The sequence below is a fragment of the Lepidochelys kempii genome, chromosome 11 (assembly GCF_965140265.1).
Source record: "Lepidochelys kempii isolate rLepKem1 chromosome 11, rLepKem1.hap2, whole genome shotgun sequence".
NCBI classification, from domain to species: Eukaryota; Metazoa; Chordata; order Testudines; family Cheloniidae; genus Lepidochelys; species Lepidochelys kempii.
The window spans coordinates 53255929-53328017 of NC_133266.1; the positions used below are offsets into that span (position 1 = coordinate 53255929).

Consider the following 72089-nt stretch of genomic DNA (forward strand, 5'->3'; position numbering starts at 1 on the left):
TGTTAACCTAGAAATATCAGGAATGTCAAGTATGGGTCACCCCCTTTTTTTTTGGAGGGCCTTGTGGAGTGGCGGGTCACAGGTATGATAATTGTTGGTACCCACAACTGAACTGAAAGGATGTTAATCAAATATTTAGCAAACAAATCCTTTCTCCAAAGTGTTGATTATTCATTGGAGTTAAATGCCAAAAAGCAAAGGACAGAGTTTAACAGACTCTGCTTCTTTGCCCAGACCTGAAGACGAGATCTGTGTAGCTTGAAAGCGTGTACCTTTCATCAACAGAAACTGGTCCAATAAAAGATATTACCTCACGTACCTTGTCTCTCTGAGTATAACAATCATCTGACTAATCAATCTCTTCCTCTCTCAGTTGTGCAGCTTGCATTTTTGATGTCACAGTTTCTCTGGTTCTCCTCTCACTGCATGAAAGCTGTGTACTGGTGGGAGTTGGCACACAGTTGTGACACCATCAAAAAAGTCCAATTGGCTAATCAGCCACATTCCAATCATCTTCACTCAGCTGACCATTAGACATCCAAAAGACTTCTGTAGGTGATGGTGTAGCAACACACAGCTCATTAAATTCACCTGACTGCAGTTTTGCCGTCAAATCTGATTAGATTAGATCTACTATTTAGCTGGTTAGATTTAGCTGATTAGTTTTGTTTTGGCACCTGTATGCTCTTATACAATGCACCTTCCTGCTGTTTTGCCTGCTTCATTCTATTCTTTGAATAGGTAGGTAACTGAAACTTACTAGGAGTCTGCTCTAGAACCAAGGCACCCAGCCAGTTGGGCTCAGGGCCTGTTGTGTTTGTATTCTGTGTCCTGAGATTCAGAGGTGAATGTGTTTCTCTATCTGCTGAATGATGGCTAGTAATACTCAGCCCTATAAGTTACTTTTCACTTTTATAACCTCATTTAACTGCCTCATGGCCAGAGCACCCCTCTGGGAAAAGTGCTGTTATCCCTATGCTCAGATGAGGAAACTGAGGTGGAAAAGTTAAATGATTTGTACAAGGCCATTGAGAAAATTGGTGTCAGAACCAGAATTAGAACTCATTTCCTGGCCCTCGTTCCTGAGATCAGGCCACCTGGCCACACATCTCACTTGAGATAAGCTTCTCTTTCCTCTTTTTTTTAATTTAAAAACAAAATTTTTTTAAGCACCTGGCCTCCCATCTTCTGTTCCCTGAGCCCTTTGGCTCCGCGCATTCTTACCTTGCTGCCCCATGTATTCTGTAACCTCTCTGTGGTCCTCTCCCATCTCTCTGTCCTTATTAATAACACTTATCACTTTACAGACATGACATAATTATCACAATGGCCCATCTAATGGTCTGTGATCATTATCTAATTTCACCGGAACAGGAAACTAAGGCTGAAAGGTTAAATAATGGGAACTATGCCATTAAATGTCAGAGTCCGAATGCAGGACTCTCTTGTGCTCAGTCCTCATGGCCTCCCTCCTTATTGAGTTACTCCTCCTTGAAGCCAGAGACCACATTGGCTACACAGCAGAGAAGCCGCTGACTCGGCTATACACAGTTGGAAGATATTTTCAGTAGAAAAGAATCTATTAGAAGAATCCCCAGTGCCGCTCTAATGAATCTGGGGTTTTTCCAAAAACAGAATAGACCCGTGGCTGTAAATTTCAAAGGCCCCAAGGCCAGCCTTGGGCACTATTAGGCAGGACTGTGACTAATTTGTGATTTTTGAGGCACAATCAGTATGGTGAGCTTTCAGCTCCAGTGATTGGTTTGTATTGTCAAGGCTCATCTTCCTACGGAAAAGGGCTACAAATTGATGGCGTTATCCTTTAATTCTTATTCACACAAGTCATTCTCGCTTGTGTGAGTAAACCCAACTCCTGCAATTAGTCCTATTGGTGTCAGTGGAACTACTTGCATGGAAGCGTTGCAGGTGGCTAGTTAAACTGTGTGTTTTTAATGAAAGCCTTGGCACCTGCCGAGTTCCAATAGCTGGCAAGTAGAGCATGATGCAGGGTCAGGGGCTTTATAGACCTCAGTAGCCAGGCTGGTCGGTGATTTAAGGGCATCACGAACACTCGATCTGGCAGGTTAATTTGCCATTCTGACTGCCAAATAAACACTGTGCACCTGGGTAAATAGGAAAGGAATTACTGGAATGGGAATGAAAAGGGAAGAAAACGCCTCTGTCAAATACAGAGTTAAATGATGTCTGGCTTATCTGATATCTCCTCATACCAGACGATGCTTATCAGAAAAAGTGAAAATGAATCAGGAAACAATGAACTCAAAACGGACCCAGAAATGTTATTCCACCTCTTCATTTCCCCCCACAGGTAATCGTGACCACTGCTAATTTTCCTGCAATGATGGCTTAGCAACTCCTTTTGCCTGTAATTGCGGTTTGATTCATCTGGGAAATGGTTCTTGGAGCCTAATAAGCACTTAGGTGTACATCCTCTGAGAGTGCCTGCTGCCATGGCAACTGCTGTTTAGAATACACAAGGAGGAAAGCTTGTGAAGTCACTCTGGGCAGCGCTGGTCTTCTGCACTTTGGCAAGTGAATCAGCCTTTGCTTGTCAGAATTGGTTTAATGATCAGTCCTGGAAACTCTCATGATGTTTAGAGACTGTGATACTTCTGTGGGTGGAATTAACCTTTTGAATGTCAACTTTTAAGTGCTTAATAGACATAAGGATAGATGGGGCCATGTAGCCACAGACTGAGTAGAGGGTGGCAGGAACCCACACCTTCCCAGGGACAGCAAAGGGAGGGATTGTGCCTCTGTGTGCACAGGGGAGGGATGCGAATGCTAAATTCTACAATCTAGTCCTATGCAATTGTGGTCCTGGGAGAGCATTCTCTGGAATAATTATGACAAAGGCCTTGTCTATGCTTGGCTTTTTTATCCACAATTTCCAGCCACTGCTTCAATTCCATCCTGGGTAGCAAGGGTGTCAGGGCTTTAATGATCATGCCATGTTGATCTACTGAGAAGGGTGAAATGGCACAGGGCTTAAAGTTAGAGCAAGATGAAAATCAGCATTTCTGCCCCAGGGGAAATCGCAATTTACTAAACTTGTTTTCATCTGGAATTGGGGCAAAACGTAGATTTCCCCCCAGTGGAAAGTTCTGAGAAATGTTGATTTGGAGATGTCAAAACAATTCATTTTGGCTCAGTTTGACGTTGAACTGCATCTGCCTGAGCTGCCCTGGTGCCTCATGGGAGTTGTAGTCCAATGCCTCGGTTCTGGCATATGTCCTGGGCTCCCCAGCCTGACTATATCTCCCATGTGCATCATGGTCATGTGATTCCCATGATGCACTGCAGAAGTTCAACCAGAGAGGAGACCACAGTGCATCATAAGATAAGCTGGGGAACATGGCCCATAGAGGAGAGCAGGGAAATGAGGCTCCTGAACTACGTCTCCTGTTAGGCACTGCAGCAGCTCACGCTGTTTAAAGCCAAACTGACCTGAAACAAAAACATTTGATTTGGTTCAACAAACCAAAATGTTTTAATCTAAGTCCAACTGACCTGAAATAAAATATTTTGTTTTGATTTTCCCCTAAACTGTGGCAAAATTGGAAAATTGTGATGTTTCAGAAACTGCATTTTTGGTTAAAAAAATAAAAATAGTAAAAAAATCAACAAACAGTTCCCAAATCTCTCTCCTTAAAATGCCAACTGCATGAAGCCTGACCTATCCTAGTGCCCCCACCATTGCTACCTGTTGCAGTACCAAAATGGTGGGAGCAGTGTGTCACACCTGGGGCTGGGCAAGTGGAACTTCTGGCTGGTGCAGGTGTCAAGATTATGGGTCAGCCGGAGTCAGAAGCTGTGCCAGCTGGGGGACAGAGCCAGAGCCAAACTAGGGGTGAGAGCCAGAGTCAGACAGGAAATAGGAGTTAGAGCCAAGGGTCAGTGCTGGGTCGGAATCCAGGAATCCTAGCCTAGGGTTGGAGCCGGGGCAGTCGGAACCCAGGCGACAGGGTTCAGGGACCAGATGAGGCTGAGGGAAAAAGCCAGGAGCAGGGAAGGGCCCAAATTAGGGGTCATCGTAGAGCTTCCAATTCTCCAGTCACTAGTAGAGCCGTTGGGTAGTGGTGTGGATGTGACAATGGCCTGAGAGCCTATGGGCCCACATTCAGGACCCACAGATCCTCTCACAGCATTGGGAAACTTGGGGCAAGGAAACTTAGTGTAACATTCCTAAGGGACCAGATGTTGACAAAGGCCTTAATCTGGCCTCTGATTTACATGTCTAATTACTTAATTTGTGAGTGCAAAATTGCAGCTGTGAAATCAGACTGGCTTCAAGCTCAGGCACAAAGTGCCATTTAGCTTTGTATCTGGCTGTTTGTGACTTTCTTCCTGACTCAGTAATGGGGTTGTTGACTGCCCTTGCTGTTGCATTCCTGTCCCTTAATTCCATATTTTAGTGGCCCAAGTTCAGTCATATTAAAACTGATGACAAGCAGGGTGTGGGGCTAATGAGATGCTGATGTGTCTCTTAATGATGCTGCAAAAGTAAAGAAACTGGACAAAATAGACCTCCCACATCCATGATCCTGTGCCAGTAGATACCTTTCATGCTGTTGTGTGTTTACTTAATGCATATTTGTAAAATTCTTTGAGATCCTCAGATAACCCTGCTTAAATCAATGTCAAGATGCCCCTTCAGTTGTACAGAATCTGGTTTTAAAGATGGGGGTTGGTTTTGTTGTTAAGGCACAGGAAAGAGAGTTGGTAGAGCTACATTTTATTCCAGACTGTGCCACAGATTTCCTGTATGACCTTTAGCAAATTACTTAATCTCCTTGTTCCCTCATTTTTTCCTCATCTTTTAAACAGGGATAATACCTACCTACCTCACAGGTGTATTGGGAGGTTAAATTATGATGTTTGTTGCATACACCAAGATACTCAAATGGAAGCTGCTAAATAAATGTAAAGTAGTGTTTGTGACTATCATCATCGGTATTATTATTAGGAGATGGGTGGATTGTTATATTGTTCTGGTAGGGTTTTGTTTTCATTTATTTGGAAGTATTAAAAAGAGAATGCTCCTTTAACAGTGTGTGAAGCAGTTATCTGAGTACACAGCAAACCAAACCAACAAAGGAGGGAGGAGAGTTTCAAAGGAAGCCAAGCCCAAAGAGAGACCCTGTAACTTCTCTGAAAAACTGGTTCTTCATCCTGATAGCACACAAGGGGAAAATAAAACAAACTGGTATGCCGTGGAAGTGATTGTAGATCTGATTGTGAATGAAACTCAGGCAGTAAATGCACACAGGCCCTGATCTTTCATCACTGATGTGGATGGGGACATAATCAGGCCCATATTTACAAATGAAGACTTTGTGTCTGATACCAGTTACACCAAAATCCTTCATCATATAAAATAAATACACATGGCAGGAGCTATGCTGTGGGCACACAATCTCCTGCTTAGCACAAAATCGACCAGTTACTCACCTGAAGTCTTTTACAAGCTGCCTCTTCACAAAGACTCACTCATCACCTTGGGTTCCCTTTTTTCATTATAATCATTGCTCTCAGTGACTTATCTGTGTTCTTTGTTCTTCCAGCGATCTCAGGAATGCAAGAGCCAGAGACAATCTGCAGCCTTGAAATAGGCTAATTCAAGGGTCTCATTCATTTTCTTTCTTCTCCATCCCTTCACCTCCAAGCTGTTGACCTAGCTGGCCCATTGGTCTGCTCTGTAATGGTGGGATAGAATTTTCAAAGGAGCCTAAAGAAGTTAGGTGCCCAATTCCAAATTATCTTCCTTTGAAAAGCTTAATTCCATTTACGTATACTCCTGTTGATCCAAAACCCTATTATCCGAACCTCCGCAATATCCAACCCCCTTTCTTGTCCTTCATGAGATATACATGCTGCTGTGGTCATGTCTCTCTTCCTGGGGGTCAAGGAAGGGAGATAGATAATGCGGATATTAGAGCAAAGACCACCGTAAGGACTGTGAGGAGGAGACATCTGTGGCCATGGGGCCAGCCACCCCACTGCTGTCAAAGACCTAGCGGAGCTGCAGAGGGCTTCCCACGCTGCTCCAGGGCTGGCCAGGGGTCTCTGCTCTGCTCCACTAGGACCGCAGCCTTGTTCCTGCACCTCCCCAGCTGTTACTATCCCTGCAGCAGCACAGGGACCCTTTGCAGCCCTGCTGTCACAGGAGTGAGTGAGCAGGGCAGAGCAGAGCAGAGACCCTTGGCCCGGACAGTGAGGAGGACGAGCCCCTGGCTGTGGGGAAGGCTCCTGCCCTCTCAATTATCTGAACTCCCAATTAGCCAAATAAAATGTGTGGTCCCACCCAGGCTATTTGGATATGCAGGAGTATACTGTATATGTCAGGAGGAAGTCACTCTTCACTCACCTTAAAAATGACCTGCAAAGACCAAATAAATCTTGGGTTTTTGCTCTTTTATTTTGCTTCTTTTTAATTTGTAGAAAAGGCTTGACAGGTCCCTATAAAATATAATACAGACACTATTTGTTACATTAGAATTTCAGATCTTGTCTACCTGGAAGACAGTCTGTTGGCTGGAGAACTTTTTGAAATTATGACATTCCAAGAAATAAGAGAGTGAAAGCTGAATAATTTGGGAGGGAAGGAATTTTTAGCTTGACCATAAAAAGCCCTCTGCTTTGTTTTTTAATACCCTTTTAACTCCAGTAGTTAATGAACAGTTTGGAGAAAAGATGTTTTGTTAAAGGTTCAACACATCTGTCCTTTCAATCAAAGAGTGAGAGCTTGCAAAAAACATAGGAGAACCCTAAGACATCTTTGAGTAAAACAAACAAAACCCCCAACAACAAAATCAAGCACATTTGACATCCTTAATATCTCTGAGGTAACAAACAAGCAGAAAAATAAAACCTTTAAAATGCCTTTCTTTATACATCACAAAGAAGCAACAAGGGAAACAAAACAGTTATTCTGTTTCAGTGGCAATTGATATTAGCCTAACTTGTTTTGCTAACAGCCTGTGGCTCCAATCAACCAACAGAATCCAAGGACATTGGTGACTTTCCTTACAGCTGCTCTACCCAAAATGGAGACAAATCAAAGTTTTAATATTATTAAAACCTTTTTATTGGTCAATTGGAGACAACGGAACAGAAGCTGCAGATATTTCATGGCAATGCAGGTTTTAACAATGCTGAGAGTTCACCAACTTGACAATTCCCTCTAAATGAAAGCAGCAAATGTGCATGCTGTGTTATGGTAACCACCTTTACACATGATTAACCAAGCCATCATCTCCTTTGTAAAATGAGGTTTATGTTCCTTTAATGGAGTGTACGATCTAATTAGCTGAATATTCCCATGTACTTTAGACTCAAATGCATGTACGATAGTGTGGTAGGCATGACACCCCTTCCAGCTGCTACTGCACTCCTTTGGGTTTCAGTGGGAACTAAATCAGGCTTGTGGAAGTTGAGATAGTGGCAGATGTGAAATGTCTTGAAGGAGGATGAGCATCCTGACAGTTTGTTACTGACTACTTGATGTTCAGCTACATCGTGTTCATGAAAGTGGAGTTTTTGTGAAATGCTCTCTCTCCTGCTTGTGCAGTTTCGGTTAAGCTCAGCTCAAACAAGCTCTTACTTGCAACATAATCTTATTTATGTGTTGTTCCTGCTCATGTCCTGACTCTTAAATATTGTTACTGGAAACCAGTAATACTCAGACCTCAGGGGTTCAGGAGCCAAATTAGTGATGAGCATTACGCAAAAGAGTTTCATTTGTTTGTTTCATTTGCTATAGTACTATATATGCACATTTAAACAGTATGACAGGAACTATTACCTTTATTATATATATTATTCTCACAGCAAAATGACTGAGGAAGTGTAAAAAGAAAAGGAGTACTTGTGGCACCTTAGAGACTAACCAATTTATTTGAGCATGAGCTTTTGTGAGCTACAGCTCACTTCATCGGATGCATGCCGTGGAATAATTTTATCAACTACATTTGGTTAATAACATAGTAAAAACATCCTTACTGGTAAGTAACTTAGATTGTGTGATTTAATTATCAACCAATGTTTTAATATCATGTACTGCAAAGAGCCACTTGAGTATCACTGCTCTAAACACAACATGCAGCAAAATCTAGAATGCAGTAAAATGGCTTCTAAGACAATTCAGTGCAGATCAGTAATGTTTCAAAAACAGCATCCCAACTCACATCTTGATTCATTTGGAACAATGGTTCTCTAGACACCGCTGCAGATTTATTAGTCAGGATGTGCTACTTAAGGTCAGGGTGCACGTGCTCCCTCTTTGTGCCATCTTGTGGATTTCAGCAGAAACCATTGCCTAAATTACCATATTTTAGCAGAGATTTTGGTTATATACCCTCTTTCTACAGCAAGTAGCCTGAGAGTAATAATTACTGCTGCTGCTGTGCCTGGGGATAATGCAACGGTCATCATAGGCCTGACTCCGTGGGTGCTCTGGGGCTGGAACATCCACAGGGAAAAAAAAATCTAGTGGGTGTTGAGCACCCGCTAGCCACAGCTGTTCAGTGGCGCCACTGATCAGCTGTTTGGCGGCTCCCCCAATCAGCTGATTGATAGGCATTGCCGCCAAACAGCTGATTGATAGGCAGCTCAGAGACAAGGCTTGGGGGAGGACAGGACCTTGGGGAGGGATCAGAGGGGGGGCAGGAAGAGGTGGAGTGAAGGTAGGGCCTTGAGGGAAGGGGTGCGGTGGAGACGGGGCCTTGGGGCAGAGCAGGAGTGGAGCACTGCTGGGGAAAAATAGAAGTCAGCGTCTATGGCAGCCATTATGCATTCAGAAGTAGCTCAAACAGAGTCTTGCACATGAGAACACAGGGGGTCCTTAACCCATCTTAAATTCTGATTACCCATTCTGACAGCTCACGAAACTAGTCTTATTGACTTCAGTAGGACTTCTTGCATAAGGGCTAGCCACAGGGAGACAGGGCAGCAGAACAGGGCTCTACACTGCCATGTGATCTTTAACTCCCACCTGACGCATAATGCTTAACTTACCAGGCACCACCTATGGCAGCATCTAAAAATGAGTAGGATGTCATGGGCTTTTGCTGAGGCCTCACAGCTGGGCTTCTTCCTGGTGTGAGTCATGTTTTAACAGTTTGTCTTGTGGACACCTCCCTTCCTTTTATGATTGCACAGGCCACTTCCCTTCCTATCTGCCATCTCTTGGGTCTTTCTATTTCACTAAACCCTGCATATGGTGGAAGGAGAAGAAAGAGAAAGGAAAAGCATTGTGCGTAAGGGTAAGCGTGGCTGCTGACCTCCTGGAGACTGCCCTCGGTTCATGTGAATATGCAGTTTATGAAGCCCTTTGGGATGAAATGATTTATGCTGATGGTCTTTGTTAACATGTACTTAACTTAAATAACTGAGGAATGGAAGGGAGAGAAAAAGTCTTTGAATGTTTGATGCTTCCTTGCTCCTTACATTAAGGTGTGAGGTAGCTCGCAGACTGCATTTCTGAGACCTCTAACAAGTCTTCCACGTAATGCCAGCTATTTGTAAGGTAAAAAGACAAACAAGCCAGCACCTTTTAAAAAACAAACCACAAACTCTTTCAGGCCTCCTTTACCCATCGTGGAAAAGAGAGAGAGAAGAAAAAAAAAGAGAGAGAGAGAAAGACAAACCTAATGTGTTTTCTTAAAAACCAACATTGCAGTCCATCTGCCTCTTTATGGAATGCAGGGTGGGCAGAATGTCTGCGCCCTCCCTCGGGCCAGCACGCTGGCATGCTGCTGCCTTCTGAACAAGCTGCTAGTGCCAGAGAAACCCTGCAAAGAAGGAATGATAATAATTGAGCCTTGTGGTCACAAGCCTGTGTGTTGCTGTTGCAAGGCTGTCATGGGATAAATATGGGGGAAGCCTGCAGGCACTGCCAATGGTACAAATCGTGCCTGTGAAAGTGGAAAACATTTGAGAAGCCTTTGGAAACTTTACTTTTTCAGCTAAAACAGAGAGAAAAGGGATTGTCTCCCCGAGCTTTAAAATGTTTTTTAAGTCACTGTAAACAGCTTCTTACCACACTATGCTGTACTGGGCTAATAAGCCCTACAGCTGGAAACCAAGGGCTGGTGCACTTTCCAAGGGCAAATACAGAGGATATACACAAAACACTGCATTCCACAGAAATTTACTTCTGTTTAATTTTTAAAGTGTTTTTTTTTTCTGTGTGTCTTGTATGTTAGGCCTTATATACTGTAACAGGGCATAGCGGGGGCCCCCCTTGGTCCTGCCTCTGCTCTGCTCCAAAAAACCACTCAGAGACCTTCTGGCTCAGCAATCACCGGTGCAGTTTATTTACAGTGTGCAATCCCACCACCTTCTCACTATATACAGCTTGGGGGCTTCTCAGTCTGTACAGGAAGGAAGAGCTTCCACTCTCTGGTTTCCCCCTTTCAGTCCACCTCCCTAGCTTCCTTCCTCTGAGGCTTTTATGCAGCCCCTGGCAGCTGTTTCCCCTTTGCCAAGCAGGTGCAGGTTTCTCCAGGCAACTCCAATCTACCTCCCTTAATTGGAGCTGGCATGACAGAGGCTGGCTCAGCAGTTCGTGCCCAGCACCCTGTCACATATACCCACAAGTTGTACCACTTTACACCAGTACAACTCCATACTGTAGGTGCAGTTATACCGATAAAGAGGTGCTTGTACGGATATAGCTTACTCCTGTACAGAAAGGGAAAAAACTATACCAGTATAAGGTGCATTTATATCGGTATACTGTATTTAAACTGCAGTTTTTACTGGCATACTTACACTGGTTAAAAAAATCACACCCATAACTGACACAGCTATGCCATTACCATTTTTTTAAGTGTAGACCAGGCCTTAGAAATATCAGAAATCTGGTGTTCCATGGAAGACTTGTTGGAGGCCTAAAAAATGGGGACTTTGAATTTTATCAGGCCTTGATCCATCAAAGCACAAGTTTAATTTTAAGCATGTGAATAGTCCCACTGAAGTCTTTGAGTTGGAGCAGACTTAACTGAAGACTCATGTTAAGAGGCTTAAGTGGGGCATAGTTTCTTCTGCAGGCCCTTCACCTGGGGCAAACTTCACTTTAAATCCCTCTGACCCAATTCCTGATTCACAACGGGAAGGCAAAACATCCTCCCTCCAATGTTACAGTAGAAGTACCGCAGAGGAGGGGTCTAACTTGAAGCAGGAGTAGGCCATGGATTTAAGTGGGACTACTCACATGAGCCAAGTAAAGCACCTTGGTAAGTGTTTGCAGGACTGGGGATGTATTTGGTAAAGTATGCTAAAAATGCATGGAATGTCCAAAACATTTCAGTCACTCACCTTTCGTACTAAACTTTGGTTTTCAAGGGACGCTGTCAATTCAAAACTCATACTTTACATTCTTATGTTATTAAAAACACCCCAGAAACCCTCAGGGAATTTTGTTTTCAACCCCTCTTTTTCTTTCTCAGCCTCACCCTGTGTTTTCACTGGTAACTGCAAGGCAGGGGAAGTCTGACACTTCCTAGTCCTTGTTGCTCCCAGGCACTAGCATGCTGATGCACTGCTCTGGAACAGGATGTGAAGAGAGCAACTCTTCCTATCAGGGTATTAGTTAGAGGCGAATGGGAGTAAATGTATTGTTAGTCTCCCACCCCCAACACCCACAGATAGAGGAAGGCTCCTAGCTGCCTCAGACATATTGTCTTTTGGCAGATCTCAAGCCTGAGGTCGTCCTTACCCTATGTGGCTTCCACGACAGCAATGCCCCTGGCCCAGGTAGGTGTAGCTAGTGCACTCTTGATGTGTCAAGAGCATTGTGTGATCCTAGACTGGTGTTTTCAAGGGTCTTCAAAACAGTGGTCTGGAATGCCCCCCTTCCAAGTCCAAATATTTCAGAGCAAAATAAAAATATAGGCAGGTAGATAGCTTGGGGCTAGAATCAAATCAATGAGAGTTTTGCCATTGATTTCATAGGGGTCAGGATTTAATTCAGACTGCTTAGAATTCTTTTAACAACTATTTAACTCAAGCTCCTACTTGGGAGTGAAACTCTATTTGGGCCTAATCCTACAAACACTTAGACCTTGTCTATACAGGAAAATTGTACCAATTTAACTAAATCAGTTTAGAAATGGATTTAGTTCAATCAGTGCAAGCCCCTTGTGTAGACACTCTTATTTTGGGCTAAGGCTGAATACCATAGTATTTCCTTGGTAAGGAATTCACTTAATAGGAAATAGGCATCCAGATCTTTTAGGTAGCTTTGCAAATCTGAGCTGTAGGCCCCAATTGTGCAATTCATTAGGGGTGCTTGCCATGTGGGTGCACGTGCCTGGAGAATAGTAGGAGCTAATTGTCAGTGGGATCAGAAGAATTTGCAAAAAGAAAAGGAGTACTTGTGGCACCTTAGAGACTAACCAATTTATCTGAGCATGAGCTTTCGTGAGCTACAGCTCACTTCATCGGATGCATACTGTAGCTCACGAAAGCTTATGCTCAAATAAATTGATGCATAAAGTGGAAAATACAGTGAGGAGATTTATATACACACAGACCATGAAAAAATACACATTGTAAGGAGAGTGATCACTTAAGATGAGCTATTACCAAAAGGGGGGTGGGGGGAAAGAAAACCTTTTGAAGTGATAATCAAGGTGGGCCATTTCCGGGCCATTTCCAGGAGTTAACAAGAACCTCTGAGGAACAGGGGGGGAAGAATAAACAAGGGGAAATAGTTTTACTTAGTGTAATGACTCAACCACTCCCAGTCTCTATTCAAGCCTAAGTTAATTGTATCCAATTATAATTGAGTCATTATACTAAGTAAGGTTTCAGATTTCAGAGTAACAGCCCTGTTAGTCTGTATTCGCAAAAGAAAAGGAGTACTTGTGGCACCTTAGAGACTAACCAATTTATTTGAGCATAACCTTTCGTGAGCTACAGCATGCGTCCGATGAAGTGAGCTGTAGCTCACGAAAGCTTATGCTCAAATAAATTGGTTAGTCTCTAAGGTGCCACAAGTACTCCTGTTCTTTTTGTGAATACAGACTAACACGGCTGCTACTCTGAAATCAGAAGAATTTGGATTGTCAGGTCCTTTGTGGAAGACTTCTCCCCTGCTCCCCTGCCCCCGGCCTCTTTAGCTGAGGGATGAGAAAGTTGTAACAGGTCTCTGAAGACAACACTTTATTTCCTGACATTTCTAAGGCTAAAAAGAAGCAGAAAAAAAAGAGAGAGTTGAAAAAATCAAGGTTTCTTTGTACACTATCAAGAAGCAACACCACCAAGAAGAAAGAAAGAGAAGAGTGTTTTCTTTGCATATCACCTTGAAAGTCTTTAGTAAATGGCAGCCTTTTAATCATTGTTAGATATTATCCAGGCTGCACTCAAGAAATGAAAAATTTGAAGGAAGATTAAAAAAAAGTGAGATTTTAAATGTCTCTTCATGAAACAGAGCAAAATATTTCATCAGTACAGGGACAGACAGCGTAAACATTGCCTTAAAGTTAATCCATAAGGCACGTGTATATCCCTGCTAATTAGTCTTGTGGCACGTCTATGTGTCTTCATCTCTCCTCCAGCCATAAGTGACGAGTAAGATACGGTACAAATCTGAGACGCCTCCACGCACTAAGTGCATAAATCTTGGAGCAGGTCTGGGACTGCCAAGCTCCACTGTGCGGAGCTTGGGCGTCGTCTGTGACCTCCCTCAGAAATAGAACTTGCAGCAAGTCTGGAACCCCCTCAGCCATGCTGCTATTTTTAGTGCACTAGCTAGAGTAGACCTAGCATGTGGCCATCTACCTGTGCTTGGAAGCAGCCTCCAGTCCCAGCTATGGCACAGCTACATGCCAGTAAGCCTTCGGACTGGTCGGTCAACCTGGAAGGAGAAACTGGAAGCACTGCCTTAACATTAATCGTTAAACGAAGCTGATTCCCTTCTGTGCGTCCTCCTGATTGCTGCCACTTGTTATCGCAGGCAGTGGCATGGCCTCTGTGACCCTACTGTAGGCAAATGGCTCTGTGAGGCGTTGGGTAACTTGGTTTAGAAAAGCTTTCTCATGAGATGTGATTAAATTCAACCAGTATTATGCAATCTGGCTACCTTTTTTCAACCACACTGACTCGAACACCTTAGTGGCCAAACCACCTGATTTAATATTATTTGTACCTTATTGACCCCCTGTGTTATGCTGAAGTTTATTTTGTTTTCCCTGATAGCTATTCATTTTTTCCACTGGTACTTGATTACAAGCAATCTCTTGCTTACGTTCAGTCACTGTATCTTTATAACACTTCACCCTAGTTCTTTTTCTTCTTTACTTGTGACTTTCTTTAATAGAAGTATTTTCAAAAAGTTTGTAGTTCCGAAATGAGGGCATCTCCTCCTTGCAAATGAGTGGCAGGTCTATGACCTACCTCGCCATCTTTTCCCCCCCATGCTGTAACTCAATGCTTGAGACTCAGAGCAGGTCTGTGACCCCTCCACAATTCTCTCGCAGGGAGAGAGAGCCGGGGCAGGTCTGTGGTTTTTCCCATCCCAGCCTTTATTGTTTATTAGTATTAATGTTTATTATAGTCGTGCCTAGAAGCCAACTGAGACTGGTGCCTCATTGTGCTAGGCGCTGTATAAACAGAATAAGAGTTTATAATCTAAATGGACAAGACACGCAAAAGGTAGAGGAAAGGATATAAAGCCTTATGGGAAAGTTTTGCCCGTTATACCGATAAAGGTGTACTAGCACAACCCCTTATATGGACATCCTTATTCCACTATAAGAGAAGCTTTTTTTTTTTTTTTTTTTTTCAGTTTAGCTCAAGCCCCTTCCTAAGCTCCAGCAGCTAAAGTAAAAAAGGCCACTCTCATACTGGAATCAGAGTGTCTCTGTGGGAAAGTTATGCAGGTATAGCTACGTCGATTTAAATTCACACCTCAGATTATACTGAATAGTTTTCCCCAGGTAGACAAGGCCCCACGCACACGCAGAATGAACAAGACCGTGGCAAATGCCATGGTAGCGCCACAATGTTGGGTCTGAGTTTGTTGTTTAAATCTTTTTCGTGGCGTTTGTGTAAGGAGAGGATTAGTTAGATGGAAGGACAGGGTGGAGGGTTTGAAACAAATAGCCAACCAGCACAGGGGCAGGATTGGGTTGTGTCCTTGATCCTTTTGCACCCTCAATGATTGAAATTCAGGGCAGGGCTGGATTCAGATAATTTGAGGTTTAGGGAGAGAAAAAGACTCCTCCCATACACATATCTTCTACCTTCCCCTTCTAAACTGAAGCCCTGATTCTGCAAACGTTACTTAAGCAATGTGGGTTGAGCTCAGTGGGGATACTTCACAGGGTAAAATTAAACATGTGCATGAATGGGACTGGGACTCAAGCATGGCCGGAGTGCTTCAGAACATGGGTGGAGATGTTTTATAACTGCGTTCATCTAAACATTTCTGAACATAGAAATTAAAAGATAAGGCCAAATGCTACGCCCTATCCAGCCACGCTTTGGCTGCCACTAGATGGGGAGGATAGCGAATGTGGTGTGAAATCTGGATGTCAGATACACCCAAAGTTCAGGGAGTTTGGACGTAGAGTTCCAGTTCTGGCTTGGGATCCAGGTTTGGTTTTGAACCTCTCCAAAGCAGAAGGCTATTTAGATTGTTTTAGTTCCAAAAGAAAGGTTAGCGCATAGATGGAATAAGAATTAGACAGAAGGGAAAAGGGTTATAAGATCTAATGTAAGGTGAACCCACCCACGCACTCCTTGCAGTGTTCCTTCCATAAATGCTAATGTGACTCATACCGGACCCTGTCCTGTTTGGCTGTGCACAATGCAGGGAGCAGCACTGTGAGGCAGCAGCAAAGAACAGAGAGAGTTTTATTGCACACTCATGGAGGTTGCAGGCAAATAGTGTCTCTTTCCAGCTACCTTCATCTCTGAACACAATGGACTCTGGCAAATGTCCAAGACAACTAGCTGGCAGGAGTGCAGTGTCCTGCACACTGCCCAGGGGCTGTACTACAAATGTGGTAGTCAGCAGGCAGCACTTCAATGCTCCATGTGCTCAGAGTCCATCCACAGCTGACAATTTGGTGTGATTGCTCTCCGTTTAAATCCCTCCTTGACAGCAACACCACATGGTTGTTGCTCAGTTAATTACCCTCACCAGCTTCATGTGGTCAGTTTTTTCGTAAACCTCCTGCCAACTGCTCCACATTGCTGTAGCTGGAGCTCCGCACAGTTGGTGTCTCAGCTAGACTATGTGGAACTAGAGTGGAAAAGCTGCTTCTTTTTAGACTTCCCCTTTCAGCCAGCTGTTCTTGGCTACTTGTCCCACCCCAGGCCGGGAAGCTGGACTGAACTGGAGCAGCTGGGCAATGAGGGTTTTGCAGGGCTCAGGCAGAGGGGGAAGACCATCAGGGTAGAGGACCCCCTTCTTCTGGCGGCGGGGCATGCTGTGGATGTGGGTATCATCAAAGGGCATGCAGCCGGTCACCATCACATAGAGCACCACGCCCAAGCTCCATATGTCGTACTTCTTGGCGTCGTAGGGAATGCCCAGCAGCACCTCAGGGGAGGCATAGGCACTTGATCCACAGTAGGTGGTGCTCAAATCTGGGTAGCCATGTGCCTCCTTGCCAAAGCCAAAGTCAGTGAGCTTTGCCCGGCGGCCATCAGAGGTGAGCAAGACGTTCTCACACTTGAGGTCCCGGTGCACCAGGTTCCGGTCATGAAGGTAGCGCACGGCACTCACAATCTGTCCAAAGATGTCCCGGGCCTCAGGGACACAAGAAATTCTCCCCAGTCGCTGCACCAGCTGGAGCAGATCAGTGGACGCTGCTTCCATCACGATGTAGAGTTTCCCATTGCAGACCTCGATGAACTCAAAGATCTGTACAATGTGAGGATGCCGGATCAGCCGCAGGATGGAGAGCTCCCGTGGCAGAAACCTGTTTACAAAGTCGGGCGGTGCCCGGTGCCGATCCACCACCTTGATGGCTAGCAGGCCCTTGTACTTGGCTGAGGTGGCCACCCTCACCTTGGAGTAACTGCCCTCACCCAGAGTCTGGCCCAACTTGTAGCCCAGAGTACTCAGGAGCTTGTCCCCTTGGGACATGGTGCAGGCTCCTTTGGGGGCTGAACTAGACTTCGTTTATACTTTTGGGACTGATGGCTTCAACCCATTGTGCTTGGCACCTGTACACCTTCATTCCCATATGTCCATGGGCCACTTAGCCCCAGACGCATCACTGCACACTGGGTATTGTGAAGTGCCAGTAGTGTCGTAACAAACTGGTAACCGGGCGTGTCATATAACCCCGTTGCTCACCCGTCCCCCCCTTTGAGAACCCAGGAGTCCCACAGTGCTAAGTTAACAGACTTAAGATCAGATTTCATAGGCTCAGAAAACTAAAATCAGACTTTTTAGTGTATGCTCGTAACCAAGGCATTTCCACCTGCTTTTTAAAAATGTATCTCTAATTTAGAAAGTCTAGGAACAAAAGGTTTCTAACTTAAAGCAACAAATTACATTAAAAACCCACACCTGGGGAGAAACACACACAGAGTCCAGTCCCAGCCGAATGGAGGGGCGAGAAAGAATGAGCATGCTGTCCAGGGCCGCATTTATTGTACAAGTCCATAGCTGCAGTTTGCTACAGAATCCCATAACTCACCCTTAGTCATAGGACTGAGGTCCAGATTGCCATGGAATTACAACACAGGGTCTTGTGTAAAGAGTTAGGGTGATTTTGCTGTTTCCAGTAGTGTTCACACCCTCTTTGGATTGTCTTTAGCATAGATGATTTACCTCTGAGACTCATCAAAATATGCCTGACAAGTAAATATTTTCCTTCGCAATTAACCAGATTGTGCCAAGTCTCCTACAAAAATAATAATCCCAGACACTCTTGCACTCCCTTCACCGCTTTGGAAATGACACCAGCTGATCCGGTGCTATACTTTTGGTTTACTCAATGTGGATTATTCTTCAGAATTAAAAGCAGAAACATTTGCAGCAGTCACTTTGCTAAATGCTGCCGCCTCCATCTTTGGTTGTGGTTATGAGAAAGCATTTTTTTTTTTTTTTTAAGATGGAAACAAATGGCTCATTTCCTCATTCCCTCACCCCTCCTTTCTGCCAGTCATGTTCATGGGGCTCAACCAGCACAGGCTAGTGTGTGTGTGTCTGTAAAATACAGGCAGCAGATCACCGGCTTGTGCCCCCCACAAGGAGCGAGAGACAGCACGGCTCTGTTGTGTCACTGTCCCCTGGGCGGACCAGGCTTGAATCCACTCTAAAAGGGCGAGGGAAAGACCCAGTAAAAGTACGAACGTTCCAGGTCAGAGGACAAAAGAACCCAGCCCAGCCAATCAGCAACTCGCTCGGAGCACTGGGTCACATTGAGTTCCATTCTGAAGGCTCCGCGTTCCACGGCCGCTTCCATTCCACGCGCCTCCCCCGCTTCCTCAATGAGTGTGGCCCGGAGAGAGGGTCGGGGGAGCCGCGACCGCTGTAGCCCCGATCGGGCGGCTCGAATTAGGCTAAGGCTCCGTGTGATTGGCTCTGTCCGGTCCCCATTCCCGGTTCTCTTTTTTTCGACCCCCGCGGGGTGAGGGAGATGGGCCCGCCCGCCTGGCTATAAAAGGGCAGGCGCAGGAGCGTCCCCGCTTCATTTGCGTTGCAGCTGGAGGAGGGGACGGGACGGGGGCGTGTTGTGGACGGCGGGTGCCCGCCTGAGCTGGGCGAGCTGGTCGGCACGCAGGGGGCTGGGGCGCGCTTGCCGGCTGCCGAGCTGTTGTAACACACTAGCAGGCGGGGAGAGTGCTGGGGCTCGGTGCTGTGAGAAGGGGGACCAGAAGCCAGGGCTGCCCCCGGCTTCCCCCAGTGGGGGCAGCAGCTGCAGCTGACCAGTCTCCGTGCTTGAAAAATCACAGTGCCCAGCCTCATCCCATCACCTTCAAGCTGTAAAAGGCTGCTCCGAGAGCTCCTGCTGTCTGTTAAGTCGGGTTGATAGCTGCCCCCCAAGTGTACACACCTTCCCCCCCCACCCTGGGCCGGTCACCCTGACTCCCTTTCTCTCCCGAGGGATGCTTTGTCCTGCTCAGTCTGCCCCAGCACCTGTGTCCTCCTCTTCCTGAGCAGCAGCATGAGCATGGCAAACGACACATACCACTTTATACAAGACATAAAACCCGGACTGAAAAACTTAAATGTCGTCTTTATTGTGCTGGAAATCGGTAAGTGGGTCCCTCTGAGCCATGTCTCTTTCCTCCTCCCCTCTTTCCTCTCCTTCCTGGGGTAGGAGAGGGTACATTTGTGCTGGGCTGACTCCCGACACGTGGTCACACGTCCAGGGGGAGCAAGAGCAGCTCCCTTGCAGGGCGGAAGTCTCCTTTACTCCCTTGTTCCTATCTTATTTTAAAATAAGATCTCTCGTTCAGGCAACTAGGTAAGGGAGAGAATCCCATTGTGAAATTAATTTAACTCCATTTATTCTGCACTGGAAATACATGTCTGTTTATGTTGTATTAAAGATCTTGCTTCTTGATCTTATTAGTATAACGGGTCCATTACACTTGGGGAATAACTCTCTAAAACATCTAAACTATTTTTTTAAATTTTCAGACAGCACGAATTCTTCCAGTTTGTAAGTTTTATTGTTTATTTTAAATTCCCCATACAGGACGAGTTACCAAAACCAAAGATGGACATGAGGTGAGATCCTGTAAAGTAGCAGACAAAACTGGCAGCATCACAATTTCAGTGTGGGATGAAATCGGAAGTCTCATACAGCCAGGGGACATTATTCGATTGACCAAAGGGTATGTATGGGGTGGGGACAGGATACGACTTAGCTCAGCCTCTCCCCTCACTGTTGGCTATTTAAGTAACTTGTTGCTCAATGATCTTGTTGTTAACCATTTCTCTACAGTGGGGTGGATAAGATCTGAAGGATCAGTGTCTTTACTTTGGAACTGTAATGAATGTGGAAAAATCTTCTCTATTACTAAAGAAAAGGGTTTGAATTCTAAATAGCCTTTGGCTTCCTCTGTGAAAGAAGCAACATGACACAGCTTGCCTATTTTGGACTGCTTCCTTGATGCACTGGCAGCAGCCTGTGATCTATCATCAAATTAAAACCTCAGGATCTCTCCTTGCCTCCCCTCCCCCCAACCCTCAAACCTAACACACAAATTTAATGAGATTTGTAGATCACTCTGTCTGCATCTCAGTCACTTGTCTGTATTTCAGTAGAAGCTGTTCAGATGAGAATATGGTATTTAAGAGCTTTCCTGTGCTTTTCTTAAGTTTCACATTCTGTTCTGGGGGGATGACAAAGTTTTCTTTATCTGTACATTCAAGATAGAGATGCAGAGAGTGAAATCAAAACCATGTTCTTATTTTAACACTTTTCTTCTGTAGCACCGTGCTCATAGAGAATGGAGGGGATAATTACCTTTAAGCAACACTGAGAAGGTAGTCTGCTTCACAGTGGATTTAATGGAAATGGCAGGAAAACTGGGAGTAGAAGTTAGTCAGTAAAAAAAATTAATTAGTGTTATAAAATACAGTATTTTGTTCATGTGTAATGGCTACAATATAATGGGACACTGCCAGGTTACATATGTTCAAGTTTTACAATATGCTCCCACTGACACTAAATTATGAAACTGAAACAATTTAAAACTATGTTTAACCTCTTATTCTCCACTTCTCTTGTACAATCGCAAGAGACTAGTCACTTTTATTTCTCTTTTTAGTCAATTTCACTTTCTTATTCTCATTTGGCAGCCCAACACACACAAGTATTTTGGTTTCAAATGTTCAGGGATTGTTTAAAAACACACAAACTTCTTTACTCAATAGTTATAAAAATTGAGACTGTTTCTACAATGGAGTCATTGTTAGTGGCATAATGGTTGATTTTTTTCACGTAATTTCTGTGTTGGGGATGAAAAGAAATGAATATCCCCACCAGAATTTCTGCAGTTATTCTTGTTCAGATTTACTTTATAGAAAAGTCAGAAGTAAATCTTCATTATTAGTTATGGACTCAAATGACATCTCTTTAAAATTTTGGGAGTTGACATCCAGTGTGTTTTCAGACTCCTTGAAGATTACAGCCATCTTTGCTAAACTTTACCTAGACCGCCTCAAAAAACTTCTGCCTATACTGTGTAAAACCAAGTTACTAGTGTTGGTTGTAACTGTTAATATCATATTTCTTTGTAAATAAATTGTTATAGTTGCCACAGTGTTCTCTGGGGGAGTGAATGGGATGACAGATGGCTCACAAGATAATCTGTATTAATGTAGTCCATACTATGGAAAAACAAGAACCTCTTGCAAGACATAAAGCCATGAAATAGCATCAGTTCTACTTATTTAGGACCAAATTATGTCCTCATTTGCACCAATGCACATTCATGGAAGACAGTAGATTTGAATGGCAGGTGCAAAGATCTGACTTTGGCCCTTATTTTACAACGTATCCTCTTTCACTTTATACTGGTATACAAGTTGCATTAAGAACTGTTGACTCTGTCCCAGCATAGTTTTCACTTTTGTATTTAACTCAGGATTAATTGGCATGACATTGCTGTTGCAGTGTATTTAAAATTTTACATGTATGGGGTAATCTGATTCCTTCAGTCTGGTCACTGTTAAAAATAGTCACCCTTAGCTAGGCACTATCTATGTGTATAAAAACTTCCATTTCTTTCTTTCTATGCTGAATTCCAAGTCTAGAGGGATTCCACTGCATTAACAGACATTATCTCATGTGTTCCCTATTGTTTGTTGTTCATGGGCAGGACAATGTAGCAGCTAATATTTCAAAATTCTAAACACTTAAGTTTCTGTATTCAGACTGGTGTTTTATGGCCAACCCTTCTCGTTTTATGAACTGAAACTGAAAACTTGTGCCAATGGAAAAACCCTGTGGTGTTGGAAATTCTGTGAAGTTGTTAATCCTTCAGTGTCGTGGGTTTTTCTCCTGTATATTGTATATGTGAGATTGATATCCCTTTAGCTTACGTAGCACTTCTTTTCCTTCATGTTATAAGACAAAACTGCTCAGCCATGAAATTCAGCATAAAAGAAATCTTGTTCCAAGCAAAAGGCGAAATGTTAAGTGCAAGGCCACTGATATTGCACCTTATTTAGAGATGGTTGAATACTATGTTTGAGGGAATAGGGCACTTACATTTTTTAATTCATTTGCAAATTGGATACTATTAATTTAGGCTTAAATAGAGACTGGGAGTGGCTAAGTCATTATGCAAGGTAGCCTATTTCCCCTTATTTTTTCCTACTCCCCCCCCCCCCCCCCCAGACATTCTGGTTAAACTTGGATTTAAACTTGGAGAGTGGTCAGTTTGGATGAGCTATTGCCAGCAGGAGAGTGAGTTTGTGTGTGTGTGTGTGTGTGTCCCCGGGAAAAAAAAAGGGGGGGGGGTGAGAAGGCCCACCTTGATTACCATGCACATTGTAGGGAGAGTGGTCACTTTGGATGAACTATTACCAGCAGGAGAGTGAGTTTGTGTGTGTATGGGGGTGGGGGGGGGTGAGAAAACCTGGATTTGTGCTGGAAATCGCCCACCTTGATTATCAGGCACATTGTAGGGAGAGTGGTCACTTTGGATGAGCTATTACCAGCAGGATAGTGAGTTTGTGTGTGTGGTTTTTGGAGGGGGGTGAGGGGTGAGAGAACCTGGATTTGTGCAGGAAATGGCCCACCTTGATTATCATGCACATTGTGAAGAGAGTTGTCACTTTGGATGGGCTATTACCAGCAGGAGAGTGAGTTTGTGTGTGGGGGGGTGGAGGGTGAGAAAACCTGGATTTGTGCTGGAAATGGCCCAACTTGATGATCACTTTAGATAAGCTATTACCAGCAGGAGAGTGGGGTGGGAGGAGGTATTGTTTCATGATCTCTGTGTGTATATAATGTCTGCTGCAGTTTCCACGGTATGCATCCGATGAAGTGAGCTGTAGCTCACGAAAGCTCATGCTCAAATAAATTGGTTAGTCTCTAAGGTGCCACAAGTACTCCTTTTCTTTTTGCAAATACAGACTAACACGTCTGTTACTCTGAAATCTTGCAGAATTAACACTCCAGTATTCGCGCTGCAGAAGTAACACTGTGTTTGTCAGTCAATTGGCGGGGCTGCAAGGTGATGTGGACAGTGGTCCTGGCAAAATGTGTCTGCCTTCTGCCTGACAGGAAGGATGGCACTTGGCTAGCAGAAAGGTCTGTCCAAAGTGGTATAGCTGTGACAGACTTGATGCTAGTCTGATGTGGCTGTTAGCCTGTTTTGAAGATCCAAACAAATTAATGGGGCTTCCAACAGCTGTTTGTAGAAGCAGAAAATACATTAGTAACTAGAAACTTCTGTAGTAAAATAATCTTAGGGAATCTGAGAATTTTAGTCTGGGAATTCTAGCCACTCTATTTCTGCTGGTACAGAACAGGACAGGTCTAGTTCTTCAAAATCTCTTTCAATGTTAATGTTCTGTATTGGTTAGCAGAGAACATTCTGCTGATCATTTTCTAGTGTTTTACACATTATTGGTACTCTTTTGGCTAGGTATGCGTCTCTGTGGAAAGGATGTCTGACGCTTTACACAGGAAGAGGAGGCGAGCTACAGAAAATTGGGGAGTAAGTATCACGCTTTGTACGCATCTGTTGTACGTGGTCAAGCGTTGTCCTTGACAGTGGGTTGTGGGAAGTGTAAACCAGTGTGGGTCTTATTAGGAGGATTTGATGGGGGGGAAAAAAAAAGCAAAATGGAGATTTAGTGCTGTTACCAGTCTTCACTCTAACAGAGGCCAATAGGTTGCTTGCTCCTGTCAGTGGTTATATGGTTGGTTGTGGCAAAGAGCAGTAGGCCATGGGCCTGTTTCACTGGAGTGTGCTCAGAAGGGAGGGTATCTACTGGACTTTGGCCGCCATTCTCTGTAGGTACAATCTGCCAACGGTTTTACAGAACAGACAAGTTCCTGGTATAAAACCTCTTTTCTTGGGTTAGCACACTCGTGTTCAAGGACTTGCAGCATTGAAAACTTGGAATTCTCTGTTTATCCACAGGCTAGGTACAGTGCAGGCAGCTGTAATGCAAGCTTACACACACTGCAGTGATCATGAGTTCCACCCTGTTGTGCAAAAGGGATCATCCTCTCAGCCTGCCTCCCTGCTGTCCTGTGGGTCGTAAGGATAGGAGTACAGTGTGTAAAATGAGCTAGGCAATTATTAATTCTGCTCTGCTCTCTTAGCTCACTTTGAATAATCTGTTTGTTTTGAGGCCTTATTTTAAGTCCTGTGTCAAATTGATCACAGGATGAGAAACATGATGGTGAAGAAAGGTTAAGAGAATTTGAGACAGGAGCAAACATCATTCTCTTAGACTGTTACAGGTTGCTGTAAAGAAGCAAGAGATCAGCTATTCCTTATTCAACAAGAACAAATGCAAGTGACAAGCTTAAGATGCAGCCAGAAAAATACTTGATGAAGGACCTATTTCTTTTTGATTAGGCGAATGATTCTGAATCCCCACTAGAGAGGGTTTACTTGTGTTATCAAAACATCTCGGAGCTCAAGTCGTTGCCCAGGGCTCCATTATGCTAGGTGCTGTACAAACATAGAATAAAAAGGCAGCCACTGCCCCCAACACCTTAAAGGTTTGAGGACTTGACACCCCATCTACTGGATGGTTCAAGAATAACAAAGTCCAGCTAGGTGCGATGCAAAGGAATACACTGGAGAGTCCCTTTCAGGCCAAATGATTCGGCCCCCGCTGTACAACTTTTGAACGGGTGTTGCTCTATAACAGGCTTGGATTAAGGTGAAATCCTTATGTTGACTTTTCTTAATTCTGGCCCACAGCATGGGTCTGGACCAGCTGCCAGTTTGAGTGATTTTGGACAGCAATTTTACTTCACAAAGTTCTATGATCCCAGTCTCTCCTCTTCCTCCTCACCCCCTATTTACATGCCGTAGTCAATAGGTCTATTCCCTCACTCGGTGCCACTAAGTGGAAAAGGACTATATGAATTTTAGTATCCCCCTGAAATTCTTGAACTCCTCTTTAATGTTAATAGGGTGCTAGGCAGGCATACCAGGTGTTCTGCCTGATTGACTGAAATAACCTGAGTAAGGAAACATGACATCTTAGGCCTTGATCCTTCAAAAGAATCAAACCGTACTGGTCTCTTATGCTTTGGAGGGGCTCCCTTTGTTGGGTTGGAGCCTGGTTTACTTACGTCTTAGTAATGTGGGGGTACAAAGTGTCCATTCCCTTTGGAAAAACTGAAGAACTCTCTCCTAACTCCTTATGAAAAACTGTTCTGTTGCTCTCCTCACGCTCTTGTTTTCTTTTCAGGTTTTGTATGGTATACTCGGAACTGCCAAACTTCAGTGAGCCCAGCTCAGACCACCTTGGGCAGCACAACAAGCTGGTATGTTAAACTTCCTGGGGTTCTCTTGCATAAAATATTCTTTGATCTGAGTACTTCAGGCTAGTAAGATTTCTGGCTTTTAAAATGGTGCTCAAGGAAGCACATAGAAGACATAGAGAAAAATGGCAATGATGTGGTAAATAACTGTAGGAGAGTGGTGAGGGGATCTCATGTGTATCTGGTACAAAAACATGTGCAACAAATTCAATTCCTTTGTAACACAAAGAAGTTTCTGTGTCTGACCCGTATTTTTTCTCTCTCTATTTCTCTGAAGGCACAGGGTGAACAGAATAATAGTTCTTCATCAAGTAATTTGGGTACTTATACTTTCGGGCCAGTGGGTAAGTTTTTGTTTTATTTTGTGGAAGTGAAAGAACGAGAAACACTTTAAACTCTTAGATTCATTCTTGTTTTTTCAGTATTGAGAAACGTAGGGGTTTTACATTCTAGGGGCAAAATGTAGATTTCTGGCATTGAGCTAGGGCCAAATCTTACAAGCACTTTTGCACATTTGAAAGTAACTTTCCTCAAACCAATATTTCCATCATAAATGGGTTCAGGATTGGCCCTATTAGTAATTATTCAGGCAGGACTTTTTGCAGGTGCCTAAGTCACGTAAGAGCACACTTCACACTGACTTTGTTAATGTGACTCATGATCCTAAATCACGTAGGTACTTCTGAAAATTCAACTCCCGGCTTTCAACACACTGCTGCTTATTGAATGTAAAGGGGCAGAACTAAACCAGACATGGTTTTAAATGTGCACTTAATACTTAACCAGAGGTAATTAGTCCTGATCTTGTGCTGCTCCACAGTGAACATTAAGTTGGGTTCAGTATGCGGGTGCTGGGTGAGGTTGGTGGCATTTGATATGCAGGAGGTCAGACGAGATAATCTGGTGGTCCCTTCTGGCCTTAAACGCCGACTCTAAATAGTCACACATTTCCTGGTGGGTTACTTCCTAAACTGGGAAGAATGGCAGAGACCTGAACTCTTATGCAGGAGGAAGATTAGAGTATAAGGACAGGTGTGTGGCAGCACTGTACTGAAAGCAATTGTGCTTCAATAAGAAAACGTGTCAGAGATCTCGGAGTGGGTGTTAAGCTCACTTGCACCTTTCCCCGGGGGGTTACCTAATGGGTGCACCCAATAATCAAACCCTAGTCGTGTGTATCCAAGAGTTGTTGCTGGCAGCGAATTGTCTGAGCTCAAACTGATACGATCGACAAGACCGGTGACGTTTCTCCGTGACTGTCAGTTTTCTCTTTGGGAGCAGATTTTCACTTCTCTCATCTCACTTCTTTGAGTCCTTTCTGCTCCTTCAAGTATAAAAACTTCTGCTGAGCAAATAAGGGTGGTACTCTGAAGCCAATTTTTGGTTGCCTTAATACCAGGGTGGGGCAAGTCCTCTGTCAGCCTAATTGCTGGGTCGCCACCTACTCATGACCCAGTCATTTTGGGTGGTGGACTGTCCTGATTCCATTGCATTCGCACTTATATTTTGAGACCTGCTTCTTTCCTTGATTCTCATTATCCTTCTTCCGGCTTCTGTGCAATCTTTAATTTTCTCCTCCCCCCCCTGCCCCCCCAACCCTCCATACTGTTTTTGCCTTCTCAGCCTTCATGTGTTTTGTCCCAAGCATTGTACCAGCTGTCACTCCCTACAGCAAAAAGAAAAGGAGGACTTGTGGCTCCCTACAGCGGCTTCACACAAGACTGTTTTTTCTCTCTCTCTCTCTCTCTCTCTCTCTGTGTTTGGTGGGATGGGGTGGGACGAGTGCTGTACTGACTGCTTTCCTTCTGCTCTTTCTGGTGTTACTTCCCTCCGTCCCTCCCTCCAAGAATGCAATGCCACATCATAGCAGCACGAACTGTCTGCAGCCTTCTTGCTTCAGTCATCGCTGCGGAGCTACTGTTGGAAAAAGCTGGCTGTGATTTGGAGTTCTGAGGTCTCCTGAGTTTGCTCCCCATCCTAAAGCTCAGTGTTATGTAGTAGCCATGCGGAATGCGAAGGCTGTTTGCACAGAAGAGCAGTGATTTCAAAGTGTGGAACTTGTGATTAAAATTTTACTGTCTTTTTAGGAAATGGTTTGCAAACGGGACCTGAATCCAGTGGATTCCCATTGGCCTACAATCATGCCCACTCCTATGCAGGCACTGGGAGAGCCAATGGACGAGGACCTGTAAATCCACCAATCCCAGCATCTAATAATATTCAGCCCCTTCTAACTGCAGTAAATAATGGGAGGGACCCACGCAGAGCCTTTAAAAGATGACTGTGCCAAATGTGGTTGTACAACTTGCTTAAACTATACACCCGACTTGAACACTGAATGCACTTTTATTTATGGTTAACTGTGAAAAAGTTTGTCCTTCGTTAGTGTTTTTTTCTTTATTGTCTATGGAGTGAAGTGACTTGCTTTCTTCAAGAAAACGTGGTGAAGCTGCTTACATCTCAGAAATTGGGGGGTGGGTATTTGAGAGCCCGGGTAAAAGTGTGAATTCAACTGGGGTGAATTTTTAAAAAAATGGGAGCAAATTTTAGTTGGATATTAAATTTGGGGGTTTTTTTGGTTGCTCTGTTTCTTCTGATAGCCATATAGCCTTAAGGGGTCGATCATGTCCAATAGTTCATATATGTGACTTCCGTGAGGGCTACTGGGAATTGTGTGAGTGTATTGAGGGGCTGAGATGCCCTCTGCAGTCCTATGATGCCCTACGTTTAAAATGGAAATGACCTGCTAAAGCAATAAGTGCCCCCAAATTGGTCAATGTCAGCAGCTAGTAGCGCTGCTTAAATCAGAGGATGGGTAACTCCAAGAGATTTCAGTTGACTACGGTAAAGAGACGTTGAGTGACTGAACAGTAATCGCTTAGCTTTTGTTGCCAAAAAGTGTAAATTATTTCTCCTGCTACAGTATCTCTTTAAAGAAGAAAGTCATCCCTAATATGCCAAACAGTCCTCAAGGAAAGCTGCAACCATTTGGCACACAAGGTAAATAATAGGAGGGAAAGTTCTAAATTACAAAGGCCATTTCTTACTGTCCTTGTGGTGGCTTCAGTCTTGATGAAAAGTAACTTTGTGCTTTTTCTGAATTGTGGAAACTCCAAAGTCACCAGTAGAGAACAAGGTGCCAAGGATTCTGCTGTTCACATGTTTAAGGCTATACATCTAACTCTTCAGGAAGATGGCCACCACCTGGACTTTTGAATGCCTACTTTTAACACTTGTTTATGTTCAAACAAAATACTTATAAGATTCAACGATATACTTACAGGTATACAAAAGTACTAGCCTACCATAAAGCAGCACTTCCAATGCCATAAGACGTTAGTTTATTTTTCAAAACAAGTATTTTTATTCCCTTTTATATAACATGAATTATCTCTGTATGAACTTTTGACACAACCACCACCACCTCTAAACAAAATGGGTGCAGTTTTCATCCCAACTATAAGATTCTTGGTACTAGATCACATAGCAACAAATGATCCACAGAGTAAACTGATTCAATTTCTGTGCTTTGGATCAGGTTTGGAAACAATTCAGAAGCTGTAAGATGACTTACTGGATTCTTTATTTGTTAGACTCTTTTCTTGAAGCTGACTTCTTAAATAAAAGTTGCACTAACCATGTTGACACAAATTTCTTTTGGTCAAGCCTTAGAGATTTCACGACAGAGAAGCCTGTTTTGAAGTGGAAGTTGTCACTGTGAAGTCATTCCAATTCACTGAGTTCTTTAGACTGCTTTCAGCTATTTTTGGTGTTTACAAGTCATTTTACCCACTGTCTTTCTGTTTTGTCATATTTGAATGTCAGTGTTCTGAAACGGCCTAGTTTCAGAGCTTGTGACAGCAGAAATGGTCTTTCCTTTACTTTGTCGATAACCCTTGTGTGTAAAGATTCACTGCTTGCTTAAAACATTAGCTTTTAAAAACTTCTTGACATCATTTAGAAAGATCTTTGTGCCCAAAGATCTGAAGGCTATTTACCTCCGATACAGCAAAGAGCTAGGCAGATATGCATGCACTGGTAAAATAGTCATTGCTGCTCATGCTTCCTGGTTGAAATTGACAAAACTCTGAGACACTAAATAAAATCTAATCATATAACTCCTAATATAGTTATCAGTGGATGCTGTTGTCCAGACTGTACAGATCTTGTGAAACTACAAAACACCAAGTGAACTTTGAGGAATGTTTTAAGTTGGAAGTGGAGGTGGTGTGCCACCTACAAATAGAAGCTCTCTTCACTTTTCCATTCCGCTTCCTTTAAAAAAAGATTATTGTAAGTAGAATTTTATGTGCACTGTAAAGTTTGTGTGTAGTTCCTTTATTAGCAAAGCATTAGGTACCCTTTATAATAGGGCTGGAACTCAGTTTGGGCTCGCTCTCTATACATGTTCCTTTAGGTCCCTGGGTGATAAGTACTATAAGTGAGAGCCTATCTTTTCAACTGAGAAGCAGGTATTAAAAAGCATTGTGTTTAAGTGATACTCAAGCTAGAAAACTTAGTGTTCTTCAAGATTGCACAGTATGTTTTGTTTTAAATATTAATATTCACAATAGCTCAAGGAATGATGGTATGCTGGCAAATCCTTATTTGCTGGATTGCTGTGAGGTACTGAATGTGATTGTAACTTTACACATGCAGGTTATGTTATCTTTAGTCAAATAATTCCTTTAAGGAACAGAAAACTAAGAAGGTAGAGCATGTATTCTCGTTCATTGCACTTTTAAATAGAAAAGGTAACAATTGTGCTTACATTAACCAGACTGTTAAAATGGAAATGGTTACTGCTAGTAAATTTAACACAGGATGCTGCCAAGACTTCGTGTAAGCAAATGACCTCTGATTGAAAGAAATGAAGCAAGAAGATTGGTCTTTACTTTTTTTAAGGTTGGTAGCATTCCTGTCTTCAGTGTCTAATCATTTGTTTTAACATTAGATTGTATCATTTTATTAACTTAGTTTTACTTCTCTTCAGGGGGAATCTCTGCAATATGAAGCCAGGTGAATTTTGATATGTTTAACAATATTAACGTCAAGTCTCTGGTCGTGTGATGAATTCGGGACAAGAAGTCAAAGGAAGAAGTTCTACTTTCCCTAGCAAGTTCACATCCAGTATAGAAGGCTCTGATCCTGCAAAGGGATCCATGCGTTTACCTTATACTAGTGTGGACCCCAATTCACTTCAGTGGCACTCTTCAGAGAGCCCTTTGCAGGCGCAAAGCCTAAAACAATTATCATGCAATAGTCTTACACCATAATCCAGTTTGCAAGAATAAGTGTTACGCGGGAGGATTATAATGGTGAGTAAGGTAGGTAAGTAACATTGGAAAAGGGAGTCTCTCACTGCTTACTGGAAAACCTCCTCCAGAAGGGAGATGGGGAAAGTGTTGGACTGAAGGATGATTTTTCAGTCCTTTTTGCTGGGTGGCCTTATTTGACAAGTAGTTGTCCTAATTTTTTCAGATGTATTTATTCTAGGCCCTGTCTGTACTGTTTTCCTTTTTGCAGTGGTGGAGGTACATTGTAAGAACCTGGTAAGTCACATGAGCCCAACCCACATTTTGCACTGGTGCAGTGTCTGTATTAGTGGTTTGCCCTGGTGTTAATTACTTTGGCATAGGCTTCCCTGATCCAGATGCTCTCCCTACTGGAGTAAACCTGCAAGTAGGAACACATCCTCGTCAGCTGCCTATTTTAATATTTGCTTCCAAAATTTGCAAATGATACCAACTTGGGAGGAGCTGCTAATACGAGCCAGGGCAGAAACCTAGTAGAAGGGATTTAAGAAAAGAACAATGGGCTAGATTATTCACCCTTTGTATTGGGAAGTATCACCACATGTGAAGTCCTATTGAGTTCAGTAGAGCTACACACACGCACAGCTGCTCACTGATGACAGTAAGGATCACCCACAATCTAGCTCAATAATACTGAGTGGGGGAGGGTGGTGGTGGTCGGAGGGCATGTGGGCTACTCTGGTTAGTGAGTAAGGGGTGAATTCTAAACACCAGTAAAATACAAAAGGGAAGGGATGATCATAATGAGACATGAGTTTGTAGTGGTGTGAACAAAAAATAAACAAATTAGCCAGTGCAGTTTGGGGCTGCGTATACAGAATCAACTAGTTACAGACAAGGAGACAATAGTTTGGCCACAGCAGTATTTCCTGAAATGTGCATGCCCTCCAGGGGTGGAAGAGCACAAAGGACTAATTGGGCTGAGCAGACAGCTGTTCTCCATTCTCTGTTTTCATTTTTAAAGAACAATCTCTAGCAATAATGGCTGCAGAAAGAACCTTGAAAACGTGACCCAAGTGTAACTAGTGTAGTAAAGTCTGGCTGAGTTTGTAGAGAGCCTGAAATGATAGTGCTGAGGTGCGAACTGCCCCATTCACTTCTAGTTGCCAATAATATTGTAAACGTCAGTGTTCACTATTGTACATACTTTCAGGAAAGAGGAAGTAATATGGGGAGGCCAGGCCTTTAACATCACATGCTGGGGCTCAATAGGGGTAGGATTTCTTTCCTCTTCCAGAAAGGAAGGGATGGGCTTAGTTTTTAAAAGCGAGGGAAACACTGTTCAAAGGGGGTGGCTAAGGGCTTGTATTTGCTGTGGAGTTATCTATCCTTGAATTAACTCGTCTTGATTTAGCCTAGCTTGAGTGAGAGCAGTCACACTGCAAAATAGCACTGGAGGTGCACAGTGTGATTGGATTAGCAGCAGGGAGTAGGTATGTCCCCTCTGCATTACTAGCTTGAGTGTCAGCTGCACTCAAACTCCCACCCTGCCCCTCCCCCTATGTCAGCCACCTTGGAGTTTAAATGGTGCTTTAACCAGAGATAGAGAGGAGTTGGGTTAGGGGCAACACTTGAGGTAGACCTTGAGCTAACACTGTAGTGAAGGCAAAGCTCTAAAGGGGAATATAAATCTACATATATTAAAAAGGGTATATTTTAGGGCAGCTGGTATAATTTAAGAGCATTGGGATGAAATTAAGCATGGGGAAATCTAAGACGAATATCAAGAATCTTTATTAGACTAGAATATTCTTCACTGCTAACTGGTCAAAGTTCAATCACTTAGTATTTTTAAAACTAGAGCAGACACAATCCTAGAAGCTGTACTGTGAGGAGTTGGACTAGCTGACCTAGCAGGCGTTCTCCCCATCTCCTCCGACCCCGCTCTGCTCGTTGTTTGTATGTCTCTGGATGATTAGCAGGGAAACTAGTTATTTCAGAAAAAAAAACATAAGGGAGCTTGGTGATATGAAAAGGTGTGAAGTCACCACTGGAAGACACAATGTACCCTCTTAAAATAGGTATGGAACAGTTGTCTGAAAACTTAGATAGCTGGGTTGAATATCAACTTATCATGGCTCTGAAAATTCATTTTGAAAGATGCACTTCCTGGGTTGAGCCTTAATCTTTCTTAAAAGCAACAGAGAGTCCTGTGGCACCTTATAGACTAACAGACATATTGGAGCATAAGCTTTCGTGGGTGAATACCTATTTCGTCGGTATTCTTACTAACCCCATAACTCTCTCCTCCAGACTATTTGAAATTACTGTGCCCCTCAGTGGGGATTATGCATTTTAATCTCTTATATGATGTATAAAATCTGTATACACACACACACTGTGTCTCATAATTGAGATTAATTTTTAATCCCAAACAAGCTATTTACTAAACTAACAAGGCTCCATTTAAAGGGATCAGAAACTAGAGGTCAATGTGGTCTAGGGGAATATTCAAGGACTTAATTCACCTTTTTATTTAAAATAGGCTGATGCTTTTCATCAGGAAAATCCTCCTGTATTTAAATAGGCTTCATTAAAAAACAAACAGAAACCTGGCTTAGAAACAGTTTGTCCCTGTTGCCCATTTTATAGTGAAGCAGGTTAGGCATGGAGTAAAATACCAGGACTTGCCTCAGCACATGAAGGCAAAACTATTCTCCACAATCATTTGGATTTTGCCGGGAAGTAAACATCAGTGCTAAATTCATTCTGTGTGTTTATGTAGTATCTCTACTGCAGAGTGGAGCATTCCTGGGCTTGTCTGGCCCGTGCATGATGATCAGAGACACTGGTATGTAAAAACCAATTCTACTCTTCCGGAGCAAATTCTGAAGCCTGCCCAAAGCAGACAGGAGTTCAGTTGTCTGTGGGCAGACAAACCGGTAGAGTTCTCTGCTAAACTGATCTTTAAGGTTGAAATTTGTGGTTAAAAAGGGAGGATGTGATGGGATGATTTTGTGGCTAAGGCATGAGCATGGTACTCAGCCCAGGGTTCTAATTCCGGCTCTGCTACAGACTTCGTGTGGGACATGGGCCAGATCACTGGAGGTCTGACCCGACTCCCATTGAAGACAGTGGGAAGGCTCCATTGATTTAAATGGGAATTAAATTGGGTCCTTAACTGATGGGCCTCTGGTTCCTTATCTGTAAAATTGGGATAACACCTGATTGGTGGGTGTGGAGCTAAATTCATTGTTGTGGTGGTGCACTGAGATAGATGCTGCGGTGATCAGTGCCGCAGAGGAGACTTTAAGAAATAAATGCCATCTCACACCAGGAATTAGTTTTTCTTCTGTATAAATGAATTCAAACTGGAACAGCGTTATAGATAGATATTATGGTGAAGTGTTACTGCGTTTCTCCCAAAGTCAGTTCTTGAATGCGGGTAGGGTTCTAAATCCATTCTGTGGTATCTAGGCAAGTGATTTCCACCCCTATTCCAGAGGTGCAGAGCACCCACAGCTCTCATTGTCTTCAGTTGGAGCTGCGGGTGCTCAGTGCCTCTGAAAATCAGGTCACACTTATTGGTTTTAGGTGTCGAGGAGGAGGCATCTGTGTGTAAACTTTGGCCTTAGGCTGTTATAAACTCCGTGTGTGCTCAGCTACTCCTGAGTGCCTGAGCTGCATGGGCACATCTGTTTTTCTGATTCCGTTTCGGAGGGGGGCCTCTGGATACTACCACAATAGAAATCGGGAGGCCATTTGTCTGGTTTTAAGGTGGACAGTCTGGGTTTTCTAATATGTTGTCCCCTGTCTGGTAGTGACTTAGAAGCAGACTTGGTTTTGTCCATTATGTTCATGTGGAGTCAGTGGATGCACAGAGGAGGCTGCCCTGCCCCTGTCAGTATGACCTGGCAAGTGCTGTGTGAGATCACACTGTGGGTGTGGGCCTAGGCTGTTCCCAGAAGTACTAGAATGTCTGGTACTCTGGGGATGTGGCAGTGGTCACCTTAAATACAAATAACTTGTGTCCCTTAGTAAGGTAACATCAGGGGTGCTGGAACAATTTGTATAGTGGGGGTGCTGAGAGCCATTGAACCGAACTGTAAACCCTGCATATGATGGAAACCACTTCAAGCCAGAGGGTGCAGCCACACCCCTAGTTCCAGCAGCTATGGGTAACATTGATCCTCTTTCCATGATACCAAGTTTGTGACAAGTCTACAGGCTCTTGTGGAAGGATTAAGCTTTATACACAGCAGCACCATCTGCTGGCTGGCTGTACAATCTGCCAAATGCATGGCATACCATGGGGAGGACACAGGTAAGGCTCTGAGGCAGAGAGAAGAGAGTAGTTCAGCTTGGTTGAGAGGGCAGCTTTTAAATCAATGTATGAAGTCCCCGTTTAAATATCTGTAACAGGTGACTGGCATTTTTGTTGCTTTACACATTCAAAGCAAGGTAAGCACATGGGACTTGCGTCACTCATAATGTCCTGTGTCATATGTGAGTATTCACGGATGCTGGAGAACAAGACTGATCTATTTTAAGTAGCTAAACTATAGGTAGCCTTGGAGTGTACAGCATTCTGTCTGTTTACTGTTCTCAACATACACAGGGCTGAGTTAGATTACACAGGATTCTCAATGAAACAGTTGTAAAAATTTTTTTTACATGAGACAAACATATTTTCCTCTAACCTCATTCTGCGAAACAGCTGAACTGTCTGCTGAAATTTTCAATAACCCTGAAATGCAACAAAAAATACACCCATGCGAGTTGTCTGCCACAGGAAAAATCATAATCCGAACAATTGAAGTTTGGCAAAATTATAAGCAGACTTGGAAGGATGAGATTTTTAGCAGTAAATGTTGGTTTTTATTGTATACCAACTGATGTAAAATATTTCTATTGATAATTGAAATTTACAAATAGACTAAGAAAAACACTGGTTTGAGAACTCATTATAGTTTGACTTAAGGATATTTACTTAGTATATTTTGACATGTGAGGTTGACAATTTGTTTTTTAATGGTTACATCACTTTAAATTTTTGAATATCAAAGCCTGCTGTCATTAAATATTTTCTCCCCCCCCGCAAGTTTCCAGTGATGAAAATTGAAATCAATAAAAATTGAGCAAATAGTTTTAAAATCTGTATTTTCATGCAACTGTGAAATTTAAATAAACAAATCTAAAGAAAGCTTAAAATAAACTTAAAATAAAATAAAGCTTAAAATTTATCCATCAAAATTATATTAAAAAATAAAAATTAAATTTTGCCAAGCCTAGTTATAAGCATCTGAACAACAGGGTCTTATAATGCAAATTATCAGATAACTGTAACTACATTCAGCACAGGTAGTGTTGTCTATATATTATCTCTGTGTAGCTACAGTAAAAATGTATTGTGCATGCATGCAAGATGGACTATGATTGTGCAACACAGTACCATATAAACTCCCAGCCACCCTGTATCATAGTAGAATTTATCTGTTCTTACATGATGGAGAGCTTCCTTTTGTGCATGCTTTTCAGTGGGTACCTACAATGTCTCTGCCTGTGGTAGTCATTGGATTCTTCACCAAAATGATAGCTGCTACCGCCCATCTTCATAACCGGGTTCCACTGCGTACATATAAAGGCCCTGATCCTGCCTGTTTTTCTGAAGGGCTAGATCCCTGTCCTTTATTGAGCTCTGTTGATTTCTGTGGAGCTGTCCATTGGCAGAGGAGCCCCATGGAGAACAGCTTGCAGGATTGGGACCTTAGAAAGGTCTAACCAGTCTATTTTTATTATTGGAAAAACAGACATTTATGCATTAAGTTAATTTCTTGCATTTCCTTCTTCCTGGGTTGATTAAAACAAAACTTGATTTGCTGTAATCATCTTGAGTGCTTAAGCACACAATGTGGAGAGAAGAGAGTTATGCTGACTGCAGTAAATATCTGTTAATTTGCTTGAGTAAAGCAAAAACTATTTTTATTGCTAATTTTATAATATTAGCTAGAGGACTGCATGAATACTCAAATATTAACATAAATGGTCTGGTCTTTTTTCACAATACATAATGCAAACTGTGTAATAGGGCTTGTTACCACAGACCCATCTGCATGTTGTCAATCAAATTATTAAGAGGGCAGATGCGGATAGTCAACCTCAGTGTCAGACTTTTATTGAATATGAAAAATATTTAACTGCTAAGAATAGAAGTTGCCAAGAAAACTAAATAACCCTGTGCTGGAGTAAAAAATCAACATTGATTTTCATTTGTAGAATTTGTGAATGCAGACCTATTGGATAAGTTGCTAAGCAAACGTATGTCACTTAAATCTGTAATAACATTGTTTAAATCAACCCCAAAATATCCCCCTAAAACAGACTGAGACATTTTCCCCTTTAAAAAGCCCTAAGAGAATCGATGGACCTTGAAGCATCCCCTAGCACTCAAGACTCCAGAATCTAATTCCGGAGAAGAGGACCTCATGCTGATATTTCTCTGCTGGAGAGATTTACATTTGTTCTTGGCTCTCCAGAGTGGGCCAGAGAGAATATGGTGTAATGAAGTAAGAGAGTGTAAAAGGTCACTCTGGAGTGCTCTTCTTAAGAACTTTAAGGCTGGCGTCTTTTTGCTCACATTGTCTTCCGCAAACCTCAGATGTTCTAAAGCTCGTGCTCCATAGTGTTCCAATGGCACCAGCAGGAGAGGTAGCCCCTCAGGCAGCTGGGACCAGGATCAGCTAGGCTGGTATAAATCGAAGTCAACACCTTAAAGCCAATAGGAAGGCTGGGTAACCTTTGGGACTTTGGTGTAATACATGCTCTGCAGCTGCTGTGGCAAAATAGGTTTGCAGAAGCATTTTGCGATAGTTATGTCTTCCAGATCATTTATGCTTTAGCACAGTCCATAGGTTACAAAGGCATTGGTGACTGTGGCAAAATTCTCATCCAAGAGAAGCGTTGCAATTACCTTACCATTGCAAATGAGTCATGAAATTTCAGGTGCACTCTCACCCCCATCACAAACCTTGACGCAGTGCGTGTGCTCCTCCATAACAGATCCTACTCTACCCACGAGGGGCCAAACACCGAAAACTGGAGACGGATAGAATTGGCTGGGTGAAGCATATAAAAATAGATTTTTTTTCTTTTTTTAAAGAGCTCAAAACCCAGCATCTCCCACTGTGACACCTAAAGCAAGATTTTCAGGAGAGCCCTGCACCAAAGGCATAATCAACGTGCTAAGTTCTTTTGAATGGTTCTGAAAATTTGGCCACTTATTCTGGCATCTGAATGGAAGCTGAGCTCTTGAAAATGTCCCTATGCCAGCCAACTTTGATTAATAATCGTTGCATGATGCTGTAAATATACACTTTGCCCAGAGAAAGGTGATCTGTTTTGGAATGTTCTGAGCAACTAGAGAAATGAATTCCTGGCTCTCGGCCTGTTGCTTAGTCCCGGATACCATGCTACTCACCAAATAAATATTCATTTTAACAATGAAATCAGTTGAACGTTGAGTTCTTTAAGGGCCTGATCCAAAGCCCACTGAGGTCAATGGAAGTCTTTCTGTTGGTTTTTATGGGCTTTGGGTTAGGGCCGTTTGCTACTAGGGACTACAGGGAAACCAGAGTGATAATCCAACTCTTATCTCAGGCCCATTTATATAATTCCAATTGCTATAACCAAGCTACTGCTGCTTTGGTCAAAGATGATTCAGTCTCTCGGTAAATGCAAAGAACTTGCATTAATACTTGTTAGTTTATTGGATGTATCATGAGCATCAAAAGGATTTAGGGACCAGAAGTAGATTTGTACTTGACCTGTTTGGAGTTTTTTTGATATTTTTCATGATAATTTTTCTACCAATTTACTGTTGCATTGTTTTTAGTTTGTGGGGCTAGATCCTGATGCTAACTCTGAACTGGTCTGATTACAGTGGGCTAGTAAATAACATTCCTCATCACAATCTGCCTTTTCAATACATGTACTGCAGATTACTACAGCTTCTCAATTTGAATTAGGGATGTTTAAATTATAAAGCATGATCAAAAGCAGCAGCTTCAGTAAAGGTTTCTTTCTTTAGTCAAAAGAAAAGGAGTACTTGGGGCACCTTAGAGACTAACAAATTTATTTGGGCATAATTTATTTGGGCACTTATGCTCAAATAAATTTGTTAGTCTCTAAGGTGCCCCAAGTACTCCTTTTCTTTTTGCAGATACAGACTAACACGGCTGCTACTCTGAAACCTTTCTTTAGTCAGTGGACTTCCTTAGCATTGTGTGGGAGGAATTTCTTGGACTGTATTTTCAGGCATGCTGGGACAGCTTTCCTGTTCCTTCAGGAACATATGGCTCTCTGGAGTCCAGTGTTTATTGGTCCGGTGAACATACACTTTTTTCACAGTTCTGCTACTTGCTCCTTAGTGCTGTGCTGAGCAGAATTGTCAAGATCTCTGAAATGCTGTCTCTTAGCCTGCTAGAAAAAAGATTTTTGCCCTTCCGAACTGAAAGCTAAAAACTGAACTGCAAAGCTTAAATAAATGTTGAGCTTCCTCACTGGTTAGGGAGCATTCAGTACATTCGTAGGCAAAAATATACCTACGTTAATAGTTAGGCCCTAAGAAATTCCCATTCTGCTGTGACGAACCAGAAGGCTTTGTTGGAGTCTCATCGCAGCCAATAACGAAGCTTTCTGGAAGAGAAAACTCTTGTCCATAGCTATGATACATTCTGGGATGGAGCAGAGTTGATGGGATTTAGAGGTGGGTGCAGTTTTATTATTTTTGGTATGCTTTCCTCAGATTACTGTTTTTTTTATGGTACATACACTATGATGATATTACCTTATTCTGTGGACCTCACCTTGAGGAGAACTACTCCTCCCTCAACTCCTGCTGACTTTACAGATACTTGAGGGTGCTTAGGGGAGTGATCAGTGTCTCATATCCTGCCCTATATTAGATTCCTAGTCTTATTAACTTCCTTTACTTTGCATTACTTATGCTATTCCCTATATTAATGCACACTCTCTTTAACAGAATACTGATTTGTCCCTACCCTAACGATGCTCATTTTGGTGTCTTACAATTCTGTCTCTGATTATTCCAACATATACCCACCCATCTCTACCATTTTTTTTAAATATAGGTATGATATTGCCTACCCTTCAGTCTAATAAGCTGATCCTTTTTCAGTCTCATTGATTGAATCCTCAGACTCAAGACCAAATTTCATGCCTCATTGTAACAAGTTGTTCACAACTCCCTCTACATGGGGCTCTAAAATTCAGCCTTTTAAAAGACTTTGATAAAGACAATATAATTTTTTCTCTAACTGCTGCAAATGAAAAAGCTTTTCACTTGGAAGTAGTGGTCATATTTATGGAAATGCAGAGAGTACTTGCAATATTTATAGTGGTTACAGAAGCGATAGAACCTCTCTTTTATTGATATGTATTTACAAGCCCCCCCCCCAAATCTTATCACACAGTATTTGAAAGAGCTTTATTTAGATTTAGTATTTTGAAGGGTTCAGTATAATTTTTAGTGCTTCTTTATTAACTGTGGAGCACAAGATTCAACATTTTAAGTAGGAATGTCAAAAGCAGCCTGAGCTTTCTTTACATTTTTATTTTACATAAAGATAAATGTTGACAACACATTTTTCAGAGGTGCCATCTGTTCTGCATTGACCTTAATTTTCTGGATGAGTGCTTTTCTTCAAACGTTTTAAGCCCTGTCTACATTTCATTTGGTTAGGAGCATTTAGGTTAGTTGACTGAGCAGGAAATCAAATATTCTGAATGCAAATGCACCGTTACGTTGCAAATGATTCCCTTTGTGTAATTTAGCCTACCACTTTGTAAATATTCAGCAGATGTGCTGTTAGGCTTGTTTCTTTCTGACATTTGGCAGGTCAGCCACATGTAGAATTGAGTTTCTTTTGAATTTCAGTGTAATGCAATATAATGGAGGATGAGGGTATAAGATGCCAACTCCTAGCGATGGATTCCCACTCCAAACGACCAGCGTGTGTTTGCTTCCCATGATACTGACCTCATCTAACTAGTCATGTGGTAATATAATGGTTGAAATGGTTTCATGGCCTTGCAGGGGTTCAGTATTCAGAATGTGCCAACAGTAACCTTAGAAAGATTCTACTGTGAAAGGAAGTAACTAAAATAGCTGTGTGCCTGGCCTGACATACTTGGGTGGGTGTGTTCTTGGTCATCTCCTCTTCTCCCTTCACACTCTTTCTGGATGATCTAATCTGTTCTCATGGTTTCAGCTCCCTTCATGCTGAAGCAGACTTGTAGATCTACCCACAGGTGCTGGAACTAGGTGTTCTGAGGGCATGACAGCATCCCCTGACTTGAAGTGATTTCCAGCATATGCAGTTTTGTTCATTGGCTTTCAGCACCCCCACTATCATAGTTGTTCCAGTGCCATTAGATCTACCACCTGCCTTCCTACTTCCAACTTGCTTCTGTCCATCTAGTCCTCATGTTGGCCTGTCTGACGACTTCTCCTGGATATCTCACCATTGACTTGTGTAGCCAAAACTGAACTCTTGATCTCTCTTCTCAAACCTCTACACCACTATTCTGTCACTGTTGAGTACAGCGCCATTCTCCTCCCCCAACTCACTCCTCTCTTTCCCTTGCCTCATGCCGCCAAGCCATGTCTAAAACTTGCTGTTTCTTCCTCTGATATTTCAGATCCATACTTTTCTTTTGGCCACATAGTCAAAACTCTCATTCAGGACCTCATCTCCGGTCTTGACTAATGCAACTTCTTCCTCTCCCATCTCCTTAACAGCATCATTGTCCTCCTCTCCAATCCATTCAAAATATAGCTGTTAAGATCAATTTTGTTTCTAGTTGCTTTGACCATGTCACTCCCTATTTGATCCCTTCCTTTGAAGCTCCCTCTTTAAACTTTGTCCTTTCCATCAAGGACCTTCACAACTCTACCTTCCTTACTTCTTGTATTGTGTTCTGTATTCCATCAACGCCATCTCCTTTGCACCTCTAGTGATATCAGTTTATACACCCAATTGTCAGTGTCTCATGCAACCATGTCTCTGCCTTCTGCTACGCAGTGTTTTCCCCAAGAATTGAAGTGAAAGGGGGTATTCGGATTTACAGGGGAGTGAGACTGTGAAGGTAAAAGTGGTCTCTGTTTTTGTTGGCAAGGCGATTTGGTGCTAACAATTGGCCCAACATTTTAAACATCATAAAATACCAACAAACATCAGCATTTGAACTTATGATGATTTATTGTTTATAAATTTAAAATTATTCGGTTGGCAAACATCACTGAAACAAATACACCGACATTGTCATAACAAACATAGCTGTGTGAGGAAGCTAGTCTTTGTTCAAACATTTCAACCTATTATGCTTTTGCAAGTACAAATATTTTATCATATATATGCTTTTGAAGTGTGTATTAATCTTTCAATTTCAATTTCCAACCAGCACCTACATGGACTTTTTTCCAACTAGAAAATGTTTAAAACAATTAGATCTAGTTGGAAAATGATTAAATTGGCAACACTGCTGTATCTAGTTGAACACTGGGGTGGGGGGGGAGATGCGGGAGTTTGAGGTGTAGGGAAATCCCTGTTGTCCTGCTGCTGCTTATGTGTAGAATGTCCTCCATGAATCATAAGACCACTTCCCTCTCTTCCAAGACCTACCTCATCTATTTCTATCAGAAATCAGCCAAATGATGGCTAGGGTGACAAAGAGGGACAATTGACACTTTCATCATCAGTTTGATTTTTAAAATGTGGTGTGTATGTGTAATATAAATGATTGCATCCTTCTCCCCATACCTTTTGTATATCATGTGTTGTCTTAGACTGGAAGTTGTTCAGGAGAGGGACAGTATCTTTGCATATATTTTGTGTAGTGTCCATCAGAGTGGGACTCCAGTTTTGTGTACTACTGCAATACAAGTATTGAGCCATAAATAATAATCTTAATGCTTTGCATTTATATAGTGCCTATAGTGAGGTGTGGTAAATACTGGCAAATATTGGCTTGTAGCAGTGACCATTTTAATTAAATATTATACAGATTTTTACAGATAGGTAAGCAGATTCTGTGACACAGCGAAGTTAGACTTACCTCTGATTGCAGGGCTGTGAATAGAACCTTTCCACTTCCCTTCCCTAACCAGTAAATAACCCGCTTCCTGTGCTTTATAATATTGGTAGCATAATAGGACAGGGATATTGATTTTGATGTGTAATTGGAAAACATAATAGAATGATAGTGAAGGAGATATGAGGATTTAAACTTTATTGCCAAGATCAAGAAAACATGGGCAAGTATGTAGAAGTTACATTAATAACAAAGACATTGGATTGGAAACAACTGGTGGCCTTGTTGCTTTGTTATGGAAACACTTAATATAAGATGCTTTAGTGGGCTGCCAAGACTCAGGAAAACATAGCTGAATGAATGAAGAAATATCTATTTAAAAGAAGATTACAGTATTTCAGATAGCCAACTGAGGAATCCATCTCCTGTTATAACTTGCTTGGTCTCCCAAGAGAATATGGAAGGAGATAAGAGTCTTCTGATATCCCTATAGCCCAGGGGGTGGCCAAACCATGGCCTGCGAGCAGCATGCCGCTCTTTTACAGTTAAAGTGCGGCACATGGAGTCCACCACGCACATCACCCCCAATTCTCCACCTACCAGACTGGGTGGGAGCTCAGGACCTCTGCCTTGCAGGAGGGTCTTGGGGTAGGGGCTTCTGCCTAGCGGGGAGGGAGGTCTCATGACTTCAGCCCCACGGGGGCATGCCTGCCAGGGCTCAGGGCTTCAGAAGGAGCAGGGCTGAAACCCCAAGCCCCAGCAGGTGCGTCCCGGCTCTCAAACTTCTGAAGATTGTTGTATGTGGTTCAGCGGGTCCCTAAGTTTGGCCACCCTTACTATAGCCAAATCAGCTTGGGGCAAAGACGTTTGTTACAGCAATAGAAAATATTCAATCTCAGAAAAGCTGGGGGAGGGAAGAGATTGGGGTCAGGGGAACAGTGGGCTACTTAAATGAGCCCACCAAATATCTGTCACATAATGTGGAATGTGAATTCTTGACTTGAAAGGTGAAAGGAATTAGTCATCTTGGATATTCACATAATGAATACTACACTGAGGATAGTCTCTGCTCCAGAGGCCAGGACTACAGTAGTAGTGTTGGGGGTGAGTAGATCTGAAGTGTGGTATATTGGATGTGCTGTCTGGCAAAACCTGCAGAACTCCTGGCAGCACAGCGTCTGCCTGAAGCCTCATCCTTCTCTTTGATGCGGATGGTTCTGCTCTGATCTCATCAGCCATAACCCTGTAAGCGATGGTGAGCTGGAGCCGGTTCGCACCAGTTTGTGCGAACCGGTTGTTAATTTTTGAAGCCAGGTTTAGAACCGGTTGTTAAAGGGGTGGGCTCAGCTGCGGAGGCTCCCCGGGTCTTCGGCGGTACTTCGGCGGCAGGTCCTTCAGTGCCGCTGAAGACCCGGAGCGACTGAAGGAACCGGTTCTTCAGCTTTTGGGAGCTCATCGCTGCCTGTAAGTACTGACAGTACTTCAAGGCAAGCAGTGAAATAAGGCTAGCTCAATCTTATGGGGCCTGAAAGGCTTGTTTGTTTACAATCTTGAAAATACAAATGGCCGCCTGCAGTTTTCTGTTAGCTTTCGTCTGTGCAAGTTTCTCTCTCGTACTCTGCAGGGTTTGTTCTGCAATGATGACTCCTGGCTGCCAGGACTGCTGTGGAGTCAGCACTGAAAGCAGAGAGTTTATTTCCTCTGCTCTCAGTGCTCCCCCTGCTGATGCCCCCAAATGTAGAGTCACTAGAAGGTGAGACTGGGGAGGAGGAGACAGCAGTTGCCTGCCTTGGGAGCTTTCCACCAAGGAGGGGAAGGGGAACAGCTTAGGGGGAACAGAAACTTCCCTTGTTCTGGAGGTCACTCTCCAGTTTCACTTTGAGTCAGTTTTTGTGCATGTGGGTAGGCCATGCACACAGAAATAAGCTCCTCCTTTTCACTGAAATGAGTCAGGGTAAGGCTATTATAACTATATACAGGTTAGTATTTTGCATTTCATTAATACTAAAGTTGAGAGATAGATGAACATTGGCTCTAGCCCCTGTGAAAGTGGGTTTGATCTTGTTTGCTTTGATGAAAAATGGCGTGTACTGGTAAAAAGCTTCAGATCACTGCCTTTACAGAGATGTCTGCATACGGGCTGATAAACAATTAGTGTTGGGAAAGACCATCACGTCCAACCTTTTGCATGTATAAAATAAAATTTCCTCCATACGTTAAAGGGTTAGTGAGATTTGTAAGCACACTGAAGGGAAAGTGGGTTCCTAATTCTTCCTGAAAGGTTGATTATTGTAGTTTCCTCCATGTCTGCTATCTTCAGGAATTTCGATGATAAATCACACAAAATTTAGCTTGTGATAAATATCCTCTCTTGCTGTTGGTTTTGAGGCTGAGGCTTAGCAAATGAAGATGCTCTTTATTAAATGAATGTGACTCAGTGAGAAGAGTTCCTGCATCAAAAAGGTGCCCAGCATCTATTGCATCAGCTTTTCAAAAAGGCTTGATGTCTGCAGTTGCTCAGCAGCCAGGTCAGCTTTTAGTTAATATTTTAATTAAACTCAGTTTGATTTTTAAATGGGCAGTGGTGAAGAAATTAACTACAACTGAAACCAATAAAAAGCATTACCCTTTTTGTACTGAACAAAAATATGTTTGCTATTATATGTTTGCTATTATAGTATTTACTATACAGTAGTCAAATGCGGATTGAAGAAATATCAGCACATTGGATTGACAATGGCATGATTGGCACCGCAGCCCGAGCCTGTCCTTTTCCTTTCACTAATCTGGCTACGCCCCTGAAAATTGGGCCTCACCAAAAGGTCAAAGGCTTTATTTTTGAGGCATACTTTACTGATTAAATACAGTTCCTCAGTGCTAACACTAATGAATAATACCTACCTCTTATAAATCACTTTATAAAGGAGGTAAGTATCATTATCTCCATTTTACAGAGGGAAAACTGAGTCACAGAGAGGTGAAGTGGTTTATCTGAGGTCACCCAGTAGGCCTGTTGCATAGCTGGGAATTTAATAGAGCTTGTGCTTCACACATCTTTGACAAAATGGTCAGCTATGTTCCAGTTGAAGTCAGGGGATCTCAATTTTTTTTGTGTGGATCCCATCTTTCTATAAAAACTGTCTGGTGCCATTCCATTTCCATTATCAATTGCATGGCCCACTTCCTCTACCAGTCATAATCTGAGCACGTCCCTCTGGGAGATAAAGCAAGTGGGCGTATGGAAAAGTATTTAATGTATTTTTAGCTGAATTTGCAGGACTAGTCATTGGGAGGATAGTTTGGCTTGTCAACTGAACAAATTTGATGTCAAGTTAAGAGAGTAAATGACACCCCACAATGTTAACTACTTTTATTACTAAAACTGCACTTTATGCACAGTCTGCCCTTGAAGAAGAAGAATTAGTGTCAAAGCAGAGCCTGCCTAGTTCTTGATGAAACACGTGTATGCTTTTTAAATTCACAGTTCAGTGGTCCTGTCCAGCTCACAGGATCTAAACAATAGTAAGGCAGATCCTGAATGTTAAGAGTAATAAGAGACACAGATACTACAGTGATATGGTCCATATATGTATTTGATTAGATGGAGATTACTTTTCGATTATTATATTCACCCAGTAAAGGCATGATCATGCTCCTCTCAAATGGCAAAACTCCCGTTGTCTCCAGTGGGAGAAGAATTAAACCCTAAATTAGGTACAGTGCTGCAGTGACTGAAATGACTGAAATCTCCATCACTATAACTACTTCATTACTGTGCTCCGTTACTACACATTGGTTTTGCTTTCTGCACTTCAATACTCTGGTAACTGATTTAGGCAGCTTAGTATTACTGTTACCCAGGCAATGTTCTCTTACATGAAGGTATCTGCTGAACAAAGGACACACTCCAGGGAACTCTATTTCAACGTGGTGGTCTTTAATAGTTGTAGCTACAATGTAAAAGAAATAATGAGCACCAAAGCAAATTTCCTGAAGCCACATGTAAGGCATGGAAAGGGTCCACTGTCGGATGTTTTACTGTGAACCTATTTCTTGGAATCTAATTCATGGATTGTTACATGATTAAGAAGGACGTGATCAGTTGATGTCAGCGGGAGGTTTGTCTGCATGGGGACTTCCGGGTCTGTTTCTCTAATCTGCTGTGAAGAGATAACAATCTATATGTTTATAAAAACAGTTTAATATCTAACCTTGTTTTCTTATGGAGATGGCTAAGGACATTTCACAAGGCAGTGAATCTCTTGGCTTCCTTGCCCAGAAATGAAAGAGCAAATGAAGAATCCCCATTTGAAATGATTCAGATGAAATTATGTTAAAAATATGTAAGCGGGCACTGACTAACTCATTTCCTTGCCGTTAGAGTGCTGCTGTGAGGAGTGGGGGGAGAACACAGCACAGGCAAAGGGCCATGAGTAAAGTTATAATCTTAATAATCCGCTTACCTCTACTAAAGGGCTTTTAATGTCGTCAGATAGGACACATCGAGCAATCCTCTGTCTGTGTCTCTCAAAACGTGCTGCTTTTTCTCTGACCCATCTTCTGGGGTTTAGACGTTTGATTAATAGGGTGTTTTAAAAACTGAATTATTATTTATATCAAAGCTCACTTTGTTCTAGACATATCTTTGCTTTAGTGATGGAGTTCCAAAATGGAAAGATTTCCAGAATGGAAAGCTGAAGCTGAATTGACTTTAAACAGTTTTCATATTAAGACTAAAAATTTAAGATACTAATGTGTTTGTTTTAAATACATTCCACTGTTTAAGAGAATGTAAGAACATAAGAACGGCCATATTGGGTCAGACCAAAGGTCCATCTAACCCAGTATCCTGTCTTCTGACAGTGGCCAGTGCCAGGTGCTTCAGAGGGAGTAAATAGAACAGGTAATCAAATGATCCATCCATGGGAATGCCTCATTGGATAATTGCATTGTAATATTAAAACTAATATTAGAATAATTTACACAGGTTCATAAATTGGCTGCATGGATAGTCTAGTGGGAGAGCTGATCATTAATCAAAAGCTTTATTATATTTATGAATTCTTAATTTATTTTGTGTTTTTGCTATGTAAAAATCCAAACACACCTATGATCGTAGGAAGATATTCCGCAAGTGACTAAGTTTGGCTTACTTTCTGAGCATTTAATGGCCATTACAAATATAGGCCCTGATCCTTCATTGTAATATGCTGACACAAACCTTGATGCCTGTCTAGAATCCCACTGAAGTTCAACTCCACGTGGGCTAAGGATCCCAAGGTAGCAGGTCTCTTACAAGTGGAGGTGCCAATGTGAGGAAGGAGTATAGGAAAGATGTCCAAACTAGCATGACTCTGGGGCAAAAGTCAAATGTGAAATAGCCATGGAGTTTTAGAGGATTACTTTTGGAATGACACATGGCCCGGCTTCCAGTTCTGAAGCTGAAGGGGAGTTCCAAGCCAAATATTCATATGATCAGAATGCCCAAATTATCACAACATGAAAGTATTGGGTGTAACATGTGTCTTCATTGCTAATAAGGGGGAAAAATATCACCTTTCAAATGACATACATGATAGACGACTGCTTTAAAAAAGTGGAGTTTGGCTTTACCATGTAATAGGTAGTATTTCCTGTGCTGATGTGGTAAAGTTATACATCACAGTGCGGTGTAGTGTAATAGTGTAGGAAATAATGCAAATACTGAAATAAAGTCAAGGGGAAGCCCAGCACAAAAGGGGCATAAAGCTGCCCTAATAGGGCAACTGTGGATTTCACTAATATTGAGGAATCCCTGGCTGGCATAGGCAGCTCTATGCCACCCCAATAGCCAGCTCCAGCCTAAGGGCCTGGCTGGAGCATGGTGCACTCTTGTGATTCCCAACTTTGTCACAGTCCCTTGAGGGGTCATTACAAGCCACGATAATCTAAAGCAGCCTTGAGGCTGCTTCAAACTATGCTGGGGACTGGAAGGATGTAGAACATGCCCCAGGCTTGTGGAGCGGTAAATAGTTCCTTCCGTGGCTCTTACCCAGTGCTGTTTCCCACTGGGCAAGGCTGAGGCATTAACTTCAGGCCAGGAGGAATTTTCAGCTGATGATTCGTATGTTAAAAATCCACAAACTATAAGGGACCAAATCCTCATCAGTAGGAAGTTTGCAAATCACTTCATAGAGACCTGGACTTGGCCAAAAAAGTATGGTTTGAAAATTCTGTTTCCAAACTAATGTTAAGTGGCCATTGCTCTCGGTAGGTGACACTTCCCCCTAGGTTTTCTTGATCCAGAAGAAACTAGTTTGCGTCTCTGTACTCTCCTTGTTTCCTCCCTGTTCCCAGGTAAGAAGCACAGCTCAGAGCTTCAAGTTCTCTCTTACCTGTTTGCTCTGGTGCACAATATTTCCTTTCTGATGCAGTTTAGTGTCAGCTTCCTTTTTGCTATCAGCTTGTGCATCACTGTTGAAGCAAATGTGGTTTTTCTGCAAAACTGTACTTTGCCAAGGGTCTGTTTCTTAACTCTATTTTGGGATCATCTGCCAACATCAAACAATCTGATTATTGCCCCCTGAATATTAAATCACTTCTGTGGACTCTAATTTGCTTAGGTGGGGTAACAGAGGACATCACTCATGTTAGCAGGAATGGTGAGAGAGAGAGAGCGAGAAGGATATAGAATGTGTGTGAAGATTTCAATGTGCAGCTATGTTTTAACATTAAATGCACTTTTAAAAAGTCTTCGATCAACGCCTCTTGCCTTTTGTTGTAGCTGGCGGGTGGGGGGGGGGGAATTGTTTGGATTGGAAGAAATAATAGTAAAACATGGCTTTCTGCTCTTAAAATATACATCCAGCAAAACCTGATCTTCTAAATCTTCCTTACATTCAGGAACAAATGGCCAAAGCAGCAGCAATGTCCATACCTTGCATTTAGTGATAAGTGTGGTTAAATTCATGTCTTGGTGTAGAAAGTTTAAAATAACTACTTTTCTTGAAAGCATAGAAGTCTAAAAGCATCTACCTCATCAAGAAAATTACCACCCAAATTGCAAGTTCGGAAGCCAAATGTAATATTCCCTTATTAAATGCATCAATGCCACTCCACGCAATCACTGGATTGTTACTAATTAGTGTAACTACAGGTAACCATTGGATTAGAGTTCATTAATGTAACTACAGGTAAACCTGGGCTTATTTTAATGAGAATTTTAGAGAGATGGAAATGAATTTAGTTCTCTAAATGGTATGTCCTGTGATCCAGAATTTCTTGGTGCTAGTCAGCATTGTAGTGCCACATATTATTCTTTTACAGACTTACCAAATAAAGCATAAAGTGTGCAGTAGCTTGTATGATGCACTCTGATGTTGATGAGCAGGAGTCACTCTATTTTATAGAACTATATGCTAACCACAGCGGTACTGGGTTGGCACTGTGGCTGAGAGATACTCTATACCTTTAAGCCTATAAATCAAAGTGACTTTAATATGTTCTCTGGGAGGCAATGCAAGCTGGTGAAGGTTTACATTTTTGGAACTATTATAGGTATCCACTTGGAACAGGGCATATTTGTGCCTTTTTAGCAGATAGAATTTATTACGGTGAAGAGCCGCATTCAAGGCCGGACTGAAGGAAGCTATTTCCATTTAAGTAGGATTCCTACATTTTTTGAAACTTTCAGCATAGGTAATAGTACACAGGTCTTAGTGATAGTCTGGTGGTGCCATGAATGAAAAATGATGGCAATAAACACAAAATCACTGATTCAAAATGTCTAATGAATTTGGCCAACTAAAGAGATGACCTATACCTTTGGTACATTTGATTTAATAAAAACATAGTCTTAAAATATAGAATATGGGCAACCATTTGTGTATGAGCCTGTGATGGGGTGGACTAGGCTCCCTGCTAAAGGCCTCAAGATCCTACCACACCCTGTCCCAGAGAGGAGCAGAAGAGAAGTCCTCCAAATAGCCTAGAGTGGTTGCTGGAAAGCAGCCAATGACTGAGGCTGCAGAGAACAGACAATCAGGGCCCAGCAGACACCCCCAAAAGGAGCTGCAGGGCTAGAGTCAGACAGTTGCTGCCTGGAGCTGGAGGAGAGAGAACTGTGTTCCTGGCTGACTGAAAGAGCAGCAGGACCATGGACAGCTCAGTGTTGGCAGGGACCAGGGAAGCAAGAGAGAGCTCCTGGCTAGCTGCTGGGACTGAGTAAGGACTGAGCCCAGGAAGGGCTGCAGAAAGACAGTGTCTCCAGGGAGGAAGCCCTGTGGGTATGGTCTCAAACCAGGGCTGGGATAAGTTAAAGACTGTATACCTTGGAAGGAGTTTGTTCTGTTTCACATAGAGACAGCATGTGTGACTCAGCTGGAGGGCTGAGTCACTGAAAACCTGCCTGAGAAGCCACTGACGGGTCACCACAAACGGAGAGAGTCAGACACATGCACTTCAGCAGGAGGCGCTCGTGAGAGGTGGGTGCCATGCCATGCCATTACAGGGTCCCAAAGAATATCAGCAGTTCACTATACAATTGATGCTGCCTACAGCAAGAAGGTGATACTATGCCACAAACCATCATTGTCTTTTCCCAAGTGGAATAAGTACCCTATTTTGATTAAACAATCCAATGTGAGAGAGGGAAAGATTTGTAGTAACCTTGCATTTGGACATCGTAGCAAGATCGAGGAATGATATCCTATAATGGCCTCTACCATGTCATCTGTGTTATAATTTGAAGCCAAAAATGTCTTATTCCTAAACATTATTTTTCTCAGTTTGCAAGTTTGTAGAAACAAAGTAATATTTTTTCCCCACATGAGAATGGAAATAATATTGTTTACTTGCCATCTGGTTATTGTACACTGTTTTTTTGTCCTTCTGCCAAGATAAAAATATGAAGCTTTTTGACGATCTACTACAATAAAATGTAATTGATTTATTTGCAAGAGTAGCTATTGGCTGAGTATGCTTCTGTAACAGAAGTGTTGTTTGTTATGACATTGCACTGAGTTAATTGATGCTCTTTGGGTGAGAGAGTTTAGTTAAAGGGACTGGAACAGGATGTTCGTTTTATTTCAGTACTGCTTATAATCATGAAATGTCTTTGGAGAGTGACAGTAACTCACATTTTAGACAGAGCTTCTCTTTTACATAATTCCTGGATGTTGTAAAGAGAGGGGGAAAAATATCCAAGGCTTACTTTATGCATTGGTTTTATTTTAGTCCTCTCTCCCCATAACATTTGTTACACTGCATCTGTAGGTGCTTTCTCATTAGGTTGGAAAGGTGGTGGAGCTACTACTGGTCATGTGATCTATAGTTAAGCAATGGGTGAACTTCAGACAGTTCAGAGCTTTGTGTTCAAAGTTCATGCCCCAAAGTTCAGATGGTTACAGTATTGTACTACATAAACAATGGAGTCTGCCAGGTTTCATGTGTGTGGTTTCTGCTGTATCCTTCTGGTCAAGCTTCAGCTATCCTTAGAACTGCTTCTCTCATGGTATTTCTGCACTTCCACTTTGGGACTTGGAGAACTGGGAAGCAGAGATGCATGGATGTGTGAAAACAATGTTCTGGGAAGAGGGAAGTTACCCAAACTCTATTGGACCTCAAAGGTTCAGTTCAAATTTTAAGCGATGGTCTGGTTCTAATTTTAAGCTGTTAATCTGTAGCAGTATAATAATTAAGATAACTATCTTTGGTATGAATTGTCTTATGTATTATTTGTCAGTTTATTATTAGGGCGGTTGATTAATTGCAGCTAACTCACATGATTAACTCAAGAAAATTAATTGCAATTAAAAAAATTAATCTCAATTAATTGCAGTTTTAATCACACTGTTAAACAATAGAATACCAATTGAAATTTATTAAATATTGTGAATGTTTTTCTACATTTTCATATATACTGTATTCTGTGTTATAAATGAAATCAATTCAATACAGTCTGGTGAGAGGCCTGTGCCAGCATACGGCAACTTCATCTAACTTTCCCAGCATGACAGAGTAACTGAAGGTAAGAGTGGGTTAGATGTGCTATCTTGAAATGATCTGAGAGAGAAGAGGGGCTGTGAGGACAAGGACAAAGCAATTTGGTTCTTAATTCTCATAGGCTGTGTAGCATCGTGGCATCAACCAACTAAAAAGTAGGTCACTAATTATGACAGAGTGGAAATGTTAATGAAATTGATTAGAAGTGACAAAGCACCTGGAATTGTCATTTTGGCAGATGGAGCAGCTACAACAGATGAAAGGATGAAGATCTGTACCAAAACTGAAAATTAAGTGTATGGTTAGTAAGTCCTTGCGTAGCTCATATGTAATTGCACACCACATGCTGATCAAGCTTGCACTTGAGTTGTGCTATAGAACTGGATAATCTGGTATTAATCAGAGAGAGAGGAGCCATGGTGGCTTCCAGAAACTTGTAACCAGCAGAAGTTCCATGATTGGAGGAGCTTGGTCATGCTACTTTTCTGTGTGGTGGTTAATGTGTGAAGTTGTGGTATCCTGCTTGACTAGGAAAAGACCATTGCCTAGAGACATTCAATCCAGCTATCTTCTCCTCTAAACAAATTCACAAGCATGATTCATCCATAGATAAAGGAAACTGGTCTGCTTAATGTTAGAAGAAATCTCTCTCCGTGCTCACCCTTCCTTTATGTTAAGTAAGGAGTTTAGGGAACCTGGAAGAGAGAAACTTAGAGGTGCATTTCATGTCAAAAACCAAAGCTGTGAAAGGGGGTATCTACCTTAGGATTTTGAGATCTATAATTGGGTGCAATTTCACTGGAGGTAGCAATAGTAGAGACCATTGTGTATTTGAGGCTCAGGCATCTTCACCACCAAATCATCATACTTGCTAAGTTCACTGATCATAAAGGCTTTTGTGACGTGGGATGAGAAAAGAGGAACATACGACGAGAGGATTTCTCTGTTAATTGTTCATTAGTCATTTATTCTCCCATCTCACCTGCCCTCTCCTGCATTATTTGGAGTAGAATGTCAGTTCTTTTTGCTTTGGAAGACTGAGGGAATGGAGTGCAAGTGGTGCTTAATTATTGCAGCTGTATGATAGGCCTTGTTTTGTGCTTCATGATCCAGTGAACGGAACACTGGACAAAGAAGTTGAAGAACTAGGTCCTATTCCCACCTCTGCTACCAACCTACTTAAAGGGAATTGCTCAAGACCATAATATTTGGGTCTGTATTTTCTCATCTGTGAAGTGGGGCCGATGGTACTTTATGGTTCTGAGCTCTACAGATGAAAAGGTCTGTGTGAGAGGTGGTGGTGGTGGTTTAATAGTCCTTGATTGGTTGAGCCTTAATGTTGCTGTTAAGAGGCTGCTGTTGGACAGGATCAGGGAAGAGAGGACAATGACCAACAAGATTGCCTGTGAGTAATCTTCCCATATCTCATCGTTCGGTCCTGTGATATAATTTGTTTGCAAGATGGTTTCAAGCTATCCTTTTGGAAATGTCCTATGGAAACATATTGCTGCTGCTCGTAACCTTTAATCTTCACATGAAAAAATCTTTCTTTGCAGGGCTAGGCTGCTCTTGTTTTGACCAGGTTAATTAAAAATGAAACCCAATCTATTTAAAATATTCTCAGAAAGATAATGGACTAAACTCATCCTTGGTGCAGTGGGGAGCTACAACTGGGATAAATATTCCACATTTGCTCCCGCTATTTTAATGAGCGGATGCATTGCCCCTCATATTCAGGAGGCTCAGAAAGACTTATGACTTTATTGTAAAGTTTGATGCCGGACAGACTCTGACACTGCAAGTTTTTAAAATATATATATTCAAGCATATGTGGGGTGCCAAATGATCAGTGGCAGTGCAGGTTTCTCCACAGGGTCCCACTAAAGTGCTTCATTACTGCTCTGAAAGGATTCACCATAATGGGAAAGAAGTTTTGCAGTCACTGCTCTTTCGTTCCTTTGCTTGCTGCTGAGCCTACCAAGAAGGGTGTTAATCGGGGTCACTAGGGATGGTGTTTTCTTCATACCGGTCCACTAGGAACTGGAGTGAGACTACCAAAGGTCACTGAACAGCCATTGTAACCTTTAGAGGATAGCACATTGTGTTCATCTTAAAACTAGGCTAAATTTGAACCAGCAACCTTAGGCTCATTTTCCCCTTGTCAAGTCTCCTCCTAACCCATTCAGTCCATGGGGAAGATTCGATTATTCTAAATCTGAATCATGCCAGGCTTGATACTAACACCAAAACACTTTCTTACTATGAGAAATCCTTTTGACCAATCAAAGCTGTGTACTAAGGAACTGGGAGCAGAGGGTGAGCTTGTAGAATGTGTAGACCCTTCCTCAGAAAACACGCTGTGTGTAGTTTAAAAAAATCTTTTTTGGTGCAAAATTGATGGTTTAGTGCAAAGAGACCTAAAATAAATTTTGTCTCAAGTTTTTAAACAGGCACACCTAAGAGGGCTGCGCAAAACACTTGATAGGCAAATCATGGGGCTGCACATCACTAGGCGTTTTGAACGTGCAACTTCGGTATGCTAAAAACTGCACCCAGCACTGCTCTTTCCAGTCTTGCTGTCTTCTTTTTATCTCTTTAGATTTAAATATCAAATAAATGTCTCTACAGAGGCTTCAATGGTTAGATTTACAATGGCAAATGATGACCACTCATCAGCAAAAAGTAATTATACGCAAACGGGGAATTAACTCCAGCACCGGCCAATAAATCAAAGCACCAAAACAGTGCTCTGAACACTCCCTTCCCCTCCCCACTGCATACCAGGGAACATACCTTTTTCCCAAGTCTTATCAAATAATCTTGAATTTCCTCTCTCTGACCACTATTTCCTCTCCTTCAACATCGCTCATTCTCCCCCGACTGCCTTGACATGCTTTCCTTTCATGATTTCCAGTTTACCAATCCCACTGACTTCTGTCTCCTACTTCTATCTGCAAAAAACCTTATCCCTTGCTGTCTCCTCTCCCCCTGGCTCCTTCTGTGATTCCTACCTCTCCCTTAACTCTGAATGTATGTTCTCTCCCCCAACTCCTTTCCCTCTGTCTAGAGAGAACTTCCCTTGACTCTTCTCTCTCTCTGAATCCTGGCATGTCTCCACTTCCTATTTTGTCTCACATTCTTGAGCAGGCTGTCTACTCTCAGTTTACATTCCATTCAGCCGTGGTCTAAAAATTCTACCCTGAAAAGACTTTACTGAGGAAACTTCATAGCAGACCTGAACGTGTCTGAATGAGCCACTTGAGCTAATTGAGTAAAATTCCTGATATTGTTTCCCAAATATGGTAAAATTTCAGCGTTCATGGTTGGGCATCTGTAGCAAGTATTTTATTGGACGTGACACAGTACTGCTGATTTCCTTCAGTACTCCCTGTAATAGTCTGACTCTCTGTAAAAGCACTATGAGAATAAACAGTGATCTTTGACAAAGAATACCTGACCGAGATCTTTCATGCCTTTGTGACAAAGCATGCTTCTTTGCCAAGATGGAGGTCTCAAGGAAAATACACATTAGAAGGGATAATTTGGTGCTCTTGTACCTCTAATTACAATTTCATGACTTAATCATAAGCTGCCTTTTGCCCAGGTCTACTTGTTACGTTTTTCTGCATTCTGCTTATGACCCATGGGCTTTCTCTTAGATGTAGCAGCTGTTAGGTTCCGGCTTGAATGATGGGATTGAAATACATGCAGACAAGGGGAATATCTTTGTCAAATTCCTTTTGAAATGCACTAGGAATTGCAGGCTCCGTCCTAAAAGGGAGAACCTAAGTATTTATATGCTACCCTAAGGAGCAAAATCTGCATTAGTTAGATACACAAGCATGCTAGCTGCATATACAGAAAAGCTCTCTAAGTAATCATCTTCAGTTTTCCCACTGTGCAGCACCATGTTGCCAACTCTCATGATTTCATGAGACTTCTCATGATATTTGGTATTTTCCATAAAGCCCCAGCTCCTGGAGTCATGTGATCATGTTAGAATCTCTACTTTTTATTAAAAAAAGCTTCCAACCCTTGCTGTGGAGAAAAGCTTAAAAATGTAACCCTAAAGGCTCAAACATCAGAAGGAAAATAGAAATAACTCCACGTTTTAAAAAAAACCTCATTAATTTTAAGCCAATCTCATGATTTTTGATTCCTTGATTCATGATTTTTGAGCATTTGAGGTTGATAATACTGTTAACAGCTGATACTTTTCTTAAGATGATCTCTAAAGGAAATAAATAAATTGGGCTGTGCCCTTCTTTGCCTGTTTTTGATGTATAAAGATATGAAATAGGTTTTTTAAACATTTTTTTCCAATTTAATTTTTTAAAAAAATTCTGCATGTTTTTTAAATTAGAAATTCAAACATTGTCAAGGCTGAAAGAGCGATGGGCTTTTAGTCAGACTGTTTCAAACTTTTTTTTTCTGGTTTGTCTTTGGTAAAACTAATTTGAACTTGAATAATTAACATTTTGAATAGAGGAAGCCTTTGTTAGAGATTCAGCTCTCTCGATTGAGATGCTGAGTATTCATAATAAACTCCCTTCTATCTTCCACAAGTCCTTCAGGAAAGCCAGAGAAGACCAGACTTTATCTGATATTTCTAAGGTAAAAAAACAAGCCTTAATAAAAACTTTAAGATATCCCTCCTTCCCCTCAACACACCTTTCAGGCCGTCTTTACACATACTTAAAAGAGCATACATCCAATAAAAAAAAAAGGTATGGGTTACCTTTTAATATTAATGTTATGAAAATTAAAGCAAAACTTGTGGATAAGGTGTAAGGTTAAGGCCTTAACAAACTTAGCAATGAGTTATGGAAACTGAAAAGCCTTGAGAACTGTAAATTTGGAATATTGTCATCTTACAATGAATTATGTACTATTGAAAAGCATCTTTATCAAAACATTTCTGACAATTGACTGCCTGTGATACATGTCTCTTCATTGCATATTGTAAATTCACCTGATTCAGATTTATTTCCATGTAAATGTTGTTATGAGAAGGAATTATTGCACGTGTCAGTTGATGCTGTCTGAATGGTTGCCAGCATGTTCACTGACTGGTGGTGCAATGCCAGCTCTTTTGAAATTAAGTACTATTTTAAATCACAAAATTGCTCCTGATTGAGGGGTAATTATGAATGGCTACGCAGCATTTGAGATGGGTAAAATAAAGCCTGCTCCTGAAATTGTTGCTCAGTGCTCTCTGATTGGCAAAGTGCTCTTAACAGCTTAGTTAGAGATTTAGGACCTGATTCTTCACTGTGTGACTGTGGTTTTATGCTGGTGGCTTTACATTAGTGTAAAATTGGAGTAACACAGTGGAGAATTGTGCTCTTTGTGTTCGTTTGCAGTTGCTGGTACAATCGTTATCCAAGTATGGGCGTTTCCTTCCTGCTCAGTTTGGAGACTTCTGCCAAAGATCCCCTTTGTTGACTCCCATCACAGTGTAGGGAATGTGGAAAAATGGATGGACTTGTAGAATTTTCCATATTTCCTTTATTTGGTTCTGCCATTCTCCCCTCCATCCCTACATGTAATCCTGACTCTGCTACGCTCACTTCACCCTCCTGTGGCTGACAATGGCGACTTCAAGAGGGCTATATAATAACTGTACTGAGATCAATTTGTAGGACACCTGTATCCTTCACCATTCTGAGACTGCATCCTAATATAGCTCTTCCACTTGGCAGAACTTCTTGCTGGTTATAGTCAGCATTCAAGACCAAGGGTGAAGCTTCATATAATTGCTTTTTAGGGTAAACATAATAGGCACATTATTCCTAATCAGAGAGCATTTATTACTTTATAGGTTGTATTTCTAAGAGAACAGAGCATACGCTGCTATGGACAGAACTAAACGGAATAGACAATTCAGTCTACAAAGTCTGTTGGGAATTTATTTTCACTTTTTTTTAAGGAATTGAAGTACCTCAGAAATCATGTGAACGGAAATCCAACTGGCAGCTCAGTTTTCCTTGAGCACAAGTAATTACACCTTTTCAGATAAACAACTTCACAACAACATAATTACAATACAGGGATCCTTCTACAAGCCAAAGTCTTCAGAATAGTTTCTTACAATATATGTAATTACTTATACTACTTTTGGTTAGAAATTGAATGTTAACCTGCAATAGTAGGACTGCAGACCCAGCTTCTCTTGGCTTCCTTCTGTGGCTACTCTGACTGTTCATTAACTTTTAAAGTATAATAAAACAAAATAGTTTAAAAATGCTAACCAGGATCAGACTTGTCCAACAGTTGCTTGGGTTTCTTTGAAGAACATTAGATGCTGCAGGAAATGTCATCTAGTGGCTTAGCAGGGGCCACTCTACACCTGTGCTATATTGGTGTCCTAGTGTGTTAAGTGGCATATGAGATACTGTTGACCACAATATGACTCAGCTGAGTAGACTGGATGGTGTGATTTAGAGTGGCTCCATTTCATGTCTGTGGTAACGAGTAGCTCAGTAGCTCTGAGGCCCATTCCCATATGGAGTGCTGCAGGGGTCAGTTCAGTCAACATTATTTAGCGTATATGTGATGCTGCTTGAAGAACTGGTATAGGGTGACTGTCCCTAGGTATCCTCTGCATACTAATAAATACCCAGCTTTAGATTTCTGTCTCATCCAATTGTGGTGATTCCATCTGAGCCCTGTCTGACTGAGATTGCTGAGTGGATGTTAGGTTGGTAATGTCCCTCCTGGGTCAGCTGAAGTTGTTACTTTGGGGTAAGGGAAATGGATCACCATCATTTTGGCGGTGTCTCTGTTAATGGAGGGATTATTCCTCGAGTAGACTGGCAGGATTCTTGGTTTGGGGATAGGTTGTTACTGGGTTTTTTTAAAATGTGAACAGAATGTGAAACCCCATGTCTTGGCTGTGATTAAGAGTGGGTTTTTTTTCATCTGAAGTAACAGAAGCTGCAGCCTTCCTAACTGACAGACATTGGCAAAGCGGGATTTCTGCTGGCGAGGTTTCCAGGATGCTGTGTGACTCATAGATACCAGCTTGAGATGTTCCATCTGCTAAAAAAAAAACAGATAAGAAACTCTTAAGGACAATGTATAAAATAGACAAAGCCATATAAAGAATCAGCAATTTAAAATACATCTTATTTCATAACAATAACAAAATCCCTCCATTAATTCTGGATCTAAATTTACCAGATCATTGCAGAAAATGGTTAGGGTCCAACCCTATATCCCTGGCTCAGCCAAAACTCCAAATGAAGCAAGTTTGGAGTTGGGAGCATGCAAGAAAATACTGAATTGGTTCCTTGGTTATGGCTGTAGATAGTCACAAATATTTGATGTGTGCTCAGTATGGGAAGTTTACAGCCTGGTCTGTGACCATGGGGTTCTCAGTGCATGAAGTTCTGACTCTGGTTGCAATTCTTAATTTGTGTGTGTGTGTGGCGGGGGGGCACTTTAAAACAACTTTAAAAACCTGCTTTGGCCAAATCCCATGATTTGTGGTCCATCAACTCTAAATTTTGAAAAATGTTTAGATTTCTGGGGTTGGGTCTTCAGGTGTTACCATAATATCTGTAGTAGTTATGATTCATTTAGTAATGAGGATAATGGTTTGGAACAAATAGGAAAAAACCTTTGCAAGACATAAGGGCCAAGCTATTCAAAAGATTGGGGCATAAAGTTAGGCTGCCAAGGCCTTATTTTTTAGCTTACCTGGATTTTCAAAACTGCTGACCACCCGCCAGCTCTCCTGCACTTAGTGGGAGCTGCAGAGTACTTGATACATTTGAAAATCAAGTCATTCATTTAGGCTCTTAAACAAGGATTTAGCAGCCTCACGTGATGTACAGTATATGGTCGCCATCCACTGTGTAAAAGCTAGAGGCAGAGAAAGGAAAACATCAAATGGCTCTGAGAGGGAATGTAGATAGGCCTGAATATGCAGAACTACGTGATATAGACTGGTACGTAGCCATGCACCAGGGATTTGCATGCCAATTCATGGTGGGATCTGGAACAGGTGGCCTGTCCAATGACAGAGGGGTTCTGCAGGAGCTTTTGCAGCCAGGTGATGAATGGCAGAGGAACAATGCGGGGTTCCCATCCTTTGTAGAGTTCCTGGGTCTGCAAGGTTGGGAGTTCAGGCAACCTACATTTCCTGTGCCTCTTTCCCCACAGACCACTGCCTCCCAACTTCAGAGAAACTCACTTCTTGTCTCTGTTTCTCTCCTCCCTTGTTCAGAGGCTTCAATTCCCTAATCCCAGCTTTGCCATAGAGACTCAGTGTGGCCTAGAACAACTAAAGTAACAAGCGATATTTGATGGGCATGCAAAGCAAACCAGGTAATTAAAAGAGAAACAAGAAGTTCTGGAACTTTGACCTAAAGATGGGATTACCTGGAGATGAACTTTGATGTACCTGGAGGGGAAGAGATTTCCAGAGCCATGTGCTCCCAGTTCTGACAGATGCCCTTCCTCTAGTTCATGCTCTGATTTTAGCTGTTGTGACAGGGTGGCAGTCCATTAGGTGCACTGATTCTGGGATTGCTATTGTATATTTATGGTGCCCAGAGTTCTTCAGGCCTGGGTACCCACAAATTTAAATCTAAATTCTTACTACTATATAAAACTGAAGCTCCGCTATACTCTGTAAAATGAGTCGCTAAAGATCCCATGATGCATCGGCATGCAAATCTCTGGTGCACAGCTCAGTAGAGGTCTGGATCATATAGTTCTCTATATTCAGGCCTGTGTAATAGCAATTTGATGATTCCCTTTCTCTACTCCTAGCTCTTACATTGTGGTTGGACAGCACATACTGTACACCATGGCTGAACTTGAGCAGCTGTAAAATGGATCTTGTGCTCAGTGTCTGGGAAGCTCTTTGAGACCTTCTGGGGAGAGCAGGTGCCAATCTCATTCATTTTCTTCTAGAACTTACTTTACTTGTGGTGCAAAGGATATGGGTCTCACCTCTGCTGTATAGGAGGAAGATCAGCCAACTCAATGGCACCTTCCATCCCCACCCCCACCTCTGGACCCTGTGGAGGGCATTCCATGAATCCAGGGTCCATGCAGGGGGAGGTGGCAGAGGTTGAGCAGGCCAGATGAGTACTGGGAAGGCGCAGGGCCCCTTAAGACCCTCAAAATTTAGGTGCAAAAGGAAGTACAACTTAGGTCTCTGTTATCCTTTCTGTGGAGCCCTGCCCCCCAGACAGGATTCTCAAGAGCAGCCATGGCCAAGGGCAGCATCTGCTAACGTGGCCCTATTGGAGTCACTCTGCCCAGGATTAGGGGAGGGGTGAGAGCCAACATGGAGGCCTTTTATGGGTCCCACAGGATTCACCAGATGCAGGGGCCACCTCCGTGGCCTGATCTGGGGAGGTGTGGGGTAAACCCTGTCTCCGGAGAGAATAACCAAGGAGGAATTCTTCATCGGATCCTCCAGAAGATTCCCCTTTCTCTCCCCTCAAAACCTTTCCTGTGAGTTTACTACGGGACGGGATGATCCGAGCCCTGGACAAGAAAACGAATTCCCATGTTTGTCTGCACGTACATGCTTCTGTGTTTCTTCTTGTGAGTGAGGCAGGGGTTTAATCTTGCACTATGTTATGACCGGGATCTTTATGAAAGATCTCGAAGGTATTAATGTGTTGGCTGCTTGAACACTCCCTATACATCTTACCCTATTAAACAGGGCCAAGGCCCTTGGGAGCCCAGCACTACACTAGTAGTTTTAGTCACTTTCAAACAGAATTTGAAATGTAGCCAGCAAATGCACAGCCTCTGAGACTTGCCGCCTCAGCTAGTATTAAAAAGAGAATTAATGGTGGGAATGTTGCCACTGACTAGGAAACCACTGAGGAGCAGCTGCTGGAGAGTTACAATTGTTGTTGTTACTATTTATCTATCATCAGCATGTAGGAAGATAGGCCCTTGCCCCAAAGTGCTTGCGATCAAATTAGGCAAGATGCAGACAAAAGCTGTAGAAAAGGATGCAAGCTGGAAAGAAAGGGGCCTGATTGTATCTAGATATGACAAGGGAGGCAGGCTGCCTCTAGCGTACCATTCCCTGCATCTTCCCGGGACTCTGTGGAAGCTTGTTTTTTGGGGTGGGGTTTGTGGGATGTAGGGAGGAGGGATTGGGCAGACTGAAGTTGGAAGGGATCAGCCATGATTTGGTTGTGGGGGGCAGGTGGGATGCACATCTGGGCAGGTAGCGCCCACCAGCAGAGATCCATTTTTAAAGGGACCCCTAGGGAACACAGCTGGGGGGGAGCACTTGGAGCCTGGTTCCAATGTAGCCACACTGGGAGGGAGAAGAGAGGGTGAGGGTGCGGAACTTTGCATGGCCGGATCTCCTGCTGACTTGCTGGGATACACACGTCTGGGTGTCCTGCCCCCAGAAAGGAAAATCAGGGAGGTTTTTGGTGGCTATTTCCTCCAGTGCTGTAGCCCCTGCCTAAGATAACACACTGCATGGTCATCTTTTACCAGCGGCTTTTTGGGGTTTTTTTTTTGTGGGGAGGGGGAGGGAGATATTTTTTGATCCCTTGTCTTCATCTTAATTTAATACACATTTTTATGTATGTGGCAAACTGTGTAAACTCTCCCAGTTCTGTTTTACCATCATCCCATATTGCGTCTGCCTGCGCAGCCCTGCAGCTCGTTGCTGTTTAGCCCAATGATATTTTTGTTGACATGTGGCATACTTCGGAACATAGGAAATGCCAGACTAGATCAGACCCGAGGCCTTTCTAGTCCTGTCTCAGAGGAAAGTGCAGGAAATGCCAGAGTGGACAATTCTATAGCTGCCCCTAGGGGAAGCTTGTTTTAACCGCTGGCAGTTAGCGAGTGACTCATATACAAATCTATATTTCTCTCTGTGGTACCTGGGGAAGTTCTAATGAGCATTTTTGTACTTGTTGAGGTTTTCCTTTTAAATTTTCATGTACCTCACTGTATGTTGATTAGCAATGTCACTGCCTTTTAAAGCAGAATGCCCACCCTTTACTGCTTCAGACTAGATGCTCTGTTATAGAAGAGGCCACTAGTCAATTACTACCCATTACAACAAACGCATCTTCCTTATTTTCCTTCTTGAAGAAAAGGACAGCCAAGTACACAGTCACTGCTCCAGGTTAGGAGAGGTAGAACGCAGGGAGCTAATCCAATCCTAATTCCTTTTGGATATGGAGCAGGGGACGCTCCCATCTGTGTCAGTGATTGTTGCTGCTTCCCCGGCAGGGTAGAACTAGGTGGGTGGGTAAAGTACTTGCTCTGTGTGCTGCGTATGGCAGTTTTGAGTCTCTTACAGGGTGGCAATGCGCCCTGTCTGTGTGTGGCAAGGTGTCCTCTTTCTAGATGATCCAAGGGACAGGATTGTTTTTCAGCCTGAGCAATGGGACGGGATTTGGCTTTGCATGTCACTGTAGCTGTCATATGTAGCATGATAGAAAGCAACCGGAAATAAAAAGTGATGGGGAAATTAAGGAATGGAAAGAAAATGGGTTTATGTTCATCTAGCCAGTGTAGCTAAGTCCCTGGGAAAAGCAAGGCTTTTGATACTGTTCCTGCGAACACCTGCTTGCTTGCATTACATGTTTGTTTGGAGCATTGAGGCTACTCTGGCCTGGGCAGATTTGCATTATCAGGACAATTTCGACAGCAGCGGGAAGTTAAAAATGTTTCCGTTTTGGTTCTAATTAGGTTCTAATAGTCTTGACAGCAGCCGCCGCCACGGGAGGATTTTCTTATTTGAATGGAATATTCCAGGGCCTTCGTTGCCAGAGGGATTTGATTGTCCATCTCCAGCAGATGGTGCTAGTGTACTATGGAAAAACCATTAAGCCTGCATAGGTTGGGGTTTTTAGGTATCTCTAGACTACATATCTCAGATATGGTCTGTACATATATCCTGTGGGTTTAGAGTGTTAGAGTGGAATCTCATTTTTTTCAGAGCAGTTTTATGGCGATATCATTATTTTTTTACAGCTATAAATTAACTGTCTGCTTCAATATGCCCTGTGCTCTTGGTGCCTTCAGGGATCTTCTTGACAGTTATGCAAGTTTCCAGTTTTATGACTCTGGCAGAGTACCAATGAGATCAAGAATGATTTCGTAAAGACACAGCATTCTAAGTGACAAGAAAATGCAATTCCTTGGGTACTAAACCCAGTGCAAATGGCTTTGCTATTGATTCCCAACAGCAATATTAAAGTTTTCTCTCAAAACAAATAGCCATCCCCTTAACTAAATGTTTAGTTTCACAGCACCAGGCTAAGCTCTGACAGTTCATCTTTGTGTTGCTTAGCTAAAATTCAGTTATCTGTGTGCAGTGAAGTCAATTGGAGTTTGTTATTAACTTCAGTGGGGCCAGGATTTCACTACAGGTGTTTATGCCAATTGTGATAACCAAAGAAAATGGATGAAGTGGTGGGGATGGGAAAAGTGCTCATCAGAAGGAGTTAGAGAAGTTTCTCCAAAGTATACCCTTCCAGAAAATTTTGTGAGATATAGCCACAGGTGTCCCCTTGCCTTTAATGGAAGCTGTGTAGACAAATCCCAGGCAAATCTGAAAATGCATCAGTTTTTTATTATGCTCTTTAAAGAAGACAGATGTCAAATGGCCATGGAGACTAACCTGCCTTCTTACCTCTCAAATTGTTCCCACATTGTACTGGGCATAGAGGATTTTAGTCTGTGGGGCTGTCAGCCCTTTCACTAGCACTAAATTCACTTTATGCAAAAGTACTCTGACAGCTTTAACATGTATGTGTATTTCTCACACAGATTTTGACTTTGGCATTCCAGTGTGGGGAGATTTTATCAAAGGAGGTGTTTCTATTTCTCAGTCTCCCACACTCCAAGATAATGGAATGCATATATAATACATCATTTCAATCCCCAGGGTGCAGTGTGTATACAATGGGCCTTCGATTCCCAGCATATGGCCAGCTTGAACCTGGCTCTTGAGTAGATGTGCAAGAGGGGAAAGGTGCAGAAAGTCAAGGAGTACTGCCTTCTATGCTCCACAGGTACGAGCCACCCCAAACGGGGTAGGGGAGGAGGCCATGGCCACCCTTGAGAAGTGGAGTGCACACCACAGACTGCTATGGGGAGGTGCAACAGCTGTGCTCCCAGGAACTGTGGGAGGTATATATCCCTCTGACCTACCCTGCTCCAAAGATGCTCTGCGACACCACCTGCTTACGCCTCAATAGTAGAATCTGGCTTTTGGTACATAGTGCCTATACGCCTAGGGACCTTGGCACCTGCCCCTTGAAGGGAGACAGTCTCTCAAAGCTTTGCCTTTGTTCAAGGCAATTCTGACACATGCTTCCTGCTGGGTTATGGTTGCCAATCCTCCAGGATTGTCCCAGAGTTTCCAGGAATTAAAGATTATCCTTTAATTAAAGATTTGTCATGTGATGAAACCTCCAGGAATACGTCCAAGCAAAATTGGCAAGCCTGTGCTGGGCCAAGTGACTTTGAGCAGCCAGAGCAGAAAGCATCTAAAGATCTGAGTTCGTAGCTGACAGGACAATCCTGTGAACTAAACCCTGCCTGACAGTAGAGAATGAAAGTTTGCGGGTCAACTTAAACACATACGTGTCTGAGCCATGTAATGTCCTATATAAATTACAGTTGTGAATTATATTCAATTCGTCTCTAACCAGCGTCCTGGCTCTCTTATTCTTCGCCTACCTACCAGGCATCCACCACCTAACTTTGTTACGAGAAAGCTCAGCATATCCTAGGTGTTTGGTAAGTGTTGCCTCTAGATAACTAGGAAATAAAGGTGGGAGACAGGCTTCATTCTGCTTTCATTTGTAGTTGTAATGATTGAGAACGCAAAGGACTTGGAATGTAGCACAGGGAAAGGTTTCAGGCCCTGAAAATTATTTGCTTCTAATGGGAACCACGGAGTGTAAATAAGTCATCCGAGATTACAGTTTTTCCACTGGAAGCTGACACCTGACTGTAAACTTTTCCTCCTAAACTGATGCTTTCCCCCTTCAGTATGATATTCAGCACGGACAGCCTGCTCTTTGTTTACAGGACTTGGAGTTGAATGCTAGCATTCTGCAACCTACCCTCTCTCAGCTGATTATTCATAAAGCTGAGAGTCTTCATGGGGGATAGAAGGCACAACTATGAATTAAAAGCACCAGCGTATGTCAAGAATACCAAAAGGTGGAGAATACTGGTGGTTGAGCTTATCTTACAAGGTACTATGTAACAGTACGCTCAGCTGGGGAGTAACGTTGGTTGCTTCATCTTCTGAGGCTTTTGACTCAGCCACATGCTATTGGAGGGCAATATTGTCAGTGGAATTGTTAGTGCAATACTTGAATTAGCAACAATAATAAATCTTATGTTTTATTGTTTCCATAAGTGGTGCTAAGGACTTGCTGCTTGGGTTCCCTCTCCTGTGTTTTTATGGTGATTTAGACAGCACTGACAGTCATGGCTTGCTAATCATCAGAATCCCAGGTAAAAATAGCTAGAGAATTTAAGTGCTGTAGGGTTTTCTACTGACTCTTAATAACCCAGCTACTGTTTTTCGTAGCTTTTCTACTGTGTATGCATTGTTCTAGTTCCATCAGACAACAGAAGGATGCTTGAACGGCATTGAGACAGAGCTGAAAATGGTTAGATATTTGAACGCGCAAAATTGAGCTCCACCTTTCCTTTACATTTTGGCAATTTGTTCAAACCCATTTTTGGCAGTTTATAGAAGGGAAAAATAAAAAGAGAGCAAGAGAGAGAAATCCTTGGAAGCTCAACATTTCAAATCTTGCAACGAGGGTCAGTTTTGTAATGAGCATTATGGGACTTTAATGTACCATATCACTCTTGTGCACGATAAGACTAACAACAAGTAAGTTTGTTTTGCTTAGCACTGAGCACCCTAAATAAATAATGCTGATTAAAGATTTGATTCTGTTGCCATTTAAATAACTTCTGTTCTGTTGACTGGTGAATCAGGATTGCGTTCATATGTTTTCTTCCTTTTGTGCATACCTGCATTCTTTTCAATAAGAACCTTTTTTTTTTTTTTTAAATGAAGGGCTCAGTTCTTATACCAGCACCCTGACTACTATGGATTTGAAGGGGTCCCTTAAAATTGCTTTGTGAAATACTCACACTGGCACTAAATTCATGGCTTTTCAAGATCTTCCAGTGCTGTGTCTGGGCCACTACCTGTGTCATGAATTGCTGATTCACCATTTCAAGGAGCAGCAGCTTAGGGGCATAGGCAGAATGAAAAAGAGAGTGTTACAAAAAAGTAGGAGGTAAAAACTATGGACCCAGCCCTCCAAATTCTCATGAATCACTGTGACCCAGGGACCCTTTGGTGCCAATTGGCAGAGGACATAACAGGTGCATAGGAGTTTACAGGGATCCCCTGGTTCTGATGTCTACATAATAATATGCCGAAAGGTGGCATGTAAAGCTGCTACCCAGAGCCAGTAGCTTACTAGTCATCGTAATCATTGTGAAATATATGTACAGATAGTATTTGAAGAGTTACATATCTATATTGAAAACTGTTCTTAGGGTATGTAAGTTAAGACAGGTCATCAGAAAATGATAAACCGGTTCTGTTCAAGCAGGTGGTAGTAGACCAGTGATTTTCAACCTCTGGTCCATGGACCCCCGGGGATCTGCACACTATGTCGAAGGGGTCTGCGAAAGATTGTTGTTACTGGAGAACAGTGCTTTTCAATCTGTGGTGCATGGAGCCCTGGGGTCCGCAGAGTGTCTAATATTTCCAAAAGGGTCCGCACCTCCATTTGAAATTTTTTAGGGGTCCACAAATGAAAAAAAGTTGAAAACCACTGTAGTAGTAGATTACCTCTTTGGCTGGTCATCATATACTTTGTGTCTCACAATGTAAGTCTATTTGCATTTCTGAGCTTGATGCTGATGAAAAAATTGTGAAAGATTGGTAGGAAAACCACAGACAAAAGTGGGGTGTCCTGTTTAGGAGCAAAGACAATGGATTTTTGGGCTATACCTGGGGGGTACTGAGGTACACCCGGGATCCTTCATCGAGATGAACTGTCAGCATGTTCTGCATTAGGAAAGGAGGGTAACAATCAACCTGTATGGAAAACATTGCAAAGACTTTGGGTGAGCCAACTTCATTAGAAAGGAAAGTATCTTGTTGTTAAAGTCTAGGCTCTAGAATGCATGTTATGATTCTATTTTACATGTAGCCACTTGTTTTCAATACTTTGTTAAATAAACCTTTACTTGTTTTCACTATGAACATATCCGAGTGCTGTGTGTTAGGTGGAATGGGGATCTAAGGTGAAACTGGTAAGCTGGTGTGTACTGTTCCTTTGGGAACAAAGAATATGTAAATTCTGTGACAGGTTTCAGAGTAGCAGCTGTGTTAGTCTGTATCTGCAAAAAGAAAAGGAGTACTTGTGGCACCTTAGAGACTAACAAATTTATTTGAGCATAAGCTTCCGTGAGCTACAGCTCACTTCATCGGATGCAGTGAGCTGTAGCTCACGGAAGCTTATGCTCAAATAAATTTGTTAGTCTCTAAGGTGCCACAAATACTCCTTTTCTTTTTGTGAACTCTGTGAGTGTCCAGTGAACCAGCGGCTGGATGCTCCAGGAGGATGCTTGTGGGGTTCAGGGTTTGGAGTGTGCCTATAACTAACCTAGGGAGAGCAGGGCCTGCATAAGCCTGGAGGGGAGGGCTTGTTGTTGAATGTGGCTAATGGAGTTGGGGAGCTGACCCACAGCAGGCACAGACCAGGTTTCCTCATGCTAAGGGCAGGGGGTAGCAAGGTGCCTCACAACCCTGCATACCCCCAGGAAGCAACACAATTACTCAATTGATATGAAAACAATCACATTATTTCCACAACTATAAGATAAATTACTTTTATTTTGCCCCTTTTAACTGCTTCACCTTTATTCTGTCCCACTGATCTGCATCTACTGGGACCGACATTCCAGATCTCTGAGCACTTTTCAGTTTTTTTTAAATTGTAAAAACAAACTCTCCCCTTCCCCCCAATCTGTGAATTTTCCCCACGAATTGCATTGGTCCAAGATCCAAAACTGACAAATCAATCCTGGAACTGCCAAATATTTTACGGGATGAATCTTGCAATGCATCAAGTTAGAAATACTTGCTGTATCCCATTGGAGAGTTGGGAATCCTTCTTTTCTAGTGGTATACAAAATACACTTGCTGGTCTCAAGGTACATAAAAAATTATGATTTTTTAAAAATATAAATGCTATTTGAGATCACTTTGCGGGCGGGTGGGGGTGACATCACTACTGATTTTCCTGTCTCACTGAGACATGGTAACAATAGATGTGCTGAGTGCCTTCTGGGAACAGCTGAACACACTCAACTCCCATTGACCTGTGGGAGTTGAAGGCCCCCTGCATCTTTGTGGAGGTGCTCAGCTCCGTCCCTTCTACTGTGGGACTCCAAGGCAGCCCATTCCCCCCTCCCCTTTTATTATCCCACCCATCCTTCAGCATCCTATACAGCCTCCCCATAATTCTGCAATGGGTATTCAGTTTTTCAATTGGTAAAAGACATCTGTCTATGATGGAGAAAACATACACAAAAAAGAACAGATGTACAGTATGTGTTCCATGGAATAGCCAAATAATTCCAGGGGCAGCAGTGATGTGTGCTACTCACGGGGGAAGTATTCTCCTGAATGGTACAGGGTTGAAGTGTGCAACTTTCTGTACTCACTAACATGAGTAATCCTCAAATGCTCGCTAGTTTGAGTAAGGCTTGCATAATTGGATTCCTAGTGTTTGAAGACAACAGAAGCAGAAATTCTGTTTCATTGACCTTTTCAGGCCTTGACATGCTTTCATTCGGGACAATTTTCAAATCTGATAGGCTTCACTTATTGTTGTGGGAGTGTCTGGGCCATAGGCAGATCCATTAATAAGAGCTGACTTGTGATTTTTTAAAACTATGGAGATTCCTGCAGGTCTTGCTAATGTATTTTTCTTGCATTAACACTGACACTGAATGTCATAAACCCCATACATGGATCTGCAAGTGAGATGCTGCTTTATGCTGTTGCTTTGCCTGTACTAGCTCCAATGAAATGCATATATTGGCTGTGGAGATTTATAAGCCATGCATCTCTTTGAATCACATTCCTATATTAATAGTTTTTAATTCTGCTGTGGCAGTTTTTGTAAAACAAATACACAACTTCACGAACACAGATATGTGAATAATACCCGCTAAGCTGTTGGGAAGAATTGGATTTATTTTTACACTCATTCATGCCCTCTAACAGCATGATTGGCAGATGCATCCATGAGCGATGTCAGAGTCCATGGCTAACAAGCAGAAAAGAAAATCAATGTTTCCAATTCAGCCATGTAATGTCCTATTTATTTAATACATTTAGTGACTTTTAAAGTTTGAAACTGTACTTAGCTTTCCTCAGTTCCCTTTGATCTGTCTTGCAGCTGTGCCAGATGGTTCTCTCTGCTGATGGTACTACCCCTCTAATCTGCTTTTTGATTTCATAGGCATTTATCTGCTGGTTGTATTCCATTTGACACGTTCAGCTCTTAAAATAAGAACCGATGTCGAGACTTGGTGATAAGACAATACTGCTTCTTTGCTCCATTATAAAGGAACTTACATTCTTTTGGTAACTCGCCACATGAGTGCAAAAACATTAGAGTCTTAAAAGTATCCACAGATCTTATAAGTCCCAAATTATGAAATACCAATGTTACTCTAAACACATTTAAAGCCAGACCCTCAGCTGGTGTAAACTGGTCTAACGCCATTAGTGTCAGCAGAGCTATATCCATTTACACCATCTGAGGCTCTGGCCCTTAATGCTTAAATGAAGTATTTAAGCTTTATTTAGTATTTTACAGCACCAAAAAGGCATTCTAGGCCCTTCGCCGAAAACAGAAATACACAATCTCTGCCCCCATGGACTTTACTAACTAAGGGCCCACGTTTGGCTCCCTTATTCATGGTGGGTAGTGTCCTACTCCTGAGTAGTTCCACTGGTTTATAAGGTACCACTTATCTTGAATAATGATGACAGACTTGGGTCCAAAGTAAAAGCCGTGGCAATGAGTGGTAGGGACTAACAGGAGGCTTGGGGTGAGGAAGGGTGAAGGTAATGTAATTACGTGGGTCGGGAATGTGCACAGTCGCATAGTACTTCAGTTCTTTTTGTTTGCTTAATATATATGAAAATTGAGGAAGATATAAGAAAAATGAATATTCTTGACCTACTTACTGAGGGCGC

At 42.4% G+C, this 72089-nt stretch overlaps 2 protein-coding genes across 2 annotated transcripts; one reads left to right on the forward strand and one right to left on the reverse strand.

Annotated features, from left to right (window-relative positions):
• Positions 1–16297: 16297 nt before the first annotated feature.
• Positions 16298–17122, reverse strand: LOC140895966 (testis-specific serine/threonine-protein kinase 6-like). The gene has a single exon (XM_073306960.1). The coding sequence runs from the start codon at positions 17120–17122 to the stop codon at positions 16298–16300; it is 825 nt and encodes a 274-aa protein (XP_073163061.1).
• A 1517-nt stretch (positions 17123–18639) lies between these two features.
• Positions 18640–29102, forward strand: NABP1 (nucleic acid binding protein 1). Its single transcript, XM_073306221.1, has 6 exons — positions 18640–19245; positions 19692–19830; positions 23599–23670; positions 25391–25466; positions 25741–25807; positions 27551–29102. The coding sequence occupies exons 1-6, from the start codon at positions 19155–19157 to the stop codon at positions 27742–27744; spliced, it is 639 nt and encodes a 212-aa protein (XP_073162322.1). The 5' UTR covers positions 18640–19154; the 3' UTR covers positions 27745–29102.
• Positions 29103–72089: the final 42987 nt, after the last annotated feature.

What these genes read in the sequence shown, in the direction of transcription:
- LOC140895966 (XM_073306960.1), bottom strand. Translation starts at nt 17,122, where the DNA reads ATGTCCCAAGGGGACAAGCTCCTGAGTACTCTGGGCTACAAGTTGGGC.
- NABP1 (XM_073306221.1), top strand. Translation starts at nt 19,155, where the DNA reads ATGAGCATGGCAAACGACACATACCACTTTATACAAGACATAAAACCC. An exon ending in ATTATTCGATTGACCAAAGG is followed by an intron (nt 19,831 to 23,598) that starts GTATGTATGGGG and finishes TCTTTTGGCTAG; the next exon opens with GTATGCGTCTCTGTGGAAAG. An exon ending in TTGGGCAGCACAACAAGCTG is followed by an intron (nt 25,467 to 25,740) that starts GTATGTTAAACT and finishes ATTTCTCTGAAG; the next exon opens with GCACAGGGTGAACAGAATAA.